Source organism: Aotus nancymaae, unplaced genomic scaffold (assembly GCF_030222135.1).
Source record: "Aotus nancymaae isolate 86718 unplaced genomic scaffold, 86718_ANA_hifiasm-v0.15.2.pri h1tg000012l, whole genome shotgun sequence".
NCBI lineage: Eukaryota > Metazoa > Chordata > Mammalia > Primates > Aotidae > Aotus > Aotus nancymaae.
In genome coordinates, this window is record NW_026988423.1 from 40,052,532 (window position 1) to 40,109,271 (window position 56,740).

Consider the following 56,740-nt stretch of genomic DNA (forward strand, 5'->3'; position numbering starts at 1 on the left):
ACTAAAACCAGGAGAGATCCTCTTGTGAAGGTTTTCTCAACACATTGTAAAAAGTATTTTGACCTAAAAGGAAACAGCTGGGGTAAACCTAAGTAGAGAGTTTATTTGGGCTAAAGCTTAAAGATTGCAATTCTGGCGTATAAAGTTCCCCTGAACATACACTCCAATTAGAAGCAGTTGTAAGTGTATTTTCAAAGGCAAAAAGGAAGGCAGAGAGGGTAATGATACAAAGTTGTCAGAAATTCTTATTGTTTTATATAAACAACATTGATTAGTGACTGGCTATTCATTGTTATGCTATAGAGTGTGGGTTATAGAGTCAAGTTTGACATTATTGGCTTGTAGCAATAGCAACCAATTTAAAAAAATAAATAGTTTAAAGAGGAGAGCAGACTATAACTCTGGTCTTATTTTAACGTATCTCTAGGTCTGATAATTAAAATAACTTGTATTTCTCAAATAAAAGTTCTTTTCTTCCCTCAAATCCCAGGATGTGAATTCAGAATTTGGAACTACACATTTATGTCTTAGCAAACTGGTGAGCTATGAACATTTGTGAGCATTTGGACAAAAGGAGGGAGGAAGGTAAATTCTCATGTTTAATCAGTGCACATGTGTCAGCCTCGTTGGGGATCTGGGACCCTATGATCCTTGAATCAGTGTCAGACCTGAAGATGTCAGGAGCACTGAAAGGGTGGAATAATTGACTGCCATTCTAAAAAGTTATTTTTGCAAAAATCTCGTCTAACTACTCCAGAAGGGACTGTGGATCTTAAGTAGGAGAAACCATTGATTGTTTACAGATTTGGGGAGAACTTTGCTATATTTTGTGCACTTTGCTGCACATTTATGGGTTGTGACTGGGAACTTGAGAAAGAGAGACCCCTCTAAAATGAAACCTGTTGGGCACCTTGCATATAACCTCTGGTAATTCTGGACAGTGTGTGGAAAATATAACTAGAAACAAAAACATCTCTAACCCTAAAAAACTCTTGACAAGAATAAAACAAGAAAACTATTTTGTTTTATTAAACCAAAATGTAATGTGTATCACAGGCAATCTACTAAGAGTCTGCAAACACAGAAAGGTCACCAAAATTAGTTTCCAAGTAGAAGACTTGACAGCACCATTTGTCATTCATAGTTTGTAATCATTTCACCTAGTAATCTGGGAGGTTTTCTAATTGGTAACATTCAAAGAAAAAACAAAATTTTTGCCAGGCATGGTGGCTTAGGCCTGTAATCCCAACACTTTGGGAGGCCAAGGTGGGCAGATCACCTGAGGTTGGGAGTTCGAGACCAGCCTGACCAACATTGAGAAATTCCTGTCACTATTAAAAATACAAAATTAGCCAGGTGTGGTGGTGCATGCCTATAATCCCAGCTACTCAGGAGGCTGAGGCAGGAGAATCCCGGGAGGTGGAGGTTGTGGTGAGCTGAGATCACACCATTGCACTTCAGCCTGGGTAACAAGAGCAAAACTCTGTCTTAAAAAAAAAAAGTTCACATCTTCATGACAGAAAGTACTTTTGCAATGTAGAGCCATGTACCTGCTGAAGGGAGCCTCCTACTCTCCTGCACAAACTGTGGAATAGATAGGGTGTATATTCTTGCTATTTACATTTTGAAACAGCTTCCAGTTCCTAAAGGCAATTCTGAGTCAAAATAGACAAATGAAATGTTCAACTAACACAAATGATTTACATATATATTTCAAAGAAGCAGAGAAAATATTTAAATATGTTTTCAAATTGCCTTATGAAAATAGAAAACAGCAAAAATCTTCCCTTATTTTAAAAAGAAAGCATTAAGCCTCTTCCTAATTTGTATCTCTACTAAAAGTATGCAAATTAGCTGGGCATGGTGGCACGCACCTGTAGTCCAGGTACTTGGGAGGCTGAGGTTGCGGTGAGCTGAGATCACGCCACTGCACTCCAGCCTGGGCAAGAGTGAGACCCCACCTCAAAATAAACAAACAAACAAACAAATAAAAGTTCTTTTCTGCCATTTTTTGAGATTCTCAAAGATTTTATATGGTTGGTATTATTCTCCTTAAAATATTTCTTTAGGATGAAGTAACTTCATACCTAAATCTACATTTGTTTTATTTGACAAAGTTTAGACAGAGCCCCAGGACAGTAACAACATTTCTATCCTCAAAAAGAGGCTCCCCACCCTCTTCTATCCCAACTTTAACTGCATCTGACTTTGAGTCCCCAGCTTTCCAAGGCTCTGCAGCTTGTCTCAGTCTAAACAGCTCTTCCATGGCTGAGGTGTGTAGGCTGGGACACCTGCAAGGGTGGCTCATCAGTAAAAGACCAACCAACTTGGTGTTCAATGACCTCCTCTTGCGGGCTCGAGATTGGCCCCAGCTTGAAGTCACTGGGTTCGGGCTTCCATTTTTCCAATCAGGGTAGTTCACTTGATTTTAAAACATTTTTAAAAAGTCAGTGTTTGAATAATCTAGCAAAATTACTCAAATTTAGTGCTTATGAAAGAGAATTAAATTGTAAGACCTTTACACTTTATATCTCAAGAACAAGAAAACAACAAAAAACAAGTGTCTATCCCTTTCAGACAAATAAACACATCACTTATTTTTATATATATATATCCGTCTCCGTAGAGACTGTCAAAAATTGCCTGTGCCGACTGTATTGCAAATCGTCACAGCGGGGTATCAGGAAAAGTTTTGAATTAGCAATAATCGCACCTCGGATAAACCTCATTGTCTATGATACTGCCACTGCGCAAAGCTAACACATCACTTATTTCTATAAAAAAATTATTTAACAGGCCCGACACAGTGGTTCACGCCGGTAATCCCAGCACTTTGGAAGGCCGAGGCGGGCAGATCATGAGGTCAAGAGATCCAGACCATCCTGGCCAACATGGTGAAACCCCGTCTCTACTAAAAATACAAAAATTAGCTGAGCGTGGTGGTGCGCCTGTAATTCCAGCTATTCAGGAGGCTGAGGCGGAGAATCTCTTGAACCCCGGAGGCGGAGGCTGCAGTGAGCTGAGATCGCGCCACTGCACTCCAGCCTGGGCGACAGAGCGAGACTCTGTCTCCAAAAAAAAAAAAAAAAAAAAAATTATTTAATAACCATATGTAAATACTTTCAGAAGCTGCCAAGTAACGTCTTAAAAAATTTAGCATTGGCCGGGCACGGTGGCTCACTCCTGTAATCCCAGCACTTTGGGAGGCCGAGGCAGGCGGATCACGAGGTCAAGAGATCCAGACCATCCTGGCCAACATGGTGAAACCCGTCTCTACTAAAAATACAAAAATTAGCTGGGCGTGGTGGTGTGCACCAGTGGTCACAGCTACTCTGCAGGCTGAGGCGGAAGAATCGCTTGAACCCAGGAGGCGGAGGCTGCAGTGAGCCGAGATTGCATCACTGCACTCCAGTCTGGTGACAGAGCAAGACCCCGGTCTCAAAAAAAAGAAAAAAAAGAAAAAAAAAAAAAAGAAAAATTAGCTACGCGTGCTGGTGTGCCTGTAATCCCAGCTACTCTGGAGGCTGAGGCAGGAGAATTGCTTGAACCTGGGAGGGGGAGATTGCAGTAAGCCGAGATCGCGCCATTGCACTCCAGCCTGGTGCCTGGTGACAGAGCAAGACTCTGTCTCTCAAAAAAAAAAAAAAAAAAAAATTAGCATTAAACTTATTCAGATGACATGAGATAGAAAAGAGTTTCATACGTTCTTGTGGAAATGTATTTATTTTCTATAGCCATAGTAGGAGAAATAGTTCCTATTTTTCCCTGGTAGCATTCTCAAAGCTAAGCCCTGGGATTCTGTTTGCAACCACCCCCAAAAAAGGACAGACCAGAGAAACAACTACACTCACTTTTGTGAGGAAAAAAGTAAATAAGAATTTTTAACAAATAAAATATATGACCTTTATATATTTTTTTAATTCACCTCTTTGATGCCCTTTGCAAACCTGTTCTACCTTTTGAGCTCTCTTGATAAAATTCAATTTACAGTTAATGAAAACCCAAGATAGAAATAAGTGAACAGATCGTTTCAAGGAGGCAAACTAAGTTGCAGTGCTTGTTGGAACAGACATATATCCGACTTAAGCGTCAAATCAGGCAACCTTATTACCTGGGACATTCCCCCACCCTGCTCCTACTCACTGAAGTGCTGAAAGACCACCATCCCAGAAGACACTGCACTGGGCCTTACTGTGTGTTCCAAGTGCTTGATTGTTTTCCAGGTTCTTACTCTGCGTTTCTGGGGTCAGTTTTTCTGTCCTTCAATAGTTTTTCTCCCTTCACAAATATGAGAATCCAGAGGACAAAAAGTATTTGTCTTTTTCTCAGAATACCAGCATCAGACTGGCTGACCAGCCATGTGTCTTCATGAAATTAAAACTGGGGTTGGGGAAAGAAAATCTTAAACTCCCAAAAGGTTCTTTTTTTGGGGGGGAGGGTAAGCCAGGGTATTCTTCTCAGTCCGAGTATTCAGTGCTCTCCAGAGAAGCTACACTCCCATCCTTAAGGGTATTCTCTAGAAGGAGATGACCAAGAGGCTGATATTCACCAAACCTTCCAAAAAACAAAAAGGTTTGTGTTTACCTTGCACCATCCCAGGATAGTTCTAAAACTCGAGACTAGAAAAAGACCAGAGTGTGACTGCGGACATATTGGCCCATAAAGTTTCCAAAGGGAAACCTCAATTAAAGATGTCCTGGCTGGTCACGGTGGCTCAAGCCTGTAATCCCAACACTTTGGAAAATCGAGATGGGCAGATCACCTGAGGTCAGGAGTTCAAGACCAGCCTGGCCAACATGAGGAAACCTCATCTCTACTAAAGATACAAAAATTAGCCAGGCATGGTGGTGCACACCTGTAGTCCCAGCTCCTTGGGAGGCTGAGGCAGGAGAATTGCTTGAATTCAGGAGCCAGAGGTTGCAATGAGCCAAGATTGTGCCACTGCACTCCAGCCTGGGTGACAGTGAGAGTCTGTCTAAAAAAAAAACAACAACAACAAAAAAAAAAACATATCCTGATAAGGCATTTGTGACTAGGGAAGATAAAAGGAGAAAAGCAGAAAGATTTTTGACATTGGAGTACAAGGAGATTATTTTCTGCTTTTAATGTGAAACATTTACAAATAGAATACACATATTTTAAAAAGTGCTATCCATTGCTGTGTATAAAAGTGGTTAATTAAAATGCTGTTTCTGTAATGTACAATAAAGGACAAAAACAGTTGATGCTGTGAACTGGAGAAAAGACGTTGGCTTTGGGAAATGTTAAAAAGAGACACGAACTTTAAGATGATATTCCAAGGTGAGTTAGGCTGGCTGAACAGAGTAGGGGATTTTAGACCCTGCTTGCCACACACTTGAAAAATGCAGGGGAAAACCAGTGGCTCTGATTAAAGTTAAAATAAATAGCAGGTAATTAGACTGAAGTGGCTCTAGTGGTCTTGATTTCTATGTTTAAAAAAATCTAACTCAAATGCATTTTTTATAAATTAGGATATAAAATTCAGGCTTAATCAATCATAAATCTCCAATTAATCCGATTGCATAACAAGAAAATTTTTACCTGGACACTCCAAAAAAATGTGACCACATAACTGTACCCATCAATTACTTGATTGGTTTTGCTTCTTCACACATCTTACAAAAGCCTTTTCTTCAAGACCCTCTGGTAGCCCCAAAAATCACAAACCATGGCTGGAGGTTCTCCCATAAATTTCCCATTAATCACTGTCTGCTGGCATAAACTCTTTAACATTATGTTTTGTTGGTTTGATACTGAGTCTCGCTCTGTCATTCAGACTAGAATGCAGTGTCTCAATCTCGGCTCACTGCAGGTCACCGCAACCTCCACCTCCCGGGTTCAAGTGATTCTCCTGCCTCAGCCCGCTGAGTAGCTGGGATTACAAGCGAGCAACCATGCCCGGCCGATTTTTTGTATTTTTAGTAGAGAGGGGTTTTGCCATGATGGCCAGGTTGGTCTCGAACTCCCGATGTCAGGTGATCCACTCAACCGAGCCTCCCAAAAGTGCTGGAATTACAGGCATGAGCCACCACGCCCAGCCATTTAATATTTTAATAGTGCCTCAGTTTGATTTTGAAAGTAGGGACTAGATACCCCAGAAACCACAGCTCCTTTCACGCAGGAAACCTGCACACCGAGTCAGCATCTTTTCCTGTGTAAGGTCTGACCATGCCACGAACGGCATGGTAATCTCTGTGACCTGCACGTATGCCCTAGATGAGTCCCTGGAAGAAACGATCAGCCCCTGCAGCGCCTAACCTGAGACATTCTTCTATTGTTTCTTACTCTGGCCTCAATTAACAAGGCCATTGGACTTTGTAACCAAGCTTGGCCAACTTCATGACTCCACAGCCTACGACCTCCTCCCAGCTTGCAAGAAACCACCAACTGTAACTTCTGTAATTTTCCACTGCCGACCCCAAACCTACAAAACCAACTCCCATCCCACTGCCCTCCACTGATGCTCTTTTCGGCCTCAGCCCACCTGCACCCAGGTGAATAAACAGCCATGTTGCTCACACAAAGCCTGTTTGGGGGTCTCTGCATTCAGACCGTGCACCCTGATGACCTTCTCCTCACTTCACAGCTTGGGGAAGATGCAGGGCTGAGGTTGCAGAGATGCGCAAAGCAAGCTACAGGCTGGCGCCAAAGCCACTGTGCGGGATGCAACAGGATGCCTCGGGTCCCTGCACCAGAGGAGACAAAGGGCTGAGCTGCAGGGGACTCCGGCTCACAGACTGGGTCCCTCCACCGCCATTTCTGGCCGGTTCCAATTGTGGCATGGTAAAATCTCTGTAAAACTGCATACCTCCACCATACCTCGGCTTTCTGTTGAAACTGCTCTCCGTAACCCTAATGTGACAGGCAAGCAGTCCAAACCCATGCCATCTTGGCCCCTGTGACATGTAGTAAGTAAGTAAGGTCTGTGATTTCCACCCTACCCAGGCAATGTGTAAACTAACGCTTATCTTGACTTCTGTGAACCACCTAAGTAATAATCGGAATGTCCAGAACCCCTCACCCTCATCTCCACCCAGGAGGTGATTTACAGAATCCATTGGCCCCTCGGAGTGTCTGAAGCCCCTCACCCCCACCCCCACCCCTCACCCTCACCCCCGAGGTGGTTTACGGGCATAAAAGGTCTAGACATCCTTCTTTCGGAGCCACGGGTTGGAGAGACGCGCATCCTCTGTGGCCGCCGGCAGTAAAGACCCTGCAATGTGGCATACTTTTGTCTTGGTGCTGACTTTCTATGCTCGCTCCAGCGCAACACAAGGAGACCCTCCCCAGCCTCAGGATTCCTTGCCCTGCACACTCAACATTCCTCGGCTTCACAGGTGTCCTGGAGTCTTAGCTACGGATCTCCCAATACCAGCAGGTCACAGAGTGATGGTGAGTGAGGCTGTGGCGGAATCACGAGAACCCCTGGAGCCAGAGAAGCAGGATGCAGCGAGGTCCCAATGATGAACTGCAGCTGGAGCGAGAGACATACGCCCAGCCCAATCCTGGAAGCCGCCCCTTCCTCTCTGGCTGAGTGCTTGATTGGACAGTTTCCACCCGGGCTCCTGATTGGATGGGCTCCAGGTGCCACGCCCTTAGGCCTTGAGTGACAGAAGCTGCGACCAGACACTGCACTGAATAAGTCCAGAATGACAGGCTCTGGACTCCAGTCATTTTCAGGAAGGGCTTTCTCTCTGTGAGTGACCTATCTCTGCCCAGAGGTCATTTTCTAACCTTGTGTATAAGGTTATGATGTCCATTTATTAATTTTTTTAAAAATTGAGACAGAGTCTCTCTGTCGTCCAGGCTGGAGTGCAGTAGCACGATCTCAGCTCACCGCAACCTCTGCCTCCCTGATTCAAGTGATTCTCCTGCCTCAGCCTCTCAGGTAGCTGGCATTATAGGTGCCTGCCGCCATGCCAGGCTAATTTTTCTATTTTTAGTAGAGACGGGGTTTCCTTATGTTGGTCACACTGGTCTTGAACTCCTGATCTTAGGTGATTTCCCGTCTCTGCCTCCCAAAATGTTGGGATTACAAGCGTGAGCCACCGCACGCCCGACCCAATTATAAATTTTATACACACACTCATATACGTTGTTCACAAATGGAAAAAATATATGACATTTATTTATGAGACATAGTCTCACTCTGTCACCCAAGCTGGAGTGCAGTGGCGCGATGTCAGCTCACTACAATCTCCACCTCCGGGGTTCAAGCGATTGTTCTGCCTCAGCCTCCCTAGTAGCTGGGATTACAAGCACTCTACACCACGCTTGGCTAATTTTTGTATCTTTAGTAGAGATGGGGTTTCACCATATTGGCCAGGCTGGTCTCGAACTCCTGACCTCGTGATCCACCCACCTCCGCCCCCCACAAATTGCTGGGATTGAAGGTGTGAGCCACTGTGCCTGTCCTATATTTAATATTTCATAACATTTCTGGCCTGTGGTCTTTTGAATAGGCAACCTGAGATTTTAATATGAAAGCAATCCTCTAAGAAATAAAATGTTAGCCATGTATGAATTTTAAATTTTTTAGTAGCCACATTAAGTATAATAAAAAGAAACAAGCAAAATTGTAATTATTTAACCCAGTATATCCAAAATATTGTTTTAATATGTGATTAATATGTAATTATTAATAAAGTAATTTTTGGTACCAAATCTTCTTAACTCACTCTGTATTTTATATTTGCAGCACATCTCATTTTAAATCAGCCACATTTCAGCTACCCAGTAGCCTCAAACTCTAAGTAGCTGTCACATCAAAGAGCAGCTCTGAGGGATCTGACTCTCTGATCTCAGGGACCTCAACGGACTAAATATCCACTTTCTCCTGGAAATGAGGGAAGAGCCTCTCCCTATAAACCTCTCAGTTCAGGCCCAAAGATGGGTGGGACAGTGTCCCTAGAGAGAGCAGTCACTGCTAGCAGGAAGTGTCCACATGTAGACCATTGTGTTCCAGTTTCTGTTTGGTGAGAATTCCCCTTCCTTCCAAACATCAGACAGTAAACAATGGATGATAGGGCCCCAGGAGGAGGGAACCGCATGTCTTCAGGACTCTTTGCCGTGTTGACCTCCAAAGTTTAGATATGGAGAAAATAGATTAAAGGCTGTTATGGCTTTGTGTCACCACCCAAATCTCATCTTGAATTGTAACCCCCACGTGTCAGGGGAGAAACCTGGTGGGAGGTGATTGAGTCATAGGGGCAGACTTCCTCCTTGCTGTTCTTGAGATAGGGTTCTCGTGAGATCTGGTTGTTTAATCAGTGTGTTGCTTCCCTCTTTCTTTCCTGCTATCTTGTGAAGACATGCCTTGTTTTCCTTTTGCTTTCTGCCATGACTGTAAGATTCCCGAGGCCTCCTCAGCCATGCAAAACTGTGAGTCAATTAAACCTCTTCTCTTAATAAACTACCCAGTTTCAGGTAGTTCTTTATAGCAGTGTGAAAATGGACTAATACAAAGGCCAACTTCTTACTTTGCTATTTGGCCTTGGACCTAATTGTCCAGTGTGCTTTTCTCCTGTGGTGTGGGGCACTGTGTGAATTTAAGCACCAATCACTTGCATCTACACACATCTACCTGCTCTTCTGTATGACTCAGTAACATCTAAATGAAATCTAACTTTAAATGAAATAAAAAGAAAAATAATACTTACAGGATGCCAAACATTTGCAGGTTATTTGTAATTAATCTTCACTGAAATTCTGGCATCCTGCCTACAATAAATGTATTTGTTAGTAAGCTATAACTGCATAATAAACTATCCCAAAACTTACTGGCTCATTATTGAGCTGGTTAGAAATTTAGACTGTGTGGCCAGGCACGGTGGCTCATGCCTATAATGCCAGCACTTTGGGAGGCCGAGGCGAGTGGATCATGAGGTCAAGAGATTGAGACCATCCTGGTCAACAAGGTGAAACCCCGTCTCTACTAAAAATACAAAAATTAGCTAGGCATGGTGGTGCGCACCTGTAGTCCCAGCTACTCGGGAGGCTGAGGCAGGAGAATTGCTTGAACCCAGGAGGCAGAGGTTGCGGTGAGCTGAGATTGCGCCATTGCACTCCAGTCTGGGTAACAACAGCAAAACTCCATCTCAAAAAAAAAAGAAAGAAATTTAGACTGTGCTCAGCTGGGCTTCTTCAGCCATGAATGGTCAGCTGATGGCAGATTGGGTGGCTCTGCTTCTGAGAGTGATCTGTCAACTGGGGCACTTTGGTTTTTCTCCCCATGATATTTTATTTTTCAGCAGGCTAAAATGGGCTTTCAAGACCCATTTTGGAAGATTTTAAGACCCTTTGAGCCTAGAACCAAAACTGGCACACTCTTATAGTCACAGTTTTGGCCTGTGCAAGTAAGACCAGAAAGAGCCAAGGTCTGAAAAAGCAGATTCTGCTTCTAAGAGCATGACTATAAGAATGAATACAAAGAATTGCTGTATTTTCAATCAACGTTATTATGCCTTTTCTTGCAGGTAAGGTTTATATAACTGTCTCACAGCTACTAAGCAGCTGGGCTGGGACTCGGAATTAACTCTGCCTGAGTCCAAAGCTCATGAAACTCAATAGACCACACTACTCAGCCAGGTTTTGTAGTCCACCGAGGTTCTGGAGAGAGACACTTCCGAAATAGAAGCTACATATATATATATATTCTCATCCCATTTATCTAGTACTCTTTAGGCATTGAAATAAATTCATTATCTCCAGAGAACACTATTGAAGCCTCTGGGGAATACTGGAAATAACTTGAGGAAATAGCTGAGCACTGAGTTTAGAAAATTAAGGCCTAAACTTATATTTTTTATTTCTCATCACAGGAGAAATTTGAAAACACCTATAATGCACTCCGTATATTTGAAAACTCTTTGTATCTCTCTTTGGTATTTGCAGACTGTGTATGACTTCCTAAACAAACTACATCAAATTACTGTGCCTGATAGAGCTGCTGACTATTTTCTTTTGCTGCAATTTTGCCTAACAGCTGTGAATGCCTTAAAAGGCAAAGATCTTTTATAGTACCACAAATTTAGGAGTAGCTATAGGGCAAAGCCCTGAAGCACACATAAAAGTCACACAAAAACAGCATTCCTCACCCTGAGTCAATGCTTTTCACCCATGGCTGTATATTAGGATAAACTGAAGTGGGGTTAACATCCCCAAACCCAATTTGGAATGGAACAATTAATCAAAATCCTTGGAGTGAGACCCAGGCAATAATGTGATATAAAGCTCTCCAGGTGATTGCCCTATTCAGCCAAACCCTCAAATATCTGCTTTAAACTAACATCATTTGGTGAACTAGTTGAAAATGTGTCTTAAATAAATGTAAAAGTGCTTGCTGGCCCGGCGCAGTGGCTCACGCCTGTAATCCAAGCACTTTGGGAGGCCAAGGCAGGCGGATTATGAAGTCAAGAGGTCGAGACCATCCTGGCCAAAATGGTGAAACCCCGACTCTACTAAAAAAATACAAAAATTAGCTGGGCATGGTGGTGCGCACCTGTAGTCCCAGCCACTCAGGAGGCTGAGGCAGGAGAATTGCTTGAACCCAGGAGGCCGAGGTTGCAGTGAGCCGAGATCGTGCCACTGCACTCCAACCTGGCAACAGAGCTAGACTCTGTCTCAAAAAAAAAAAAAAAATAGTGTTTGCTGCTGAGTTGTGGTGTTTCAGTCTTACTTGTATTGCCTGCTTTGTAGCCTTCGCAGAACTGACAGCTGTTACTTATTTCACTCCTAATTCAAATCAGTTCCATACATACTAAGTGCACAATATTGCAGAGCACTGTGCTAGGTGTTCTGGCCTTAGTGATTGTTATTGTTGGGAGAAGACGTTGCAGTAAAAATTGCATTCAGCTGGGTGTGGTGGCTCGTGCCTGTAATCCCAACGCGGCAGACCAGATCTCACCAATTCACTAACGCAGGCTTCCATAGCAACTGTTTCAGTACTGACTGAGTGGTTGCCTTAAATATTAAAAGCCAGTGCCCTTATACAAAGGCTGGAATGTAGCAAAAGCCCACCAAGAGTTCTGCCTAGGGCTTTCTTGTGCCTTAAAGCATGATAAAATAACTAGGGAATTCTTAATAGAACCCATTTAGGACTAAACAAGTTTTTTTGTGCATCTGAAGAAACTCCCCAGCGCTCCACAAACAACTCCACAAAATCCCATGATTTAGCAGGAGACATGATAAGGGTAATCACCCCCGTACCTGGACCCATTTAGATTAAGTAAGTTTAGTGAGGTTCCAGAGGAAGGCGTTCAGGATTTAGACCTTAGTTATAGATTAAAAGAAGTAAATCACTTATGTCTTTAGATCAATGCACACTTCCACATAGACATATAGCTTAGAAGGTACATAAGCTCTGGAAAACTTTGTCATCTTGAGTTTTTCTACTGATCATTTCCAGGCCTTCCTGTAACCAGTTGCAGAAATAAAAAGTCTCTTCATCCCCATTTCATCTGTAGCTCATCATTGAATCATGAGAAATAGCAGCCCAATCCTCAGTTCAGTCTAGGAACAAAATTTGGCAAAACTACCAGGAAAAACCAGGATGGTGCTGCCTTCAGTGGCCAGCGGCTTGTGATGAGACCGTCTTTGGGAGAATTTCAGTAGCTGCCAGTAAGATTTTCCCAAGGACCCTCTCAAAGGCTGTCCCGTGTGCAAATTTGCACATCTCTTTCAGTACTGGGGAAGTGCGGAGATCAGGAGCAGATGTGCTCAAAGGGTGAGATAACCTGATTGTATGCCAAGAGCCTATTGTTTTCTTTTTTTGCAGGGGACAGAGTCTCACTCTGTCACCCATGCTGGAGTGCAATGGCACAGTCCTGGCTCGCTGCAACCTCCACTTCCATTGTTCAAGCGAGTCTCCTGCCTCAGCCTCCCAGAGTAGCTGGGACCATAGGTGTGTGCCACCACACTCAGCTAATTTTTGTATTTTTAGTGGAGACAGGGTTTCACTATGTAGGCCAGGCTGGTCTCAAAGTCCTGACCTCGTGATCCACCCATCTCAGCCTCCCAAAGTGCTAGGATTACAGGTATGAGCCACTGTGCCTTGCCTGTCCTATTGTTTTCTTATCTGGGCTTGTTAAACCATTTGTCAGGTACCGCCAAGGGAAACAATAGGGCTCGCCAATGTACCCACTTTGCATTTTGGTTGAGCTCAGGCTTTGAGTTGGTTTTGAGTCTGTTTTGCCTGAGTGCACTCCCCCTTGTGTTGTCCAAAATTTGTTCCCACTGTTTGTGTATCTGTCTTATTCCTTTTGATATCATGTAAACTTGAAAATGGGAGGTATTGGGTCCATTCCTGCGGAGAGGCCTCTGGGAAGAAAAAAAATATTTTTTTAGGAGCTCAGCGGCTCAAAGTCAGCTTCATTAAAAGCTGACATCCAACATGTGTGTATGTGTGTGTACATGTTTGTATTTAAAAGGCATTCATGTTTTTGTGTTTATCTCCTAAGACCTTGCCTTTGTGACAAAAATTTTCTCTTCTCAGATTGACTGAATTCTGTTTTCTTCATTAATAGCTATTACCACCGAAGCTACTCTGGGATTTTTTTTTTTTAGACAGAGTTTCTTTCTTGTTGCCCAGGCTGGGGTGCAATACCACGATTTCGGTTCACTGCAACCTTTGCCTCCTGGGCTCAAGCGATTCTCCTGCCTCAGCCTCCTGAGTAGCTGGGATTTTAGGCACACACGAACACACCTGGCTGTTACAGGCATGAGCCACCGCACCTGGCCTTTGAAAAAAAATTTTAAGTGCACTGTAAAAGCATCACATAGTCTAGTCTCATAATTCTCCCTTTTTGAACACCCAGGATTCAGTGTGTTCTACTATGTAATTTTTGTTTGATCTAGCATCCATCTTTAATCTCCTTCTAGCACCACCAGACTTTCTGTGTACTTTGAGATGTAAATCTTGCCCTTTGATTTTCACCTAAGAGTCGTTTCCTTCCATATGCAAATTTAGGGCTATGTAGCTGACAACTGCCAGAGTAATAAACCAGGCCATCAAGAGTTTGCAAGTCAAAAAAAAAAAAAAAAAAAAAAGAGTTTGCAAGTCTAAGATAGGAAAAAGGTCTTATTAATCTATGAAATGTACTTCTATTGGCATGGCTAATACATCTACATATTTATGTCTTGTGTACACCATATTTCACTACTGAAAATACATAAAAGAGCTCTAACTAGGCCGGGCACGGTGGCTCACGCCTATAATCCCAGCACTTTGGGAGGCTGAGGCGGGTGGATCACGAGGTCAAGAGATCAAGACCATCCTGGTCAACATGGTGAAACCCCATCTCTACTAAAAATACAAAAATTAGCTGGGCATGGTGGCACGTGCCTGTAATCCCAGCTACTCAGGAGGCTGAGGCAGGAGAATTGCCTGAACCCAGGAGGCGGAGGTTGCGTGAGCCAAGATTGCACCACTGCACTCCGGGTAACAAGAGCGAAACTCTGCCTCAAAAAAAAAAAAAAAAATTAGAGGGGCATGGTGGTGCACGCCTGTAGTCCCAGCTACTCGGGAGGCTGAGGCGGAAGAATTGCTTGAACCCAGGAGGCGGAGGTTGCAGTAAGCTGAGATTGTGCCATTGCACTCCAGCCTGGGTAACAAGAGCAAAACTCCGTTTCTAAATAAATAAATGAGCTCTAATTGGCTCAAATAAATAAAAGCACTTATAAATGTATAAATATAGATATAACAAATTTATTATATAACTTACAAATATAAATTTATAAATATATTTTTTGAGACGGACTCCCACTCTGTTGCCCAGGCTGCAATGCAATGGTGTCATCTTGGCTCACTGCAATCTCCATGTCCCAGGTTTGGGCCAGGCTTGAGCCACCTTGCCTGGCCAAAAATAGATAACGTTTTTAAAATGTTTATTTAGAACTCAGAATTTTCTCATGATTTATGTATACTTGTATATAATTTTTATTATAACCATAAAAATGACCCTGTAGTCAATAAAGATTGTACATTGTGAAGTATCTAAAAGTGAAGAATTGGTTTGTAATACAAAGGAGAAATGCTGGAGTTGATGGATACTTCTTTTTGCCCTGATGTGATTAATACATAAAATCATATGCCTGTATCAAATGCCATACATGCCATCATTTTTGTATCCACAAAAATCAAGAGAAATACGTTTAAGTAAAAAACAGAACAAAAAATCTAACCTATGGAAACAATTTTTTTTTTTTGAGATGGAGTCTTGCTCTGTCACCCAGGATGGAGCGAAGGGGCGTGATCTCAGCTCACTGCAACCTCTGCCTCCCAGGTTTAAGAGATTCTCTTGCCTCAGCCTCCGGAGTAACTGGGACTACAGGTGTATGCCACCATGCGCAGGTAACTTTTTGTATTTTTAGTAAAGATGGGGTTTCACCGTGTTAGCCAGGATGATCTTGATTTCCTGACCTTGTGATCTGCCTGCCTCGGCCTCCCAAAATGCTGGGATTACAGGCGTGAGCCACCGCACCCAGGCTCTTTAACTTATTAGCAGTTTAAAGCCACTAGCAAAAATGATTATTAGAAATGTTAGTCCATTATGTTATCAAATAGCATACAGTTACCCTCTTTTACCTAAACCCTTGAGTAAGGGGAGATGGATAAAAGTCAGTGGCATAAAAACACTTCATTGGATGCACAGTGGTCTTAACAAGTTTAAAAAAAAAAGTTTAATTAAAAATAAGTTCACACACAATTTAAAAAGTTTTAAACATAACGCATTTTATTACATACAATAGGTAAATGATATACTACAAATTAACTTAACTAAGATTAAAAATAACTTTTCTTACTATAATGCAGAAGAATATCACTCTGAACGCCTAGCTCATGGATCACTCAGTACTGTAAGTTAAACACAAAGAGCCTCTCCACTCAGGTCATGCATCTTACAGTAATGTCCTTACTCTTTCATAGAAAGTATCATAAATAATGCCCACCTAACAGAAATGATTTCTTATCTTTGATGCAGGAACAATTAATTGATCACATGCTTTCACATGTGAACACAATAGGAATGAAAAGCTTTAAGCAATTTGAGAGTTGAATTACATATTTGCTTTTCAAAAACTCAATTTTTTCATGAAAAAATATAATTTGAAGGTAATTATAAATCTACAAAAAATTTTCTACTTCTTTTAAGGTTATATACAATTTGCCTACCAACTTTAGTTTTAAATCATTTTCTATACTCGGCATTCTGTTTAAGTGCAATGTCTGAAGTGTCAGTACCTTAGATGATATTTCTACTGTGAATTCTTTTTTGTTGTTTTTGAGATGGGAGTCTTCCTCTATCACCTAGACTGGAATGCAACGTCATCATAGGCTCACCACAACCTCTGCCTCCCGGGTTCAAGCGATTCTCCTGCCTCAGCATCCTGAGTAGCTGAGATTACAGGCGCATGCCACCACGCCCAGCTAATTTTTGTATTTTTAGTAGAAGTAGGGTTTCACCATGTTGGCTAGGCTGGTCTCGAACTCCTGATCTCAGGTTATTTACCCACCTTGGCCAACCAAAGTGTTGGGATTACAGGCGTGAGCCAACGTGCCTAGCCTGAATTCGCTGATACTTACGGTCTTAATTTTTGATTAAATTATTTTTATATTTACTGCATTTGCAAAAAATATATTTTAGTATGAGGCCTCTGGCTTTTTTTTATTGCATTTTAGGTTGTGGGGTACATGTGAAGAACATGCAAGATTGTTGCACAGATACACACATGGCAGTGTGATTTCCTGCCTTCCTCTCCATCGGCCTCTGGTATTTTCTAAGCTGTAGTTTTTTTAAAAATGTTTTTCCAAATGCATTACATTTGGAGAGTTTTTCCTCCAATATAAATTTTCTGGTGTTGAACAAAGTTTGAGCAACTGCTTCAGGGTTTTCCTCTAGTACAAAATAGTACAACATATTTGTGATACAAGTAAAGGTACTACAACCCTATTCGTATTTGTAATGTTTGTCCTCAAAATGAATACTTTGTACTTTTTGAGATGGTTTTTTGCTCTTGTAGCCCTGGCTGGAGTGCAGTGGTGTGACTCCGGCTTACTGCAACCTTCGTCTCCCAGGTTTGAGCAATTCTCCTACCTCAGCCTCCCAAGTGGCTGGGATTACAGGGGCCTGCCACCACACCCAGCTAATTTTTGTATTTTTAGTAGAGACACAATTTCACTATGTTGGCCAGGCAAGTCTCAAACTCAGGAATTTGAGGTCCTGACCTGATCCACCCACCTTCGCCTCCCAAAGTGCTGGCATTACATGTGTGCCACACCAGGACACCTAGCTCCTCTTCTTCACTTTAAAGGCGTATATTTTCTGAAAGATCTCGACAAAAACTGCATTAAGTACTAACTCTCTAATGTTGAGTAAGATGTGAGCAGATATTTCTTTGAGATGGAGTCTCACTCTGTCGCCCAGGCTAAAGTGCAGTGGCACGACCTCGGCTCACTGCAACCTCCATTTCCTGGGTTCAAGCAATTCTCCTGCCTCTGCCTCCTGAGTAGCTGGGACTACAGGCGTGCACCACCACACCCAGCTAATTTTTTTTTGTAGTAGAGATGGGGTTTCACCATGTTGGCCAGGATGGTCTCAATCTCTAGACCTCCTGATCTGCCCACCTTGACCACCAACAGTGCTGGGATTACAGGCATGAGCCACCGCATCCAGCCGATGTGAGCAGGTATTAATGGCTTTTCCACATTCCTTACATATGTACAATCTTTCTGAAGTATAAATGCTTTCCTGTGCAATACGGAGCATTTATTAGAAATGCTGCCACATTCTTTACACTTCTGGTTTTCTTCAGTATGGATTATCTTACGTACAATCAAGTGTGACAATAATTTAAAGACTTTGTGAAATTTTTCACATTTCTAGGATTTTTTTCAACAGTATGATTTATGTTAGAAAGTTTGAGGTGTTGTCAAAATTATCGTCACATCTTTCAGGTATTTGAAGTTTTCAGTATTATCTTATGTTTATTGAGGTTTGAGGATTGGTTAAATGTTGCCACATTATTCGTATTTTCAGAGTTTCTCTCAAGTATAAATTGTCTTATGTGTAGCAAGGTGTGAGGACCAGTTAAAGGCATTGCCACATTTTTTACATTTGTAGGGTTTCTCTCCAATATAAATACTCTTATATGTAGTGTTGAGAATCGGTTAAAGGCTCTGCCACAGACTTCACATTTGTAGCGTTTCTCTCCAATATGAATTTTCTTATCTGCAGTAAGGGTTGAGGATAGGTTAAAAGCTTTGCCACATTCTTCACAATTGCAGCGTTTCTCTCCAGTATGTATGGTTAGTAAGGTATGGGGATTCGTTAAAAGCTTTGCTGCATTCTTCACAATTGTAGTTTCTCTCCAGTATAAATTATCTTGTGTAGAAAGGTGTGAGGACTGATTAAAGGCAATGCCACATTCTTCTCATTTGTATGGCTTCTCTCCAGCATAAATTACCTTATGTTTAGTAAAAGTTGAGGACCAGTTCAAGGTTTTGCCATAGTTTTCACATTTGTAGGATTCTCTCTAGTATGAATTTTCTCACGTTCAGTAAGGTTTGAAGGTAAGTTAAAAGCTTTGCCACATTCTTTACATTTGTGGGGTTTCTCACCAGTATAAAAGATCTTCTGTGTAGAAAAGAAGACTGGTTAAAGTCTTTACCACATTATTCATACTTGTAGAGTTTCTCTCCAGTATGAATTTTCTTATGTGTAGTAAGTTTTTAGCATGAATTAAAAGTTCTGTCACATTCTTCACATTTGTAAGGCTTCTCTCCGGTATGAATTTCCTTATGTGTAGTAAGGTTTGAGGATAGGTTGAAAGCTTTGCCATAATCTCCACATTTGTAGGGTTTCTCTCCAGTATGGATTATCTTATGTATTGTAAGAGATAAGAACTGGTTAAAGGATTTGCCACATTCTTCACATTTGTAGGGTTTCTCTGAAGTATGAATTTTCTTATGTGTAGTAAGGTTTGAGGATTGGTTAAAAGCTTTGCCACATTCTTCACATTTATAAGGTTTTTCTCCGGTATGAATTTTCTTATGTGCAGTAAGGGTTGAGGACAGGTTAAAAGCTTTGCCACATTCTTTACATTTGTAAGGTTTCTCTCCAGTATGAATTATCTTATGTCTATTAAGAGTCGAGGAGCAGTTAAAGGCTTTCCCACATTCTGCACATTGGTAAGGTTTCTCTCCAGTATGAATTCTCTTATGTATAGTAAGGTTTGAGAATCGGTTATAAGACTTTCCACATTCCTCACACTTGTGGGGTTTCTCTCCAGTATAAATTCTCTTATGGTTAGTAATGTTTGAGAACAGGCTAAAAGCTTTTCCATGTTCTTCCAATCTGTAGAGTTTCTCTCCAGTATGAATTATCTTTTGTGTAGTAAGATGTGCGGACTGGTTAAAGACTTTGCCATATTCCTCACATTTGTAGGGTTTCTCTCCAGTACGAATAATTTTATGTAGAGTAAGGTGTGAGGACTGTTTAAAGGCCTTGCCAAATTCTTCACATTCTTTGAGTTTCTCTTTAGTATGAATTATCTTATGTCTACTAAGTTGATAGGACTGATTAAAAGCTTTTCCACATTCTTCACATTTATAGGGTTTTTCTCCAGTATGAATTCTCTTATGTTTAGTAAGGGTTGAGAATCGGTTAAAGGCCTTGCCACATTCTTCACATTTGTAGGGCTTCTCTCCCGTATGAATTTTCTTATGTTCAGCAAGGTTTGAAGACTGGCTAAAAGCTCTGCCACATTCTTCACATTTGTATGGTTTCTCTCCAGTATGAATTTTCTTATGTCTAGTAAGGGTTGAGGATCGGTTAAAAGCTTTTCCACATTCTTCACATTTGTATGGTTTCTCTCCAGTATAAATTTTCTTATGGTTAATTAGGTTTGAGGGTTGGTTAAAAGCTTTGCCACATTTTTCACATTTGTAGGATTTCTCTGGAGTATGAATTTTTTTATGTTTAGTAAGGTTTGAAGATTGGTTAAAAGCTTTGCCACATTGTTTACATTTGTAGGGTTTCTCTCCAGTATGAATTATCTTATGAATAATAAGAGTTGAGGACTGGTTAAAGGCTTTGCCACATTCTTCACATTTGTAGGATTTCTCTGCAGTATGAATTTTCTTATGTTTAGTAAGGTTTGAAGATCGGTTAAAAGTTTTGCCACATTCTTCACATTTGTAGAGTTTCTCTCCAGTGTAAATTTTCTCCTGTTTATTAAGGTTTGAGGATATATTAAAAGCTCTGCCACATTCTTTACATTTGTAGGGTTTCTTTCCAGCATGAATTCTCTTATGGTTAGTAAGGTTTGAGAATAGATTAAAAGTTTTTCCACATTCTTCACATTTGTACAGGTTCTCTCCACTAGGAAGTATCTTTTGTGTAGTAAGGTGTGAGGACTGACTAAAGACTTTGCCACATTCTTCACATTTGTAAGGTTTCTCTCCAGTATGATTTCTTTTATGTATAGAAAGGTGTGAGTCCAGTTTAAAGGCTTTGCCATATTCTTCACATTTGTTGGGTTTCTCTTCAGTATGAATTATCTTATGTCTAGTAAGCTGTGAGGATTGGTTAAAGGCTTTTCCATACTCTTCACATTTGTAAGAATTCACTCTAGTATGAATTCTTCTATGCTGAGTTAATTGTGAAAGCATGCAAAATGATTTGCCACATTCTTTACATTTGAAATGTTTATTTCCTGTATGTCTTTCCTTATGTCTATTTGAATTTGAAAATTTATGAAAGACTTTCACATATTTATTACACTGGAGTATTTTGCTTGGGGTAGCTGTCAAACACTGGTTAACTCTGTTATAACCTCCTTTGTGCTCCATACACTCATCCACACTTTTACGGCCTTTTTTTAACTGTAAATTCTCATGCCCACATTTTCCATATCTTCTCGGTGTCACATTTTGGAAAGAATCTTTTATGTTCTGCTCTGGACAAAGGTCTTGGGCAAAATGAAAACACATAACTGAAAGAAATAAAAATAAGAAATTACTCCACTTGCTAGACGCAGATGAATATACTTTACAAATCTAATCTATAAAATTATACAAACTACATAAGCAAGATTGCATAGCAAAATGCCACAGGCTCCAATTTCTTCACAGACATATAACTAAAACATACTGACCAAAATACATTTGTGGAAAATTTATAAATAAGTTCATTGTGTACAGGGCCCCAGGGGAGCACAATGTGAAGAGCCACATAGAAGAAAAAGACAAGTCTGTTTTATTTACTCAACAAAGCTCTTCTGTTCCCCAATATAACATAGTGCCTTTAGAAGTAAATTGACAACTCCTGGTTTCATTTTTAAAAGACAAGAAAAATAATATATACATCTTTATTTCTGGGTTCTATGTCCCTTTGCAGACATTGGTTTCTGTCTCCCATGACATAAAGGGCTGAAAGAAATGGTGGTATACTTTGGAATGACATTTTGAGTCTGCTGAAGTCAAAGGTAAATGTTACAGCAGTGAAGAGACTGCAGTAGAAAGCAGTTGTAGCAAGTGATTACTGACTATTCAGAAGAAACATAAACAAACTCTTTTAACTAAAAAAAAAAAAAAAACCTAGAAAATCTTAGAGAAGACACATCCTAAGAACATGTTTGAAAGACTCTCAGAATCACTAGTCAAGACAAATGGCTTCAGACTATGCCAAGACAAAGCTACATTATAAAGATGGTGACAGAGAGCTTGTTTTTACCAAATATCAATTAAAGATTACAATGTATACAAAATATTAGGTCAATACAGCCCATTAGAAATTATAAATTTGGCCGGGCGCTGTGGCTCAAGCCTGTAATCCCAGCACTTTGGGAGGCCGAGGCGGGTGGATCACGAGGTCAAGAGATCGAGACCATCCTGGTCAACATGGTGAAACCCCGTCTCTACTAATACAAAAAATTAGCTGGGCATGGGGGCACATGCCTGTAATCCCAGGTACTCAGGAGGCTATGGCAGGAGAATTGCCTGAACCCAGGAGGCAGAGATTGCGGTGAGCCGAGATCGTGCCATTGCACTCCAGCCTGGGTAACAAGAGCAAAACTCCTTCTCAAAAAAAAAAAAAAAAAAAAAATTATAAATTTTTCAGAAAGCAACCATTAAAAAATAAAAATATACAAATTAATTTTAAAAATTTAAAACAAATTGAATAAAACATGAGTGAATAGGAACAGAGACAACTACTGAAAACCAGAAAAATGAGGATAACAAGAAAAATATTAAAAAGGCCGGGTGCAGTGGCTCACGCCTATAATCCCAGCACTTTGGGAGGCCGAGGCGGGTGGATCACAAGGTCAAGAGATCGAGACCATCCTGATCAACAAGGTGAAACCCCGTCTCTACTAAAAATACAAAAATTAGCTGGGCATGGTGGCACGCGCCTGTAGTCCCAGCTACTTGGGAGGCTGAGGCAGAAGAATTGCCTGAACCCAGGAGGCAGAGGTTGCGGTGAGCCAAGATCGCGCCACTGCACTCCAACCTGGGTAACAACAGTCAAACTCCATCTCGAAAAAAAATATATATTAAAAAGAGCAGAAACCAGAAATTGTGGAGGTAAAAATACAAAAAAAATTTAAAATTTAAAAGAAAAATTAATGTAAAATAAAGACACTCAACAAACTACAATACACACAAAGGTATTTATAACAAACACATATATAAGCAAAATTTCAAAACTCACTTGGGAACTGCAAGATGAAAGTGATGTGTGATTTATAATAATAGTCTTATGAGATAGCCAGTGAATATGTCAAGAAAATTTCACAGGCGAGAAAGGAACCGTGATACAGTCAAAGTCCTGAAAACAATAGCTGTAAAGTGAGACTATCATCAACAACTGTCCTGCCAAATACCTTCAAAGTAAAACACCTTCCAAAATAACAAAATTTGGCCATGTGCAATGGCTTCTGTCTGGAATCACAGCACATTGGGAGACCAAGGTGAGTGGATCACTTGAGGTCAGGAGTTCGAGACCAGCCCGATCAACATGGTGAAACCCCATCTGTACTAAAGACACAAAAAATAATTAGCGAGGCGTGGTGGTGCATTCCTGTAATCCCAGCTACTTGGGAAGCGGAGGCAGAAGAACCACTTGAACCTGGGAGATGGAGGTTACAGTGAGCCAAGATCATGCCACTGCACTCCAGCCTGGGCAACAAGAATGAAACTCCATCTTAAAATAAATAAATAAATAAATAGGAAAATTCTGAAAATATATTTTGGCGCTGCCTATGCCCTACATATCAAAGATGCTGAAAGGAGTTCCTTCCACTGAAAATGACATGATGCAAGAAAATAACACATAATCATATGAAAATACATAACTTTCTGAGAAAGATATACACAAACACAAAAATACAATTTTGTAGCATTATCATAATGGTGCAGAAAGTATTTTTAATTATTCTCTGACATGTGAAAGATAAAAGCATACAAATTATAATAAACATCTGCTAATGAATATGTAACATATAAAGATATAACTAGCAACCTCAATGACAAGGTTGAGGGCAGCTGTATGAATAAGAATTTTTGTATGCAAATAAAGATGATTTTTTAACTAGGTTATAATATACTGTTTTATCTTGTAGAGGTTTTATGCAATCCCCAAGGAACCACAAAGAATATATTTGTGTAGATTCACAAAACAAAATAATAAAGAAGTAAAAGCATATAAATAGAAAAATCAAAAAGACACGAAGAAAGAGAGAAAAGGGACTAAGACACAAGAATCGAATTAAAGAATTAATAAAATAATGTTAGCAAGTCTTTCTGTTTCAGAAGACTATATATAGGGTTAACTTTACTTAAATATCTATATAATAAATCAAGAGACATACTTTCAGCCAGGCACAGTGGCTCATGTCTTTAATACCAGCACTTTGGGATGCTGAAGCAGGTGGATCACCTGAGGTCAGGAGTTCGAGACCAGTCTGCCAATATGGTGAAACCCCATCTGTACTGAAAATACAAAAATTAGCTGGGCATGGTGGTGGGTGCCTGTAATCACAGCTACTCAGAAGGCTAACGCAGGAGAATTGCTTGAACCCAGGAGGTGGAGGTTGCAGTGAGCTGAGACTGCAACACTGCACTCCAGCCTGGGTAACAAGAGCAAAATTCTTTCTAAAAAAAAAAAAAAAAAAAAAAAAAGACATACTTTCAATAATGGAATTAATTTAAAAAGTTTGAAAACAAAGATCCAACTTGACTTTCTACAAGGGTAAGCTGAGATCTAATTATAAAACAAGGCTGAAAGTGGCACGATGGATGTATACATTCTACACAAATATTAACAAAATGAGAACAGAAGATGTCTAAAAAATTACACAAGGTACATCTTAGTCAAAAACTGTTATATTTTATGAAATACACCTTAAGTCAAAACTCCAAAGAGAAACATTAAACAATAATAGATTCATTTACTAAGAACCTGTGACAAATTTGTATATACATGTGTGTTGTATGTGTGTGTGTGTATCTCACATTGTGGTTCCAAATGCAGAAAGCAAATACTGACAGAATAACAGAAATGAAACACATAGAGAACAATATAATTATAGTAGGATATTTCAATCCCGACTTTCTACAATAAAGATAAAACAAGACAGAATATGAGGGAAGAGAGCACTTGAAGGCAGTAAAAAACAAATATATTTAACAAAAATATAGAGAACACTTCTCAACATTAGGATACACACGCTTTTCAATAGCTATACAACAATCTCCTTCACAGACCACCTGGTAGGCCAGATAAGAAGTCTTAACAAGTTTTATAAAACTGAATTTTTCTTTTTTTGAGATAGAGTTTCGCTCTTGTTACCCAGGCTGGAGTGCAATGGTGCGATCTCAGTTCACCGCAACCTCTGCCTCCTGGGTTCAAGCAATTCTCCTGCCTCAGCCTCCCAAGTGGCTGGGACTATAGACATGCACCACCATGCCCAGCTAATTTTTGTATTTTTAGTAGAGACAGGGTTTCACCATGTTGACCAGGATGGTCTCGATCTCTTGACCTTGTGATCCACCGGCCTCGGCCTCCCAAAGTGCTGGGATTATAGGCGTGAGCCACCGCGCCCGGCCGAAAACTGTATTTTTATGGATTACTTTCTATAACAAAAATGAAATGAGAATATAAAACAATAGAAGAAAACTTAAAAATTTACAAATATGTAGAAATTAACACACTCTTGAGCATGCTCTTGTTCAAACATTGAAATAATACTGTGAAGATGACCATACTGCTTAATCTACTAATTTAATGTAATGCAAATTCACTGCATTTTTGAAGAAACAGGACCACAAAAGTATATAAAATCTCAAAAGACATTAAAGTACACAATTTTCAAGAAAAAAGAAAAAAGTAAAGGCATTACAGTTCTTGAATTGAAAACACATTACAAAGCTACAGAATTAAATAATTGGCATGAGTATAAAGGTAAAAAAGTTGGCTAATAAAGTAGAAAGCAGTACATATATAAACTTTCACATATTTGATCATAAGAAGAGTAATCTGCATACTCAGAATTATTGCAGCAACATCACTGAAAGCACATACGTAAAAACCATGCAAATTTCTGTCACCAAACCATTCAGTAGATATAATGTGAAATACAGAAATACTGGAATATCACCTAGGATTTAAAAAGCAGGAAATATTCTAACAACTATAAAGATAAAGCTAGAAGACATTATGTGAAATGAAATGAGCCAGCCACAAAAAGAGATTGTATGAGATATACAAGGCAGATACATAAAACACTCCTAGAAACCGAAAACAGAGTGGTGTTTAAAAAGTCTGACAAAATGGGAAAAACTGGTAGTTGTTTAATATGTACTGAGATTTAGCTTTGCAAAATAAAAATATTCTAGGGATATGTTGCATAACACATCAATATAATTAAGATGACTAAGTTGAATATTTAAGAATACTTGATTGTCGGCCAGGTTTGGTGGCTCATGCCTGTAATCCCAGCACTTTGGGATGCCGAGGGAGACAGATCACCTGAGGTCAGGAGTTCAAGACCAGCCTGATCAACATGGCGGAACCTGTCTCTACTAAAAATACAAAAATTAGTGGTGGCAGTCACCTGTAATCCCAGTTACTTGATAAGCTGAGGAAGGGAGAAATGCTTCAACCTGGGAGGCTGAGGTTGCAGTGAGCCAAGATCATGCCATTGCACTTCAGCCTGGGTTGACAGAGCAAGACTCTGTCTCAAAAAGTAAGGAAAAATACTTAATTTTAAATTTTGTTACTTTTTTTTTGACAAGTAAAAATAAACAATAACACCTTTTTTTTTTTTTTTTTTTTTTTTTGAGATGGAGTTTCGCTCTTGTTACCCAGGCTGGAGTGCAATGGCGTGATCTCAGCTCACCGCAACCTCTGTTTCCTGGGTTCAGGCAATTCTCCTGCCTCAGCCTCCTGAGTAGCTGGGATTACAGGCACGCACCACCATGCCCAGCTAATTTTTTGTATTTTTAGTAGAGACGGAGTTTCACCATGTTGACCGGGATGGTCTCGATCTCTTGACCTCGTGATCACCCGCCTCGGCCTCCCAAAGTGCTGGGATTACAGGCGTGAGCCACCGCGCCCGGCACAATAATACCTTAAAAAGATACAGAGTTATGACAGTTTTTTGATTATGTTTCAATCCAAACATTTTTCTCCCACACAAAAACATAGATTAAAAAATAACTAAATGTTAGCTGGGCGTGGTGGCTCATGCCTGTAATCCCAGCACTTTGGGAGGCTGTGGCGGGTGGATCATCTGAGGTCAGGAGTTTGAGACCAGGCTGGCCAATGTGGTGAAACCCTGTATCAAAAATGCGAAAATTAGCTGGGTGAGGTAGTGGGCACCTGTAATCCCAGCTACTCAGGAGGCTGAGGTAGGAGAATTGCTTGAACCTGGGAGGCGGAGGTTGCAGTGAGCCGAGATCAGGCCACTACACTCCAGCCTGGGCAACAAAAGCAAGACTCTGTTCTAAAAAACAAAACAAAACAAAACAAAACAAAACAAACAAACAAAAACCTAAATGTTGAAATCTGGAGAATTTTTATGACTGCTCACCTAGACAAAATCAAACAACCATTCACAACAAACCTATACCAGAAAAATACAAGTCTTAAAAACATACAGGAATAATATTTATATAGGGAAACAGATAATTATATTGGCAGTAGGCAATAAATATGGTTAATTCATATTTGGTTTAGTTTGTTTGTTTGTTTAGAGACAGATTCTCGCTCTGTTGCCCAGGCTGGAGTGCAGTGGCGCAATCTTGGCTCCCTGCAACCTTCGACTCTCAGGTTTAAGCAATTCTCCTGCCTCAGTCTCCCAAGTAGCTGGGACTACAGGCGCCTGCCACCATGCCCGGATAATTTTTGGTTTTAGTAGAGATGGGGTTTCACCGTGTTAGCCAGGATTGTCTCAATCTCCTGACCTCATGATCTGCCCGCCTCGGCCTCCCAAAGTGTTGGGATTACAGGCATGAGCCACTGTGCCCGGGTCTAATTAGTATTTAATTTTGCTCTGCACTGTCTTAAATTTCACAGAGTTAAATACTGTCATACACAATTAAAATATAAACTAAAATACCAAAATACATTATTTTGTGAGGTGGCATACTCTAAAACATATAACACAAAATTATTAAGTTGCAAAACAAAATTAAAACATGGAATGTAAAACTTACCGGACGCCATCAAGAATGTCAATATATTCATGAAAGAAATATTAGAAGAATATAGGAAAAAAGTAATACAGAGGTTACTTGAAGACAAAAAAGGCAAAGAACTTCCCAAATTTTAATGTAATCAAAAATTGTAACCAGTAAGACTTGATTCAAAATTATTTTACTTCAAAGACAAAATATAAATAAAGACTTTCCAAAATAAAAGGGGAGGCAGGCGTGGTGGCACATGCTTGTAATCCCAGCTACGTTGGAGGCTGAGGCAGAAGAATCGCTTGAACCCGGGTGGCAGAGGCTGAGTGAGCCGAGATTGTGCCATTGCACTCCAGTCTGGGCAACAACAGTAAAACTCCATCTCAAAAAAATAAATATATAAAAATTAAAAAGAGGTGAAAGTGTTCATTGCCACTAGCAAAGTACTACAAAAATGCTACATTATGGCCAGACACAGTTGCTCATGCCTCTAATCCCACCGTTTGACGAGGCCGAGGCAGTCAGATCACTTGAGACCACGAGTTGAAGATGAGCCTGGGCAACAAAGTAAGACACTGCATATAAAAAAGACTGCTAAAATAAGTTCATTATGTTGAAAAATAAAATGATGCTGGACACCATCATAAAAACATATATAAACATAAAGCTCTCTATTACATGTAAATATACAGATACATATAGAATTCTTTTTTCTTTTTTGATATGGAGTCTTGCTCTGTTGCCCATGCTGCAGTGCAGTGGTGCTATCTCAGCCCACTGCAACCTCTGCCTCCTGGGTCCTGCCTCAGCCGCCAAAGCAGCCGGGATTACAGGCACGCACCACCACATATGGCTAATTTTTTTTTTTTTTTTCAGTAGAGATGGAGTTTTACCATGTTGGTCAGGCTGGTCTCGAACTCCTGAACTCATTATCTGTCCACCTCAGCCTCCCAAAGTGCTGGGATTACAGGCATGAGGCACCACAGCTGGCCAGAATTCTTTACTGTGACAATGATTGTGCATAAAACCCTTACATTTCTATAGAATATGAAAAACAAGGCCAGGTGTGATAGCTCACACCTGTAATCCCAGCACTTTAAGAGGCCAAGGCAGGTGGATTGCTTGAGGCCAGGAGTTTGAGACCAGCCTGGCCAACATGGTGAACCCCATCTCTACCACAAATACAAACATTAGTCAGGTGTCATGGCACATGCCTGTCAGCTCCTTGGGAGGCTGAGTCATGAGAATCATTTGAACCTGGAAAATAGAAGTTGCAGTGAGCTGAGATGCCACTGCACTCCAGCCTGAGCCAACAACGCAAGACTCTGTCTCAAATAAAAATACCTGAAAAATGAAGTATTAATCTGTTAATAAATATACAATATAATTTTTAATATCAACAAACAAAAATATAGAGGTAGAGTTTTTGTATTTAACTGAAGTTGTTATGAGATCAAAATATATTGTTTTAACTTTAAGATGTTTTATGTGATCTCCATTTTTCATGACCATTATGAAGATAAAATTTATAAAATATATGAAAAATATTAAAAAATAAAGCATGTAACTACACAATTAAAATTAAAATGGAAGAAAACAGAAAATAAGAAAAACATATCTACAAGAAACACATAAAACAACAAAACTGATAATAGTAACTTCATTTTTTTAAACAATCATTTTAAATATAAATCAATTAAACTACTTTTAATTTTGTTTTTATTTTTTGAGAGAGTCTCGCTCTGTCACCTAGGCTAGAGTGCAGGGGCATGATCTCGGCTCACTGCAACCTCCGTCTCCCAGGTTCAGGCAGTTCTCTGCCTCAGCCTCCCAAGTAGCTGGGATTACAGGCACATGCCACCACACCCAGCTAATTTTTGTATTTTCAGTAGAGACGGGGTTTCATCATCTTGGCCAGGCTGGTCTTAAACTCCTGACCTCGTGATCCATCTGCCTTGGCCTCCCAAAGTGCTGGGATTATAGGCATGAGCAACCAAGCCTGGCCAATTAAACTACTTAAAAAAAAGAAATGTAATCTCAGAACTTTGGGAGCCCAAGGTGGGCTGAACACTTGATCCTAGGATTTCAAGACCAGTCTAGGCAACATAACGAAGCCCTGTCTCTACAAAAAAATACCAAAAAATGTGTGACTGTACATCCTTGTAGTCCAGCTACTTGAGAGGCTGAAATAAGAGGATCATCTGAGTTCTGGAAGTTGAGGCTACAGTGAGTTGTGATAACACCACTACAAGCAAGCCTGATTGACAGAGTGAAACCCTATCTTAAATAAATAAATTAATTAATTAATTTAAAAAGAAAAGAAAAAAATAAATAAAATGCCTGACTTAAGAAAAAAATCAATATGCTGCCTATAAGAGACTGATTTTAGGCCTGGCACAGTGGCTCACACTTGTAATACCAGCACTTTGGAAGGCTGAGACCAGCCTGGCAGACATGGTAAAACCCCACCTCTACTAGAAAAATAAAATACAAAAATTAGCCAGGAATTGGTGGCACACACCTGTAATCCCAGCAACTCAGAATGCTGAGGCAGGAGAATCACTTGAACCTGGGAGGCAGAGGTTGCAGTGAGCCAGCCTGGGGGACAGAGAAAGACTGCATCTCAAAAAAAAAAAAAAAGAAACTCATGCTAGCATTGAGTCAAACAGGCTGAAAATATCAATGACGAAAATATCTATATTCTACGGAAATAGTAATCACAATTGGGTGAGGTAGTCATATTAGACATGCTTTAAGTAAAGTAGTAGCATGAGACGCAGATTGATATTATATAATAGGAAAATGGATCAATTTACCAGGAACACGTAGCTATTATATTTATCTGTATGTATACGTATACAACAGTAGTGCTTCAAAATATATAAAGAAAATATTGACAAAAGTGAAGCAAGAAACACACAGCAACATAGTAAACATCAAGTAGACATCAAGACCTCATTTTCAATACACAAAATTCAAATAAAAAATCAGTAAGAAAACAGCAAACTTAGAAAACATTATAGATATTAATTTTTTTTTGCATGTAAAGGAATACCTGAGAGCTAATAATTTATAAAGAAAAAAGGGGCCAGGCATGGTGGCTCATACCTGTAAACCCAGCACTTTAGGATATAAATACATAAGTCAAACAACAGAAAAACACATAACTGTGGTATAATTTTAATGAGTGAAAATATTTGCAAATCACATGTGACAGGAGTTAATATTACAAATATATAAACAACTCTTAAAACCAAATAAAGTTCAATTACTTCCTTTAGAAATTGAAAAATAATTGAATTAAATTTTCATCAAAAATGATACACAAATTAGAAGAAGCAATTGAAAGAACACAGTATATTACAATTTGTAGAGAAATGCATAAAAATCACAATGAGAAACCAAATCACCTCACATCAATCAGAATGGCTGTTATCAGTTTTTTAAAAAATACCAAATCTGTTGATAATGCAATAAAAATGAAACCCATATTGACTGTTGGTGAAAAACAAGAATGCAGCCATTGATTTAAAATGTTATAAATGTTTTTCAATTAAAAATAAAATTATCATAAAATACTGTATCAAATAATAAATCCCACATCCAAAATACACAACAGAGGACCTGAAAGACATATCTGAACATCTATGTTTATTGTACCAGTATTCACAAAAGCCAAATGGCTGAAGCAACCCAGGTGTTCCTTTATTTATAAACACATAAAAAAAATAACATATACATACTATGAAATTTTACTTAGCCTTTAAAAAAATCTTGTCACATTTTAAGATAAACTTCTTTGAGAATATTATGTCACCTGAAATGAGCCAGTAAAAAATGATGGATACTATATGATTCGATTCATATGAGATAACTTAAGTGGAAGGGTGTTTGTCAAGGGCTGGAAAAAGGGTAAAATGAGCAGCTATTACTTAATGGGTATTGAATTTTAGTTTCCTAAGATGTAAAATATCTAGAAGTTTTTTGCATAACAATGTGAATATACTTAACATGCCTGAAATGAACAGCACAAATTTTTTTTTGAGACCAGATCTCACTCTGTCACCCAAGCTGGAGTTCAGTGGCACAATTATCACTCACTGTAGCCATTAACTCCCTGGCTCAAATAATCCTCCCCTCTCAATCTCCCAAAGAGCTGGGACCACACACCACCATGCCTGGCTATTTTTTTTTTCCATCCAGCCTGAAGTGTAGTGACACGATCCTGGCTCACTGCAACCTCTACCTCCCAAGTTCAAGCAATTCTCCTGCCTCAGCCTCCCAGTAGCTGGGATTACAGGCACGCACCACTGTGCCCAGCTAATTTTGTATTTTTAGTAGAGGCGGGAGGCCAAGGTGGATGGATAAAGAGGTCAGGAGTTCAAGACCAGCCTGTCCAGCATGGTGAAACTCTGTTTCTACTAAAAAATACAACACTTAGCCATGCATGGTGGTGCACGCCTGTAATCCCAGCTACTTGGGAGACTGAGGCAGAAGAATTGCTTGAACTTGGGAGGCGGAGGTTGCAGTGAGCCAAGATCGTTCCACTGTACTCCAGCCTGGGTGACAGAGTGAGACTCTGTCTAAAGAAAGACAAAAAAAATTGTAGAGAAGGAATCTTCACGTCCAGTGCGGTGGCTCAGGCCTGTAATCCCAGAACTTTGGGAGGCTAAGGTGGGCAGATCAGGAGGTCAGGAGATTGAGACCAGCCTGACCAACATGGTGAAACCCTATCTCTACTAAAAATACAAAAATTAGCCTGGCATGGCAGTATGTGCCTGTAATCTCAGCTAGTTGGGAGGCTGAGGCAAGAGAATTGCTTGAACCCAGGAGGTGGAGGTTGCAGTGAGCCAACATCATGCCACTGCACTCCAGGTGAGATTCCATCTCAAAAAAAAAAAAAAAAAAGAGAGAGAATCTCAATGTTTTCCAGGTTGTTCTCAAACTTTTGGGCTCAAGTGATCCTTTTGTCTTGGCTTTCCAAAATCCTGGGATTACAGATGTGAGAAACTACCATGCCTGGCCTTGAAATATACACTTCAATAGATTTAAGACTGTAAATTTTATGTTATGGGGTTTTACAACAATTAATATTTTAAAGAAAAACTGAAAAAAAATAGAATTATAAATATTTCCAAAATTACCTTAAAATCATAAAAGTGTTTCTCTCACACAAAGGAAATATAAATTCATCATTAAACACACAGTGAAAAGACGATTTCCAAACTATTTACTTAGACAAGACAAAACAACCATTGAAAATCAGCTAAGAAAGAATATAAACAAGATAAGCCATAACCAAAATTGGGGTCGTATTTGTAAATAAAAACACACACCTATATAATCTGATCGTAACAGACATATGGCTAATTTATTTTTTAAACCCCACATTGACTTAAAGCGTACAAATGAACTGCAATTATAATATACAAATAAAACAAAACACAATAATCTGATGTTAAGAAACCTACACTGAAAAAACACACTAACATGGAACTACAAAATTATGAGAAATGTTTATTCATGAAATCTGGTTTGCAATATTGATGTACCTTTAAGAAAGAATCTGTCTAGGTAATTGCAATATTTAACTAGGTGTGTACTCATGGAAGGCAGGAATTTAAAATCATTCACATCTGCTGGGTAGCAGTAAAATTTTAGAGAAAATGCAGCATAATCGTAAATAGAAGATGCTAATGAGGAAATTTTAATAAATGAGCATTTTTAAAAAGTGGAGATAATTTTGATATTTAAAATATATGATATTCTTACACAAAATGAAAATTCTGTAACCCAACTTTAGAAGCAAACAATACCCTTACATTGCTAAAGAAAAAATAAATATATGTGAATGTGTATATATATATTTATATGTGTAATATATATTTATATGTGCATGTATATGTGTGTGTGTGCAAAATATGGCAAAATATGGTTAGAGCCTCTGATATATGGAAGTATTTGAGAATAAATTATATTATTTAGATACAGGCTGAAGAAAGTGGGTGAAAATTCTATAATTTGTTCATACCAACAGCTAACTCAAATTTTTAAATAACTATTTTAATAAATATGGAGTGCCTACTAATTATCTAATATACTTAAGGCATAACTTGTAAATTCTAGCACATTGTCCTAAATGTCTGAATTTAAAACTACAAATAAATTTGAAATAGAAAATAAAAAGCAAAAATGTATAGAGTGATTTCAGTAAGATGGAAAAATAAAAGGTGCCCTATTTTTTTATACCCCAACAGCAAAAATATTTATCAGCCATCCCTGACCAAAAAATGTGTTTACGAGAAAGCCAGGCATAATGGATCACACCTGAAATGACAGTTTTACATGGTACATTCAGGTTGGAGAACTGCTTCAGGCCAGCGTAGGTTGGAAAGCAAGAACCCATCTCAAAAATAAGTACCTGTAACAGAGCTTTGGATCCAGGGAGGGAGTTGTGAAACTCTGCTAGAGCCAAAGATTTAGAAGTGTTCCTTTTCAGAAGGCAGGCCCTCATTCAGGAGGCAAATTACAAGATCCCCGTAGTTGGCTACAGACCAGGAAATGGCTCACCCAACTTGGTCCCACTAAGAATTCTGAACTTACTCTGCAATCATCCCAAACTCCTCCCAGCAACAGCCTGAGAGAGGTCCAGTCTTTCCAGAGGCCTGGAGGAAGACACACATTTATAGCCAAGCAGGCAGGCCTGCAGACTTTGGCCATTACTGTGGTCCCTGAAGTAGTTTAATGACTCAGTTCCAACTCCCTGATCCACACTTTATTGTCAGTTCTGCCTACACAGAAACCCATACAGTGACCTAGAAAAATCTTCTCTGGTACTCAGTAAAAGCCATACTCATCCACATCCTGATATAAGGCCTGTCATACTCAGACCTAACTGCAAAAACATACCCTAATATCTGTCCTACAGAGCAACGTCCTGAAGGACATTCGGTCCATCCAAAAATAAAATGGGAATTACAACTACCTAAGCTTCTTACAACAGGCCAATAAAGGTAGACCCTAGTGCAGACACAGTAACCTTGTGACTAAGCTACACCCCTCTCTACTACAAACCCAGAGGGCATCCCATCACCCTGGGGGCTCTACAAAAGATCTTTACCTCCTGAAATCAGTTTATAAAAACTTGAAGAGGTTTTTGCTCTTTCAAATTCACAGACACCAGTGCAAAACTGTATTGTGCCCATTGTCAATGCTTTTATTTTAACATAGCACTGACAGTATGTGGCAAAAGAATTAAAATTTTTTTTAAAAGTCATTGAAATTGAAGACAAGTAAGTAAAAAGTTGCTGGCTGTAGATTATATAATCTTATATATACAAAACCATAAACAGTACATTAAAACCCGTCAAAAGTGATAAATATATTCAGTAAATTTCCAAAATATAAAATTAACATACAAGTATAAATTATGGTTTCATCCACTCAAAACAAACTATCTGATAAAAAAGAGGAAGAAAACAATATTACTAATAATAGCATTAAAATAATTATTCTGGAGAACAAATTAAACCAAGGAGGTAAAAAAGTTTTACAATAAAAGAAATTAGAGAAGACACAAATTTTAAAATATTTTATGTATATGGATTGAAATAATAAATATTGATAAAGTGCCATGTTTTCCAAAGTGATCTATAGGTTCAATAAACTCCCTATTGAAATTCCAGTGGCATTATTTTCACAGTAATGAAAAATACAATTCTAAAATTTACATGAAACTACAATAAATTTGAATAGCCAAAGCAATTTTAAGTAAAAAAAACGAAGCAGAACATCATAGTTTATAATTTCAAACTATATTTCAAGACTATAGTAATAAAAACAGAACGGAATGTGCAGAAAAATGAAAAAACAAAAAATGAAACAGAAAACACTACTCACACATTTCAGACATGATGCAAAAAAGAACTTAAAAAACAGTTTAACAGAAGTTTTCAAAATTATGCAGATATTTGTGTCCCCAAAACAAAAAAAAGTCCGGCTGTGCCTCTTATATGCCATGAAGAGGACTTTGGCTCTCACTGCGAACCTGAAGGAAGATCACTGAAGGGAAAATAGAATCCATAGAGAATTTAAAAGCATAAGACAGAAGATGCCCCTCTGTGAGAGCAAAAGAAAAAAAAAAAAGCTCAGGCTTTCCAGAAACTATTTCCCTTGGAACACAGCTTCCCAAATCACATTTTAAGGACTGGCTTTTCCTTTGACCTGTCATCTGTGTCATCTGTTGTATTCACTATCTCACCTACCTGGGGGTTTGGCTACCATCTCATGTCTCTTCATATTCCAGGGTTCTTTTTTTTGCTCCAGACAGGTGATCAGATATGGCTTAGAGACAGCAATACCTGTTTTATTGAAAATAAATAACATGAATCTTAGTCATATTCTCCAATTACCAACCTAGTAATGTGCTCAGTAGAGAGGATATAATAAATACTAATCTATAACATAAATTTCTAACTATTTAGAAAATATTTTAAATTTGTAGGTTTTAAATTTTACCATCTGGTACTACTGAATCAAAAATTGGTGTTGGGAATTAGATTTTAAGGGGTGGGTAACATTATTTCATGGCACTAAGTTTCTGGAATTATCACTAATCTAGAGTGAAAGATACAGATTAGCTCAGGAATGTGAAAAGTTCAGGTCAAAATGAAACATCGTGAAGGAATGATTTCGTACACAAAGAAATCTCAAAGATTTTCAGTTGGGAGCAGTGGGTCACACCTGTAATCCCAGCACTTTGGGAGGCCGAGGGGGCGAATCACGAGGTCAGCAAATTCAGACCACCCTGGCTAACACAGTGAAATGTCTCCACTAAAAATACAAAAAATTAGCAGGGTGTGGTGGCATGTGCCTGTAAGTCCCAGCTACTCGACAGGCTGAGGCAGGAGAATAACTTGAACCTGGGAGACGGAGGTTGCAGTGAGCTGAGATTGCACCACTGCACTCCAGCCTGGGTGACAGAGCAAGACTACATTTCTAAATAAATAAATCTCAAAGATTTTCTTGAAAACAGGAATCTGAAATTCATTTATGCAAAGCATAAATTACCAGAAAACATTCAACAAAAATAAAAAAAAAGTAAAACCTTAAGTGTACTTTAGGAATTGTGAATTGAAGTTATGCTCACCCAGGAAGACCAGGTTTCTGTAGTTCTCTAACAACACATTCCTATATAAATCCCGCTGTGCAGCGTCCAGACATTGCCACTCCTCCAAAGAGAATTCTATGGCCACATCTTTAAATGTCAATGGTTCCTGAAAAACACAAACACTCACATTTACCAAGTGGCCATGAGCTGGTACTGGATTTTTAAAAAGACAGTCGAATTGATCAAGCAGAAGAAAGGATATCAGAAGTCGAGAACCAGCTCAGTGAAATGAAACGAGAAGACAAGATTGGAGAAAAAAGGATGAAAAGGAATGAGCAAAGTCTCCAGGAAATATGGGACTATGTGTAAAGACCTAATTTACGTTTGATAGGTGTACCTGAATGTGACAAAGAGAATGAATCCAAGTTGGAAAATACTCTTCAGGATATCATTCAGGAAAATTTTCCCAACCTGGCAAGGCAGGGTAATATTCAACTCCAGGTAATACAGAGAACACCACAAAGATATTCTTCAAGAAGACCAACCCCAAGGCACATAATTGCCAGATTTATTAGGGTTGAAATGAAGGAGAAAATACTAAGGGCAGCCAGAGAGAAAGGTCAGGTTACCCATAAAGGGAAACCTATCAGACTTACAGCAGATCTCTCAGCAGAAACCCTACAAGCCAGAAAAGAGTGGGGACCAATATTTAACATCCTTAAAGAAAAGAACTTTCAACCCAGAATTTCCTATCCAGCCAAACTAAGCTTTATAATCGAAGGAAAAATTAAATCTTTTGCGAACAAACAAGTACTTAGAGAGTTCACCACCACCAGGCCTGCTTTACAAGAGCTTCGGAAAGAAGCACTATACATATAAAGGAACAACCAATATCAGCCTTTCCAAAAATATATCAAAAAGAAAAGAGCATTCACACAATGAAAAATTTACACTAACTAATGGGCAAAACAACCAGCTAGCATCAAATGCCAGTATTAAACTTATATATATTCTAATTGGATAAAAAGCCAAAACCCATCGGTATGCTGCATCCAGACCCATCTCACATGCAACGATACACAAAGACTCAAAACAAAGAGAAGGAGGAAGATTTATCAACCAATCAGACAATAAAAATAAACAAATAAACAAAAAGCAGGAGATGCAATTCTCGCCTCTGATAAAGTAGACTTTAAAGCAACAAAGAGCAGAAGAGGCAAAGAAGGACATTATATAATGGCAAAAGGATCAATGTAACGAGAAGAGCTAACAATTTTATAGATCAACGAGACAGAAAATTAACAAGGACATTCAGGACTTGAACTCAGACCTGGAACAAGTAAACTTAATAAACATTTATAGAACTCTCCACTTGAAATACACAAAACATACATTACCACCTCACACCTATTCCAAAAGTGACTACATAATTGGAAGTAAATCACTCCTCAGTAATCGCATAGCATTTCATAGGTTTAAATGAAATATTGGTTGGCTGCTTGTTTGTTATTTTCTTCCCTTATTCCTTCCTGTCTACATCAAGTATAATTATTGGTATTAAAAAAACAAAACAAAACAAAAAAACCCAAACCCAAAACAAAACTCTGTGTCCATAAACATTCATTCAAATGATGACCTCAGAAGTCACAATAATATAAAAAAAAAAGTGTGGCCGGGTGCAGTGGCTTAGGCATGTAATTCCAGCACTTTGGAAGGCCGAGGCGGGTGGATTACCTGTGGTCAAGAGTTCAAGACCAGCCTGCCCAATTTGGTGAAACCCAGACTTTACTAATAATACAAAAATCAGCTGGGAGTGGTGGCACACCCCTGTAATCCCAGCTACTCAGGAAGCTGAGGCAGGAGAATTGCCTGAACCCAGGAAGCAGAGGTTGCAGTGAGCCAAGACTGTGCCAAAGAAAGTGGCCCAAATAAAGCCCCCATTTTTTTTTTCACACATCTATTCATTTTGCCAACCATACGATGCTTGATTCAACCATGTGTTCAGTTGCTAGTTTAGACTAACAGTTCCTTGATGGTAGGGACCATGACTGCTTCATCCATTTTTCTAATGGCCATGTGAATTAGTTAGCAATTAGTTTATCTGCTTGAGTCTCCAGACCTCCTAGTTGTTTTTCACCCAAGTACTAGGAAACTGGACAAAGTCTCAAATGGTTGCCAACTAAAGACATCTCCTGAACGAAGGGAGGGACAAACACAGGATAACTCCTTTCTCTTACACTGAGACAGAAGCAGCATTAACCACTCTTGTCCACCTGATGCATTTCTGCTTTGGACATCCTCAAATGTCTCAAATGCCTTGGTGATTATGAGAGTTCCCAGTGACTTGGGCTGATGGCCCAAGGATAAGGCAGGCAGGAGAGACTCGGGCCAATTCTAAATAGAAAATAGAACTGCCTCGGTGGAGCTCCAGGTTACAGGTCCTGATTGGCTAGCTCTTGGGCAAAAGGAAAGACAGAAATACTCTATTCCAGTATTACATTTTATGGGTGGATGTAGTTGTGATCATGACTCTGGATACTTCGTGGCCTTCATCTCTCACCCCTAAGATGCTTGTTCACACTTACAGAGTCTGTCAACAGATTCTACTTACACCTGGATCTTCTCACATAACTGTAGCAGGTCACTGAACAAGATGTGAAAAGCTCACATAGCCAAACTCTCAAAGGGAAGCTTTAAGATGTCCATGTTGACATCTTACAATGCAGAAAATGCCTCCTGTTGGTTTTCTGTACATTCTCAATTCAGAGTGTGGCCCTGTCTTATAAATCCAGGTAAAGGCCAGATCGTATGTGCAGATTCTAGGTTGGATCAGCCTGGCTCTACATTCTTGGCTGTTACAGCAAGTTGAGTACAACCAAAGAAGAGATCTCCTCATAGAAGCTGCTCTAGCACATTCCAAATAATATGTCTACTTAAAAGGAAAAAGCTGAAGCTACATGAATGTAAGTAGAGAATTTATTTGGGCCAAGATTGAGAATTGGAACCTGGGATCAAATACTCAAGTTGCCAGAAATCTACACTTTAATTAGTGCAGTTACAAGAGGATTTGTAAAAGCAAAAAGAGAGGGACAGAGAGTAGACTGATACAAAGTTGTTTGTCAGAAATTCTCATTTATTTACAAAAAAAAACCCATTGATTACTGATTGGATATACATTGTTAAGCTATATGGTGTGCATTACAGGGCCCAGCATGTCATTAGTAATTTATAGCTACTTGTGGCAACAGCAAGCACTTTCAAGAGATAAATAAATCACTCAAAGAACAGTCAAATGCGTAAGGAACACCTGAGAGCTGATAATTTATAAACAAAAAAGGGGCCAGGCACGGTGGCTCCCATCTGTAAACCCAGCACTTTGGGAGATAAATACATAGCTGAAAGAACAGAGAAATACAAAATTGTGGTATTATTTTAATGTCTCTGAACCTTATAACTAAAAGAATTTGTATTTCTCAGATAAAAGTTTTCTTTTCTCCCAAATCTTAAGACCCTGATTCAGAATTTGGAGCTGCAAATTTAGGTCCTGGATAGATGGAGTGGCAATAGGTGCCATATGTACATTTGTGAGTATTTTAAGAAGGGTAGGAAGGGGTTGGGTGTGATGGCTCACTCCTATAATCCAAGCACTTTGGGAGGCCGAGGCAGGTGGATCACCTGAGGTCATGAGTTTGAGACCAGCCTGGTGAACATAGTAAACCCCATGCCTCCACTAAATATATGAAAATCAGCTGAGTGTGATGGTGTGCACCAGTAATCCCAGCTACTCAGGAGGCTCAGGCAGGACAATCATTTGAACCTGGAAGGCGGAGGTTGTAGTGAGCCAAGATCGTGCCACTGCAATCCAGCCTGGGTGGTGACAGAGTGAGACTCCATCTCAAAAAAAAAAAAAGAAAAGACGAGGAGGAATGAAAAAAATGGAGATTCTCATGTCTACTTAATGCACATATTACTCTGATTGGGTTTCTGGGAACCAAGGTCTCTGAATCAGTTTCTGGTATGAAGATACAAGAGTCAGTGAAAGAGGTAAAATGCTTAATTGCTGCCCTGTGAAGTATGGAGAAATCCGGCCAAGTCTCTTTTTTTTTTTTTAAATAGAGACGGGGTTCCACTATGTTGGCCAGGCTGGTCTTGAACTCTTGACCTCAGGTGATCCTGGCCTCAGCCTCCCAAAGTGCCGGTATTACAGGTGTGAGCCACCGTGCCTGGCCTGGTCAAACCTCTTTAGATGTTACTATAAAGGACTATAAATACCAAACAGGCAGAGATACAATTCTGCCTGCATATTTAGGAGACAACATGCACTTTACAGCACAACTGTGTGTTGACTGGAAGCCTGAGCGGGAAAGTCCCCTTTTGAATAAAGTTTAGCTGGCATCTTATATGTTTATATCATGTGTGGTAATTCTAGACAATATTTGGAAAATGTAAGTAAAAGAAAAATTTTCTCCAGCTCCAGAGTAACTCCACAATGACAGCATAGAAAGAAAACCATTTTATTACACAATTAAACCAGAATGTGACATGTATCATGGTCAATCTACTTAAGAGATTGCAAAGACAGAAAGATGGTCACAATAATTAGTCCACAAGAAGAAAAATGTACTGCACATGTCATACACAGTTCATCCTAAATTCACCTGGTAATCGGGCAGACCATCCACGTATGCAAATTGGTTATAATCAATGACAAAATAAACTTTTCACATATATATGACAACAGGTAATTTTGCAACTTGAAGCCAGGTGCTCTGCTTGCCCTCTCCTGGTGGCTTGTGTCCTCTCTTGACTCCTACCATCTGCCACTGAGGCACAGCACACAGCACACAACTCATACCTGGCAGCCTATATATTATGTGACGCCTAACTGCCACAGCAGCACTACAATGCCACATCAGAGAGTAAAGCCTGAGCTGCAGGAGAGCCTGCAGGCCTGCTGGGAAGAACTGTACCTTCACAATAATGGGAATGGGTGCAGTGTTTAAGCCTCAGGTTTTACTTATAACGGTGATATGGAAAACATTCTGATGGATTTCCAGCATGAGTCCAGATAGAGATAGCTCCAAGAGTTCTCACTGTGACAGCCCACCTCATTCACAGACACCATGGGATAGTAACAGGGCTTCCAAAACAGACACCCAAAGCATTCCAGAGAAAAACAGCTCAGTCTGAAAATGATCATATTGAGAGAAAAAAAGAAGATAAAAGCATCTTAAGAAAAAAACTCAGATTAGATACTAGATTGAACAATTCAGCCAGAAAATATTCCTCTAAAAAAATTTCTCTGTAAAAACCCAAAGTGCACAGCTACCCTCAGTATGAGAAACATGAGTATTGTGAAAAAAGGGGGGTATAATCTCAGCACAATTTTGTAAGTTTCCTCTTTCATCTCTGCTGCTCTCTTATCTTCTAGCCACTGAATAGGAGATCTATACTGGAATACACCTGACAATTTCCACCAGAACATTTTGATGAACAAGTGGAATATGACTTTTTTATATGGTGGAATACATTTGAGCTTGCATCATTGCTAACTGACGAGCTATTATGGTTTTTGGGTGGCCACATCACCCTTATTTATTTGTCCTGTAATAGCAGCATTCCAATTTAGTGAAATAAAAGAAACTAAAATCATGCTTACCTATAATTATCTCTATTGAATAGATTAGTAAGCATATCATACTAATATCTACTATAATAATTTGGTAGTAAATTTTCTTTTATATTAAATAAAATATGTAAGTATAAATAATTTAAATGTACTAGTCATAATGTACACAGGATTTTTAAAAATTGTCTATAACCATAATTCAATTAAAACACTTTATTTTCAAAAGTATGAATAACAATATTAACATGACTAAAGGATTAATTCAAAGTAAATGTTGTGGCCTTATAGTTATGCCAGCATAGAAAATATTGTTTAATTTATATGAATTCAGTTTGTCTACAAATGCTACACCTAAATATGCTAGTTGTTCTGAAGAAATAAATAGAAACCAAAGAAGAACTACAGACTCTATTGTTCAGTTCATACACTGAACCTAGCTTTTGCAATGTAAGTATTTCAGCATGCAAATATTAGACAATTGCCTTGGAAAATCTCTTTTCTGTCAAAGGAACTTACGCAGTATTATTTAATCTTCATCATTCTGTATTGCTAAATTTAATTCTATCTTTGTGCTCAACTTTTGTGTCCTCTTAAAGTGAGCTATAATCTAAACAAATCTGTGTGTACTTGAAAAGACTAAAAATATTTTTTAAATTGGCAAAAGCAAAACAAAGCAATAAACATGAGGTCTTAGATAAAGATAATCCTGAGTCAAAAACAATGACCAAAAATTTATTTAGCTATTAATATAATTTATGGATATTTCAAAACAACAAAGACAAAAATCTATATAAAATTTAAATCCTTTAAGAAAAAAGAGACTAGCAAAACATCTTCCCTTATTTTCACATAGGCGAATAAAGCCTCTTCTTTCTTTTCTTTTCTTTTTTTTTAATTCTTCAGCTAAGATGGCAGAAGAGGTGATTTATTGTACGGCGGTTACACCTGGCTATTAAGTAAACCAGAAATAGTCCAGAATGTCACAGGTCCAGGGCAAAGGACCAACACAGGCAGATTTGGTTATGAGCAAGGTGGGTCTCCAGGCGATGAGCGATCAGATGCCGAGGAAGTTACAGATCCACTGAGACAAGCTCTAGACAGTAGCACGCAGTCCCACAACTTGGACCAGCATCCCCTGCATCTGGCATTCCATGTTTCTGCTCCTGTTGCCTCCACGGTGCTCGCAGTTTACTTGGTCCTCTGCCTCATCTTTCTTCTTTTTTTTTTTTTTTGAGACGGAGTTTCGCTCTTGTTACCCAGGCTGGAGTGCAATGGCGCGATCTCGGCTCACTGCAACCTCCGCCTCCTGGGTTCAGGCAATTCTCCTGCCTCAGCCTCCTGAGTAGCTGGGATTACAGGCACGCGCCACCATGCCCAGTTAATTTTTTTTTTGTATTAGTAGAGACGGGGTTTCACCATGTTGGCCAGGATGGTCTTGACCTCTTGACCTCGTGATCCACCCGCCTCGGCCTCCCAAAGTGCTGGGATTACAGGCTTGAGCCACCACGCCCGGCCTCATCTTTCTTCTTTTGTGATTCAGCCTGCGCACTTGGCTCTCACGGTGCAGAGGTTTCCAAGAATATGGCGTTAAGGCCAAGAGAAAGCCTCTTATTTCTAACTTATATTTTCTCCTACAACAGACAGGTCTCTGGACATGTTTTTGAACTCTTGGATATCTTAATTATCCACACTGTGTGCAGCTAACAGAATGTTTATCCGAAAAACAACAGATGAGAGAAAGGTGTTATAAAAAAAATCCGGCCAGGCGTGGTGGCTCATGCTTGTAATCCCAGCACTTTGGAAGGCTGAGATGGGTGGATCACTTGAGGTGAGGAGCCTGAGACCAGCCTGATCAACATGGTGAAACCTCGTCTCTACTGAAAATACAAAAATTTGCCCGGTATGATGATGCATGCCTGTAATCCCAGCTACTGAGGAGGCTGAGGCAGTAAAATGGCTTGGACCCAGGAGGCAGAGGTTGCGGTAGCCGAAATTGTGCCACTGCACCCCAGCCTGGGCAACGAGAATGAAACTCCTCAAAAAAAAAATCATGGACATGTCAATTGAGAAAAATAACATGTCTCAATCATTTTGAGACTTTTTTTTTTTGCCAAAGTTAAGGATGTGTGCCCAAGAGATAGGTCTATGTCTTTCTTTCAAGATGATTTTGAGGGCTTCAGATTTAAAGGGGAAAGGGTGGGATATTGCTAAGTATACAATTTTCATGTAAGAAGGGGATAGGAAAATATACTGATAAGTACACAATTTTCATGTAAAAGGGGGATAGGAAAATATAGTCATTCATGCCTTTGTCTGGCTCAGTGAATCCGCAATTTTTTAACAAAAGATGACATACATAAATAGAGGAGGAGAAAAATGCAGGGAACCTGGACTCTTACATAAGATAACACAGAGAAAATGGGCAGGGGAACAATCACATATGCGTTTGTGTCTGGTGGGCAGGGCGATGACTGCACCTATAAAAATAAGCTACCAATTTACATTGGCATGGTGAAACTTTTACAGAAACACCGTGGGGTCAAGATTGTGCAGCTCACTAGGAATTTTATTGTGGACACAATATGGGGGAGGCATATAGCTTTTCATCCTGTAGCCATCTTATTTAGGAACCAAAAGGGAAAGGCAGGTCTGCGTGATCCAGTTCTCAGATTAATTTTTCTCTTTGGCTTAATGAGTTTGGGGTCCCAAGATTTAATTTGCTTTCACAGGTGCACATAAATAAAGCGAGTTCTTAAGAGATTTATAAAGAGACTTAGATTCTGACACAATAATAGTGGGAGACTGCAACACCCCACAGACACTAATAGATCATTAAGACAGAAAATTAACAAAGATATCAGGATCTAAATGCAACACTCGACCAAACAGTCCTAAGAGACATCTACAGAACCGTTCACCTAAAAACAACGTATTATACATTTTTCTCATCACCACGTGGCACATACTCTAAAACTGACCACAAAATCAGAAATAAAACAAATCTCAGCAAAGTCAAGCATCCCATAATTATACCAAACATGCACTTAGACCACAGCCAGATAAAAATGTAATTCAATACAAGAAAATCACTTGAAACCATACAATTGCATACAGATTAAACAACCTGGACCAGGCGTGGTGGCTCACGCCTGTAATCCCAGCACTTTGGGAGGCAGAGGCAGGCGATCACTTGAGGTCAGGAGGTTGAGACCAGCCTGGCTAACATGGTGAAACCCTGCAATTTTGTAAAAATACAAAAATTAGCCAAGTGTGGTGGTACATGGCTGTAATCCCATCTATGTAGGAGGCTGAGGCACAGAATCGCTTGATCCCCAGAGGTGGAGACTGCAGTGAGCAGAAATCATGCCACTGCACTCTAGCCTGGGCAACAGAGTGAGACTCTGTCTCAAAAAAAAAAAAAAAAAAAAAAAAAAAGCCTGTACCTGAATGACTTTTGGGTAAATAATAAAATTAAGAGAGAAACCAAGAAGTTCTTTGGAACAATTGAGAACAAAGCACTGCAACATAGCTGACACAGTGTGAAGAGGAAATTTAGAGCACGAAATTTTCACATAAAAAGGTTAAAAATAGGCCGGGCGCGGTGGCTCAAGCCTGTAATCCCAGCACTTTGGGAGGCTGAGGTGGGTGGATCACGAGGTCAACAGATCGAGACCATCCTGGTCAACACGGTGAAACCCCGTCTCTACTAATACAAAAAAAATTAGCTGGGCATGGTGGCGCGTGCCTGTAATCCCAGCTACTCAGGAGGCTGAGGCAGGAGAACTGACTGAACCCAGGAGGCGGAGGTTGCGGTGAGCCGAGATCGCGCCATTGCACTTCAGCCTGGGTAACAAGAGCGAAACTCCGTCTCAAAACAAAACAAAACAAAAAGTTAAAAATATCTCAATTTAACAACCTAACTTTATACACAAAAGAATGAGAGTAGCAAGAGGAAACCAACCTCTTTTTTTAAAAAAAAAAAAGACAGAGTTTCACCATGTTGGCCAGGCTGGTCTTGAACTCCTGACCTCAGGTGACCCACCTGCCTCGGCCTCCCAAAGTGCTGAGATTACAGGCGTGAGCCACCACGCCTGGCCGGAAACCAACTTCTAAGGTAGCAGAAAGCAAGAAATAACCAAAATCACATCTGTACCAAAGGAGATTTAGACATGGAAAACTATACAAAAGATCAAGAAACCTAGGAGTTAAATATTTGAAAAAATTAAAATAAACCACTAGCTAGATTCATGAAGAAGACAAGATCCAAATAAACACAATTGGAAATGACAAAGGCCTTACCACTGACCCCACAAAAATAAAAGTAACTGTTGGAGTCTCCTATGAACACCTCTACACACACAAACTAGAAAACCTAAAAGAAATGGATACGTTCCTGGACAAATACATCCTCCCAAGACTGAGCAAAAAAGAAATTGAATCCCTGAATAGACCAATAACAAGCTCTAAAACTGAATTACTAATAAATAGCCTAGCAACCCAAAAAAGCCCAGGACTAGAGAGATTGACAGCTGAATTTTACCAAGTGTAAAAAGAAGAGCTGATACCATTTTTTCTACAACTATTCCGGCCAGGCGCAGTGGCTCATGCCTGTAATCCCAGCACTTTGGAAGGCCAAGGCAGGCAGACCAAGTCAGGAGTTTGAGACCAGCCTGGCCAATATGGTGAAATCCTGTCTCTATTTTTTAAAAATACAAAAATTAGCCAGGTGTGGTGGTTCCAGCTACTCAGAAGGCTGAAGCAGAAGAATCGCTTGAACCCAGAAGGCACAGGTTGCAGTGAGCCAAGATCATGCCACTGTACTCCAGCCTGGGCAACAGAGTGAGACTCTGTCTCAAAACAAAAATAAAAATAGAACAAAAATAAAAGTATTCCAAAAAATTGAGAAGGCACTCTATCCAACTCATTATATAAGAACAGCATCGGCCCCGTGTGGTGGCTCATGCCTGTAATCCCAGCACCTGGGGAGGCCGAGGTGGGCGCATCAGGTGGTCAGGAGATCGATACCATCCTGGCCAACATGTTGAAACCCCATCTCTTCTAAAAATACAAAAATTAGCGGGGCGTGGCGGTGTGAGCCTGTAGTCCCAGCTACTTGGTAGGCTGAGGCAGAATTGCCTGAACCAGGGAAGTGTAGGTTGCAGTGAGTCACAGCCAAGATAGCGCCACTGCACTCCAGCCTGGCAAAAGAGCAAGACTCCATCTCAAACAAAAACAAAAAAACAAAAAATCCAAAACCTGACAGAGATATAACAACAACAACAACAAAAAACCTTCAGGCCAATATCCTTGATGGCCATTGATGCAAAAATCATCAGCAATATGCTGGCAAATCAAATCAAGCAGCACATCATAAAAGCTAAATATACCATGATGAAGCAGACTTTATCCTTGGGATATGAAGTTGGTTCAACATATACAAATCAATGAATGTGATTCATCACATAAACAGAAATAAAGACAAAAGCCACAAGATTATCTCAGTTGGTGCAAAAGCAGCTTTCAATAAAATTTTACATCCTCACATTAAAATAATTAAAAGCCCTCAACAAACTACGCATTGAAGGTACATACTTCAAAATAATGAGTTATCCATGAGGAACCCACAATCAAAATTCTAAATGCAATCAAGCTGTAAGCATTCCTCCATGAAAACTGGCACAAGACAAGGATGCCACTTCTCACTACTCCTATTCAACATAGAATTGGAAGTCCTCACCAGAGCAATCAGTCAAGAGACAAAAATAAAAGGCATCCAAACAGGAAGAAAACAAATCAAACTATCCCTGTTTGTACCTAGAAAATCCAACAGTCCCCACAGAAAACCTTTTTTTTTGAGACAGAGTCTCTGTTACTTGGGCTGGAGTGCAGTGGTGCAATCTCAGCTCAGTGGAACCTCTACCTCCTGGGTTCAAACGATTCTCCTGCCTCAGCCTCCCAAGTAGCTGGGATTACAGGCACCTGTCACTATGCCCAGCTGATTTTTTGTATTTTTAGTAGAGACAGTTTCACCATGTTGGCCAGGCTGGTCTCAAACTCCTGACCTCGTGATTCGCCTGCCTCGGCCTCCCAAAGTGCTGGGATTACAGGTATAAGCCACTGTGCCCAGCCACTGGAAATGCTCTTTAAATGGAAAAATAACTGAAGCAAAATTTCAGAATATATAATAAATGTACAAAAGTCAGTGGCAACCCTCTACATCAACAATATCCAAGCCAAAAACCAAATCAAAAACACAATCTCATTCACAATTGCTACAAAAAGAATAAAATATTTAGAAATACAGCTAACCAGGGAGATGAAAGATCTCTACAACAATTATAAAACACTGCTTAAAGAAGTTAGATATGACACAGGCCAGGCGCAGTGGCTCACGCCTGTAATCCTTGCACTTTGGGAGGCCGAGGTGGGTGGATCACCTGAGGTCAGGAGTTCAAGACCAGCCTGGCCATCACGGTGAACCCCTATATTTAAATAAAAATAAAAATAAAAATAAGGTAGATATGACACAAATAAATGAAAAATCATTTTATGCTCATTGTTCCAAATGAATTTTAAAATAGAATTTTTATGAAATTCTATGAAAGAGCCCAAATAGCCAAGGCAATTCTAAGCAAAAAGAACAAAGCTGGAGGGATCGCATTACCTGAATTCAACTATACTTCAGGGCTACAATAATCAAAGCAGCATGGTAGTGGTAAAAGAAAACATAACAAACAATGACAACAAGAAACAGACCAATAGATCAGTGCAACGGAATAGAGTCCGGAAATAATGCCACACAGCTACAGTCATCTGGTCTTTTGACAAAGCTGAGAAAAGGAAAGGGGGAGGAATTCCATATTTAATAAATGATGCAATAACTAGCTACTACTATGTACAACTTTGAAAGTGGACACCTTTCTCGCACCATATATAAAAACTCAAGAATAATTAAAGACTTAAATGCAAAACTTAAAATTATAAAATATCCCAGAAGATAACCTAGGAAATACCATCCTAACATAGAAACTGACAATGATTTCATGATGAAGATACCAAAAGAAATTGCAACAAAAGCTAAAATTGACAAATGGGAACTAATTAAACTAAAGAGCTATTTCACAGCAATGGAAACTATCCACAAACAGACAACCTAGAGAATAAAAGAAAATATTTGCAAACTATGCTTCTGACAAAGGTCTAATATCCAGCATCCGTAAGAAACTTAAACAAATTTATAAAAAAAAAAACCTTATTAAAAAGTAGGCAAAAAACATAACAGATGCTTTTCAAAAAAAGACATACATGTGGCTAACAAGCATATTAAAAAAAATTCTCATCACTAATCCTTAGAGAAATGCAGAGAAAAACTACAATGAGATACCATCTCATACCAGTCACAATGGCTATTGTTAACAGAGGCTGGCAAGGTTGCAAAGAAAAGGGAACCAGTGCTTATACACTGCCCGTGGGAGTCCAAATTACTCCAACCATTGTGAAAAGCAGGTGTGGTGATTCCTCACAGAACTAAAAACAGAATTACCTTTACCCAACTACCTCATAATTGGGTATATACACAAAGAAATATAAGTTATTCTATCATTGAGACCATGCACATGCATGTTCACTGCAGCGCTAGTCACAATAGCAAAGACATGAAATCACCCTAAATACCTATCAATGGTAGACTGGATAAAGAAAATACAGTAGGTATGGCATGGTGGCTCACGCCTGTAACTACAGCACTTTCACAAGCCGAGGCATGTGGATTGCCGGATCTCAAAAGTTCAAAACCAGCCTGGGCAATGTGGAAGAACCACATCTCTACAAAAAATTAAAAAATAAAAAATTAGCTGGGTGCAATGGTACACACCTGTAGTCCCAGCTACTTGGGGGGCTCAGGTAGGAGGATTGCTTGAGCCAGGGAGCTTGAGGCTGCAGTGAGCCAAGATCACACCACTGCACTTCAGCCTGTGTGACAGAGTGAGACCCTGTCTCCAAAAATAACAATAATAATACAATTAAACAAAATATTTAATACAAACAAAATATGGTACATAAACATCATGGAACATAAAAAAAAGAACAAGATCATGTCCTTGGCAGCAACATGGATATAGCTGGAGACCATCAGCCTTAGAAACCTAATGCAGAAACAGAAAACCAAATACATGCTATCATTTACAAGAGCTAAATAATAAGAGGGGAACGACAGACACCTAGTTGAGGGTGGAAAGTGAAAGAACAAAAAGAAAAAAATACTTGTTTGGCGCTATGCTTAGCACCTCAGTGATGAAATAATCTGCACACCGAACCCTTGTGACACAATTTTATCTATATAATAAACTTGCACGTGTATCCCAAAACAAAAATAAAAGGAAAAAAATCCATGGGTCGGGGAGAATGCAATGTAGGTGGAAGGAATGGTTTGTGCTACAGATAGTGGACCAGATGGGGCTCTCCCCTGATTTATTTCTGTGTCCACGCAGGCAGATGAGATTGTGAACAGGTGGTCCAGCACCCTCGGTTGGTAGAGAGAGCAAGTTGCTGCTGCAGACTTGGTGTCTGGGAATAGGAATATGTCAGGAGACTTGTAGACACTTGTGTGGGTTTTTGGCAAGAAACACTAGAATAAAAAATGCGGTGGTGAAATTCCTGAGGGTGGTGCCTATTCCTGGGAGGGGTGTGGACACATCAATGATTAGTGGGTATGTCTGTGAGTGCATGGGAATCCTGAGTGGCAGCAGTGGGAAAAGGGGGTCTGTTATCAGAGCTCCTTCCCTCTAAGTTTTCAGTCCTCCCTCACCGTGGGAGGAGACCTGGAATCCCAGGACAATGGGCAGTGTGACGCCTGTGTACAGGAGAGCAGAGCCTCCCATTCCCAGACACCCAGAGTTCCATTCCAGGCCAGACGTCTGTGACATCTTTCTTCTGGTATCAAATCTGTAAAGTTTGCTAAATGCCAAACAATTCTCCAAAACTGACACACCGTCTACCATTTGAATTCTGACCCCACTCAGAGTCAGCACTGATCAGGGCTCAGTCCCACAACACCGTCCTCACTGCAGATGCCAGTCACAAACCATATGGGCCAATCTGTGCTTCTGAGCTATTGTTTGAAAATTCAGAACACCCCATAAACTGCTTCAAGTTCAATAATATGATAGAGCTACTCACAGAACTCTGCAAAACACTGTAGTTTTGTTGACCAGTTTATTATACAAGATACAACCCAGGAAAATGCAAATAGAAGAAATGTATAGGCCAAAAAAAGATGTGGGAAAAGATGAAGCACATAGATAATCCTGATAAACAGCTCTGATTAATAAAACTCCCCATCCTCTGTGTTCTCCAGGAACATTGTATAAAAAGAAACTCCTTTCCCATTATGACTTAGATGGTGCTCTCTTTTCTTAACTATTCCATAAACAAACACTCACTCTGCACATTTTCTTCTTTTTCATTTTAAAAAATTAGCTGAATTTTTCTTCAGTGGTCAAAATAAAATTCTTCTTAATCAATCTTCACTGAAGTTTCTCTCCTTCCCACAGGGTCCTGAACTTTGAGCTACCCTCAGTCTGAGCTAACACACAACCCCATTTTATGCCCCTCCTAAGAACGTGATGACTTGAGGATAAAACATTTTATAATCTAATATTTAATTTTTTCACTCTCCATTTGCCATTCCCCGGTGACCTTTTTTCTAACCTTCTCTGCTCCTCCCTAAGAAAAAAAAAGCCTTTGTCTGCCTAAACTTTGAATTCTTAAAGATCTTACAGTTGGTACTTCCTTCTGTTGCAATACTTCTTTAAAATTCAAAAAAATTTTTTTACAGAAACCTAATTGTTTTTACAAAAAGTAAAAAAAAAAAAAAAAAAGCCTCAAAACAATAACTTCATCTTTAGAAAGACTCTCCCAATCCCCTTCCCTCTTAAAGTTAACTGCATCTGCCTGTGGGTCCCCCGATGTCTAGGGCTCTGGATCTTTTCTCAAAACAAAGGCTTATTCCGTGGCTGGGGTGAGCAGGGGGAGGCTTCCTAGAAAGAACTAACTGGCCCTTTAATAACCTCCCTTCCCTTTTTGGCTCAGTATCAGCCTTAGTTTGGAGTCACTGGGTGCAAGCTGTAATATCCATGTCAAAGTTATTCACTTAGGTTTTGAAACTCTTTAAAAAAATTCAGCAAAATTAAGCACAGTGTTTATATATGGGAAGGAATTTTTTTTTTCTTTTTTCTTTTTTTTTTTTTGTGACGGAGTTTCACTCTTGTTACCCAGGCTGGAGTGCAATGGCGCGATCTCGGCTCACTGCAACCTCCGCCTCCTGGGTTCAGGCAATTCTCCTGCCTCAGCATCCTGAGTAGCTGGGATTACAGGCACGAGCCACCGTGCCCAGCTAATTGTTTGTATTTTTAGTAGAGACGGGGTTTCACCATGTTGACCAGGATAGTCTCGATCTCTTGACCTCGTGATCCACCTGCCTCGGCCTCCCAAAGTGCTGGGATTACAGGCTTGAGCCACCGCGCCCGGCCTCTTTTTTTTTTTAATGGAGTCTTGCTCTGTTGCCCAGGCTGGAGTACAGTGGTGCAATCTCAGCTCTCAGCAACCTCTGCCTCCCAGGATCAAGCAATTCTCCTGCCTCCTGCCTCAGCCTCCTAAGTAGCTAGGATTACAGGCGCCTGCCACCATGTCTGGCTAGTTTTTTAGTAGAGACGGGGTTTCACCATGTTAGCCAGGCTGGTCTTGAACTCCTGACCTCAGGTGATCCGCCCACCTTGGCCCCCCAAAGTGCTGGAATTACAGGCATGAACCACTGCGCCCAGCCAAGGGAAGGAAATTTTAAGGTGCTTACATTTCATATTTCAATAAGAAATGCAAAAGTATTCATTCCTTTCAGACAATAAATGTATTATTATTTTCTTTAAAAATTGTGTAGTAGGCCGGGCGCGGTGGCTCAAGCCTGTAATCCCAGCACTTTGGGAGGCCGAGGCGGGTGGATCACGAGGTCAAGAGATCGAGACCATCCTGGTCAACATGGTGAAACCCCGTCTCTACTAATACAAAAAAAAAAAATTAGCTGGGCACGGTGGCGCGTGCCTGTAATCCCAGCTACTCAGGAGGCTGAGGCAGGAGAACTGCCTGAACCCAGGAGGCGGAGATTGCGGTGAGCCGAGATCGCGCCATTGCGCTCCAGCCTGGGTAACAAGAGCGAAACTCCGTCTCAAAAAAAAAAAAAAAAAAAAATTGTGTAGTAAACAGTCATATGGGAACACTTCTAGGAGATAGCAATTTTCATCACATAAAATTTAGCATTAACCTCAGAAATCAAGATGATAGGATACAGAACAGAGGTATTCACTGTAACAAAAGTACCCAGCAAAAAGAGGAACTGATGTTTTCATCAATATATGTAACTCATCAATTATCTACCACATTTTCTTGTGAAAATATATTCATTTTCTACAGCCAAAATGGAGGAGAGATTTTTTCCTATTTGTTCCCCTGACAGCATTCTAAAAACTAAGCCTTGGAATTCTGTTGGACATCACCCAGCTATAAAAAACACACCTGAGAAAACTCCTAAACTCAGTCTGGCAAAGAAAAAGGTAAATGAGAATTCTTAACAAATGGAATACATAAATTAGATATATTTTTTTTTTCTGAAACTCACCTCTTTTATGCCCTCTGTAAATATTTTCCTACTTTTAAAATCCTACTAATAAAATGCAAGTTACAGTTAAAAAAAAACTGAAATGAAAATAAGTGAATAAATCTTTTCAAGATGAGGTGGTGCTGACTAGAAAGCAGAAGCGTCTGCCTCATGCGTCAAGTCAGGCAACCCAGTCTCTTGATTCTCCCACCCTATCCTGTTCACTTAGGTGCTCAACGACCACCCTGTCAGGAGGTACTGCCTTAAGCCTCAGTGACTGCCCCATGTGCGTTTCACTTTGCAAGTTCTTGCACCATCTCACTAGGGGGTCAGGTTTGATTTTTTTGTCTTTTGGGATACCATTTTTTTTTTAACAAATCTTAGTGAATCCAGAGGGCCGAAATTATTTGTGTTTTCCTCTCAATATCAGCGTCTGATTGGGTGACTAGCAATGCGCCTCTGAGAAACGAAAGCTGGGCTAAGTGAGCACAATCTTAATGCCTCCACGGGTTAGCTTTCCAAAGGAAGAGTACACCAGGAGATTCCTCTCAGCCCCAGGGCATCCACCTGCTCCCCCGAGCGGCTACCTTCCAACCTCAGGCTGTCCTATGTATCCCATTCCCAGATACCCAGAGTTCCATTCCAGGCCAGGAGCTGACATTCACTAGACATTCCAGCATACACAGCCACAGTGGATATCTTGATTTATCCCCAGAAAGTACTGAAACCCGGGACCAGGGAAAAAAAACAAGGGGTGGCTGAGGACACATCACATAAAGTTTCCAAAGGGAAACCCTGACCCAAAAACATTTTTATAAGATCTCTGTGCCTAGAGACGACAAAAGGAAGAGAGGCACAGACATTTTTTACAGTAAGTGTCAGGGGATTATTATATGCTTTCTTCTCACTGGAAATATTTTCAAACGGCAAATAATTTTTAAGTGTCACCCAATGATTTGTCACAAATGATTAATTAAAATACGGTATCTAAAATGTACACTAAAGGACAAATAACTGATAATGCGAATTAGGGAAGGGAAACTGACATTTGGGAATGTCAGAAGAAACTAGAAATTTAGCCATTTACCGAAAGCCAGTTAGGCTAAAAGAATGGGGAATGGGGATTAGTCTTGAGACCCTGCTTGAGACACATGTGAAAGTTGCAGGGGAAAATCAGTCCCCCGTGGAATGTGAAAATAATTAAATGGCAGGCAATTAGACTGAGGTGGCTTCACTCCCAGGTTTTTATTTTTAGGCTTAATCAACCGAAAATTTCCACCTTGATCGTACAAATTACGAAACTGCATAACTCTACCTAATTACTGAATTTGCTTTCCTTTATCATGCACCTTATAAAAATCTTTCTTCAAACTCCCCCCATAAAACACAAACTATAAACCACAGCCGGGTGCCCTACAATTCTTAATTACTGTTTGATTACATTCTTTAATATTTTTGCGGTGACTTCCATAGATTTTTAAGAGAAAAAAGATGGACTGGAAACCCCACAGACTAAAGCTTTTCCCGTTCATGAACCCTGCATCCCAAGTCAGGATTCTCCCCTGACGACCCTACCGTCCTCCCTGCACAATCGAAAAGAGATGCGGCGCTGCGGATGCAGAGCTGCCCAGAGGACTCCAGGCCGGGACGCAGTCAGCGCGCAGGGAAGACACCGGGCCGGGGCGAGGTCACCGCGCGGGGAGGACACCGGGCCGGGGCGCGGTCAGCGCACGGGGAGGACACCGGGCCGGGGCGCGGTCAGCGCGCGGGGAGGACACCGGGCCGGGGCGCGGTCAGCGCGCGGGGAGGACACCGGGCCGGGGCGCGGTCAGCGCGCGGGGAGGACTCCGGGCCGGGGCGCGGTCACCGCGCGGGGAGGAGACGGGACGCCCGGGGTCCTGCTGTCAGCCCAGCCGCCATCTTATGTCTGAAAAGGACTGAGGGCCGGGCTGCGCCAAGGAGAACTCGGGCAGCGCGGAGCTGGGAGCCGACTGCGGGGAGGCCCGTGTTCCTCCACAGCCACTTCCCACCAGTTCAAACCAGGCCCTCCCCCTCTCTCCGGATGTCGACCCGGCACTCTCACCATGTCTAGCTTTCCAGGGTCCCGGCGTCTTAGCTGTGTATCTCCCAGCACCTGCAGGTCAGGGCGACACGGAGGCTGGGCCTCCAGGAGCAGACGACACAGAGCAGCGAGCAGGAGACCCCGAGCTCCGCCGCCGCCGGACACAAAGGCCCCGCCAAATCCCGGAAGCTGTCCCGTGCGCTCCAGCTGCGTGCCTGATTGGACTGCTCCCAGACGAGCGATCCTGATTGGATAATGTTTGCGGCCCCGCCCCCTTAGGCCCTGAGTGACAGAAGATGTGCTAGTATGCTGGGCAGGAAGAATGCCGATAAAGTGAAACCTAAGCTGTGCAGGCTTTTCAGGCAGTTCCTCCCTGAGTGGAGCCAGGTCCGCCCCAGAGAGTATTTGCATTTAACCTTGTGTATAACGTCATATGCGTTTATAATAATACATTGTGCGGGTATTCACACATGAAAATAATACAATTATTTTAAAATTCCAGATTTTATGACCTTTCTGAATTCTAGTCCTTTGAGCAGGCAGACTGAGAGTTTAAAAAGGAGGCAATCCTCCTAAATAAAATGTAA

General features: G+C 40.2%; 1 protein-coding gene, 1 non-coding gene and 1 pseudogene across 3 annotated transcripts; 1 reads left to right on the top strand and 2 right to left on the bottom strand.

The window, feature by feature from the left end:
* Nucleotides 1–2,617: 2,617 nt before the first annotated feature.
* LOC135274726 (U4 spliceosomal RNA) lies at nt 2,618–2,758 on the bottom strand. The gene has a single exon (XR_010342495.1). It is a non-coding gene; the product is annotated as a U4 spliceosomal RNA (small nuclear RNA).
* Nucleotides 2,759–15,725: 12,967 nt separating this feature from the next.
* Nucleotides 15,726–56,331, bottom strand: LOC105714957 (zinc finger protein 107-like). 2 transcript variants are annotated; one of them, XM_012449128.3, is made up of 4 exons: nt 56,175–56,331; nt 36,855–36,981; nt 35,971–36,066; nt 15,726–21,012 (listed from the first exon to the last, which is right to left on the bottom strand). In XM_012449128.3, the coding sequence occupies exons 1-4, from the start codon at nt 56,175–56,177 to the stop codon at nt 18,749–18,751; spliced, it is 2,490 nt and encodes an 829-aa protein (XP_012304551.3). In that variant the 5' UTR covers nt 56,178–56,331; the 3' UTR covers nt 15,726–18,748. The 2 variants fall into 2 exon arrangements, with proteins under 2 accessions (XP_012304551.3, XP_064231662.1); XM_064375592.1 differs by lacking the exon at nt 15,726–21,012 and adding an exon at nt 34,378–35,767.
* Nucleotides 41,720–42,257, top strand: LOC105714985 (BCL2/adenovirus E1B 19 kDa protein-interacting protein 3-like; annotated as a pseudogene).
* Nucleotides 56,332–56,740: the final 409 nt, after the last annotated feature.

Bases quoted from the DNA above. Each gene is read 5' to 3' on its own strand.
- LOC105714957 (XM_012449128.3), bottom strand. The intron at 36,067-36,854 runs GTGAGCATAACT...TCAATAAAACAG, and splicing joins CAGAAACCTGGTCTTCCTGG to GTATTGCTGTCTCTAAGCCA. The intron at 21,013-35,970 runs GTAGGTGAGATA...TATTTCTTTCAG, and splicing joins GATGGTAGCCAAACCCCCAG to TTATGTGTTTTCATTTTGCC.